Below are 72,089 nucleotides of genomic sequence, written 5' to 3' on the forward strand. Positions count from 1 at the left end.
GTCAAACACACTCTGAAATTTTTGAATAATTTTTCGAATCGGCACGAAGTCCGAATAAGGCGTGCCGTATTTTTTTTTTGATAAATTATTTAGTTCACCGACATGATGCATTTTTGGAGCGATGTTGATAATGCTCCTATGTAACCTGTCAGATGGGGGCGAGTCGCAATGCTCAAGCAAGGTTAGCAAAATATCATGATGTCCGATTTGGGATGTCATTGCTTACACGAAGCTCTCGGACTTCTAATCTATACTAAAATGCGCTGCTTGTTTATTCCTGTCATTATCAGCATGAAGTGTCAATTTTTGTATATGTTTGACACGACCTTCATAGGGTTATTATACTGAGTGCTATGACAACTGTATTTACTACATAAGTGCACTGACACACAAGTTATCTTCACTAGTACACTCACTAGTGGCCATCAACGTGTCATGCTTTAACCGCTGCAGCTGTGGCTCCAAAGAAATATCGTCGTGCCTCGGCGGTGCTGCTATGCAACTTTTCTTTTTCCCGCGATTATTAGTTCATTACAAACATTCCCACAATTACTGAACATTATTCTTATTCATCACGGTTCTAGCACTACTTGATTCTTATTGGATTCGGTTTTGAAAAAGCATTTTCCCCCACGGATACTCATAAAGGGTCCCCGACAGTAACACGCTGAAAAGGAACAGTGACGCAAGTCCGCAGAAGGCCTATTCTGCACAGGGACAAATGATTGCAAATCTGGTCCTCACCTATTTTCAATTGGTAGACTCACTGACATGGTGCTCGGCTTCTATTGGGCAATTTTTTTCGAAAGGTGGTATCTGACCTTGGCCTGAGTAGGCCCTATAGTTAAAATTTTCTTTGTCTGGATGAGAAGCTGCAGTTAAAGGCAGTTTTGAACGATTTCATGGAAATTTATTTTCATTCCATGTGTCATGTGAATACAACTCCATGGTCGCTGTAAGGAACAACGCTAAGACGTGGTGCCTGCTAAGGTTTCTTGAAGAGGGTAGGCTCCCCTTCTTATGCCACATCGCCAGTCTTCGAACTGAAAAAAAAATAAAGACGCTGAAGGAGATTGCGTTATCACTACAAAACCTGACGTGCTGAGGCCGTCTGTGATGCTACTCATTCCGTCCCAATGTTTGGTATATCTGTTTCAGGTGCAGTGTTGTTCGTGAGTTATTTCCGACGATGTCATCATTTCAGTTCATTTGCTAAAAGTGCATAACTTTCACTCCGGAAGCATATTTCCAACGTTGTACGTTTTTATCGCATGGTTACGAGGCTTGGCATCCATCTTGTATTCGAGAGCTCACTGTTAGACTAAATATCGGACCAGAAGTAGACAAGGCCGTCATTAGATAGAAAGCAAAATTTGGCCTCGAATCGCGGAACTGTTTTTTTTTTTACATTTAGGCATCGTTTCGTAGAGCATAGCGCAAAGGAACTTCCGCATTGAGAGGTCACGCTGGCTGCGGCTGCTAGCGTAATATGACATCCGTACTTCTTTCGGTCACCTCTCCCGCGTTCGCACACTTGAGCAGTCTGCGCCAGTAGCACATATACGCTTGCCATTGACGCAGATACACACACCAGCTCGTAATAACAACTGGTAGACTCAAATGAATATTAAGGAAAGAAACACTATTAATGAGCACTTGGTTATACTTACTGATAATTAGCAGTGCAGGAAGCCCAGGTGACAAGGCTGCCATGAGTATATAAATTTTATGCCGCTGCCATGGAATAAAAAATCCTCAAAGCATTCCAATTCCTACCCCTTTAAACCTGAAGTAATATCGCAGGCAAAAATAATGACCCTACCTTAACTCCAGGCTATTAAACTTACAATAGTATGACCATTTCTTCAATTTGTACTGTTCCGGATCAGTGAGATCGGAGGGGTTTCAAAACTTTTTGTGTGCGCCATCCAGATATTATTACTTCGTGCTATTCGCTGCGGAAGGCAAATAATATTCAATGAATAGTTGACGTCCATCTTTCTGGCTTTCCTTCTTAGCGGAAGAGAAAGACGACAAGTGCAAAATAAGGGGAACATTCCATCCCTTACATGTAGGTGCTAGAATTTCTGACCATCTCCGCTCACTTTCGAGCGTTCTTGTCAAATTGAAAAACAGATTCGACCATGAGCAGACAACAGTGGGATAGAACGTTTCTCGGCCTCAGTTTTAGTGCGTATACAGTGAATTCAATGCATATACAGACCCTGGCGGCGTTTCTATTTTCGGGACACGAGCTAATTACTCGTAGCATTACGTGGCCTGAAATGTCAAAGAATGTGCGAATGCAGGTTTGCGGAACGCTGAAAACGACGATACGGGCAGAAAATACTTGTCATGTGCCTTCGCGCCGCAGACTGGGGGCTACGACAATAGCCTAGCGGTCTCGAGCATAGGCCAGCGAAGCTGCTGTGTCCACGCTGCCACAGGTTCGAATTCCAGTCGCGGTTATGTTCGTTTGATTTTTGTTTACTTGTTTAGCCTGGCACAAACCCATAAACATCACAAGATACTGAAACAAACTGACAAACACCGCAAGATCTTTCTCGGGGTTTAGCCATCGGTTTACGTTTATGGTTTATGGAGTTTAACGTCCAAAACCGGCTCAGGCTCTGAGCGACACCGTACTGAAGGGCTCCCGAAATTTAAACCAGATGGGGTTCTTTAGCTTGCGCTGACATCGCGCAGTACACTTGCCTCTAGAATATCGCCTCCACCAAATTATTGACTGCCGCAGCCAGGATCGAACCCGCGTCTTTCGGGTCAGTAGCCGAATGCCATAACCACTGAGTCACCGCAGCGGCATGGCAATAGTGCTTTTGCACTAAAAGAACCTAACGTTCGAGGCTTTGCGGTTAATCGCTTCGGATCGTCATTCTAATAGCGCTGCATAAAGGTTGTAACATGCGGTTAGCTGCATGAGTTATAGAAAAATCTCTTTTTCGATTTTGTACAGTAGTGATGTCCCTTTCTGCAATAATGAAAAGGGCGAGAACCTGGAAGACGGACTGAGATGCCAGGTGCGTACAGTGCGCTGTTGCATTGCTGAGAGAACTTCCAACTTGTTTCTATAATCTCGTATTCTCCTGGCATGCTGGCGGCTTTCTCTGGTTCTTACGCATGAATATATGGGTGTATATTAAGTCCATGCTTCATTGGCATCTGACTAGTTGGGCATTGCTTCCGGATTTATATTTGGTGCGCAGTGCCCAGTTAACCCATATGCAATGAGTTCCCCGCATCGTAGGAACTATATGAAATGAAGGGTAGGTAAATGTGCAACACAGGTCCTAGCACGAGTGGCTCCAAAAAAGGACCAGGCGAGGCATGTTATTTTCTGGGTACCCGGACATGCGGAAGTATGGGGCAACCTCACGGCCGATGCGACAGCTCGAGCTTACACGAACCGAGCCTCTCATCCACTCAGGCCGGAGGGGGCCTCAGAAAACGTAATGCCCACCTTCTCAGAAATCACCAATTACTACAGGGGGATAAGGAAAAGATATCTGGAACCGCACTCTCGCCTGACAAGAAGAGGCGATAGTATGGAGGAGGCTCCAAACAGAAACCCTAGCTTTCATATTAAACAAGGTGTATCCAACGCAGTACAGGCCTACACGTGCCCCAAATGCGGAGGCAGACACACGGTGTATCACACAACGTGGGAGTGCAAGGAAAATTATAGTTTCCATAATCAGGAAGAACCCTGTCGGGAGCAGCGGGAGAAAGCGCTTTCCAACCACAATGGTGAAGCGCTGCCAAGGTGGCACTGCAATTGTTCCATTCGGTGACGCAAAACTTCTTTTGTCAGCCGTTTGGGCCACTGCAAACGCGAGAACACATTCTGCGCGATTAGCTACCCGCGTTTGGCTGACAGCAATGATTGCCTAGCTTCTCTCGGCGGGTCCCCCAGATAGTTGACGCACGGCACGTGCGCCTTCGACAGAGCGTGGAGGCTCACGCCAATAAGCGCCTGAAGGTGGCGCGGAAAAGTGCTAAGAGTACTACCAAAAACTGCTTGCTCTTCTCGCTAGGCAGTGTGTTATGGCACTGCAATCGGCACCGCAAACTTCAGCGCAAGTTTCCCATTCAGCCTTCCAACGAAGGCTGGTACAACATGCTGTGAAAGCTGCCAGATCCAATGGGGTCCTGGAATAGGGGCTCCACTCGCTGAAGAGGGCGAAGACATCGCAAGATGAAGACGACCTCTGAACTCCAAAGTGTATAGAAACTAGAGCAGTAAAGTTTATCCTATCCTATCCTATCCCTGCATCGTGGACTGCTCGGGAGGTGCTGCGCTTGCATACTCTGCATTCAAAAGCCGCCGTCGATGACCACCCGGAGAGATACAGAGGCAGATAAACCTGAGCGAATTCAGCGTCGTGGGGCGCGAAAATGTAACGAAGGCCAACGCTCATCGTGGTATTCATCGTTCTGACCGCTGGCCTCTATATACTTTTGACTGCCGTAACCCAGTTCCACAAATGCTGGTGTGTCGAGAAACCCAGCAGCACAGTGTCACGTGGCTATTCTTAAATGTCGTGGCTATGTTTGTGGTTATCGCTAAAAAAAGAACAGTACCGCGCGGAAGTTGCTCTCAACAACACATATAAAAATGACATTTTTGAGTAAGCATTGCAGCTCTTAGAAATAAAAATTTAGCTTAGACTGCCATAAAAAATGTTTAGGATTGGTGATCATTAATTCAATCTCATCGAAGAATACGATGACCGGGTCAATGCTGCTGCCTCAGCCTTTCATTATAGGCTGTTCGCAATGGACGCCGTTTGTTTCATTAAGCACTACACTATTCAGATGAATCATTGTGTACAGGATTTTTTGGTGTAAAAGGGTGCATGTTGCAATATGGTGCCTGGAATGGGAATGAAAGAAGACTAGAAGGTCAGTTGTGTTCCTAGTAATCTACTCAACAAATTTTTAATACGTGAATAATATTATTCGTGAGGGCCACCGGTGTGACAAAGTTATGCTAAGCATATTCCAGCGTGCCATGTTATGTACAGGACGCACCAAGCGTGCATTCCATGATATTTCGGCGTCATCAAAAGCAGTAGCACAGGCTGAAAAAAGCAAAAAGCAACCACAACCTTTATATTATAGTCACAAAGGAGATCATCGCGACTTCTGTGCAAGTACAGTTATGGTTTCGTCCGGTGCTGTAAAATACGAAAGATTTCTCACCAATTCTGGCATAGCATCTTGAACGTTTCTTGGCATTGAAATGGTAAATAAGGCGCCGCTGTTGCTTCAAGAACGAGGAACAATATATGGCTGCATCTGAAAATAAGACTCTAAACGCATGCGAACATCTTTTATCCACAAAGAGCGCAATCACAAGCAGTTCTTTAATTTTCGACGATTAAAAAATTATCAGTAGATGGGCTGCACAAATTTCAGAAAAAAAAGAACAATGATCTTTTAAAACTGCCCCTACACCTGGTTTTTATTTGAAAAGTTGAGCTTAATGCGGAGAAGGGCAAAACATGTTTGAAAGAGGGCGACGCAGGTTCTGCAAGGATCAGAAGATTCTATGCATTCTGCTTGTTTATATGAATTAACGTCTATTTGAGGACTCTCTTACGGTTTGGTGTTTCATTCCTATGCTTTGGTTCAAGGATACCTAACCTGCCACCGGTGGCGCTTCGTTTGACTCATGGGGACCTCAGTTTTACTCAAGGTTTTCTAACTTTCTTTTTTAAAGATCAACCGATGAGGCGGTTTAGTGGCTGTCACATCGAGACAGTTTACTATAGGATACTGTGTGAAATCCCCGCCATGCAGAACTTGTAAAACGATCCCAGGTGGTATGTATAAATTTGGAGCCGTTTACTGCGTCGCTTTTCACAGCTAATGTGCAGCCTTAGTGCGTTAAAATGCACATTAGATAACGCATAACCGGATGCAGTTTAAATGTCACAGCTTAAAATTCGCTAGGTGAAGTAATTGCACACAGAAGAAACCTACCAATAAACCATGTTTTTTTTATGTATAAACATTCAGCAATGCTCAGGCTAAGTTTTGCTCTCGGGGAGTGTGTTGTTTTCACAAAGTTTTGTGAACTGAGGTGATGTACGAATAATGATACGAAGTATGATCATACACAAAACTGTGTAGGACACGTGCGATTTTATATTGCCTTCGGTGTGTGCTTTTTGTCTCTCAACAAGCGTGGAACGAGTAAAAGAAAGACAGTCAACACCAACGTTTTTATTCAATCCTTTTATTTTATTGGAATCATTTGTTTTCTATTCTTTTTTGGTAAAGCTTTGCTATGGGCACTTAAAAGCAAACTTCGATCGCCTTATGAAACTGTTCTCTAGTACTAGACTTGGATGGGACTTTTTTCTCGCCCTTTAAAACTCAGCGCTATAAACACAACGATGAATATTTTTTAGCATAAAGCTCCAAGTAACATAATTATTCGTCCTTTCGGTGCTTAAAGTTCTCGATTAGAATTGAATCTTAAATGCCAGAAAGAAGTATTGTTAACACAACTCTGATCTCGTGTGAAATTATTTAGTGAAGCGACTGCAACCTACTTTCTGTTTTGATCGCATTGGTTTTAGGGGCCCGGGTCGATAAGCCATCTATACTATTAATCGTCACGAAGCTGACGGCACGGAAGCCTGCCTTTATTCAAACTAGTTTGCTGCTAGGTTGGCGATTGCACCAGCAGTCACATTTGGTTGATGCAAGGATGAGCTCCCTTTTAATATGCGAAAAGACGGATAGCTGCGCGCTGATAATATACCATACATGAAGAACACTTCCCAGTGATGCATATACCACACTGAAATTATTTATTTCCATCCTCGAGAGCACGTGTGCTTTAAATCGTTGTATTAAACGTTATCAGCTTAGTCAGGATTTGTTTTTTCCTCAGTATGTAAGCAAAGTTTTCCAAAACTATTTCCTCACGAAAACTCAAGAAACCAAGTTTCATGTTAGTTGCCCTTCTGCAGCCCGCGCTAAATGTTTTCACGCTCTTTCAGCCCTTCACATGAAGTAGCGTAAACAACAGGACTTCTAGGGCATGCTACTAATGATTTCTTCTTCATTTTCATGCAGTTTAGTGTACGGTGGAGTTATGGAGACATGATATGCGAGGGCTGGTTGTGTAAAGATGGCGAGTGTGTTAAGAAAAGAAGACGACCATGCCCTCTTATGGATGAGGAGCCCTGTAGATAAGGAACTCTATTCGCTGAACATGGTTCAGAATCCAATAAAGCAACCAACGAGTGGAATTATATTGCTGACTTTAGTGGTGATCATTTCAAGGTGGGCATTTATGCATTTACGAAAGCGCTGCTGTTCAATTTTCCACGTTCATTGTGAAGACATCAATAATATGCGTTAGCCAAATCTCTATTCTTTTTTTTACAAACGAATGAGTTTTCCGTTACTTGTGAAAGTAGAACACAGTAAGCAGTGTAATTTGGTAGGCAGGCGGGTACATTCGCGCTTGGCTGAAGCCAATCCTTCGAGAGCATGATATTTTGATGTGCACAATTCGGTAACTTTTTAAACAAGAAACGACGACTACAGAAAGGGATGTAGCCAAAAAAATTCTCCCACATTGCTCCAAAATACATGAGCATATACATGAGCAGTGCAAAATACATGAACAGTGCAGCTGTAGAGTGTCCATGAACATTTAAATGAAAAACGGTAGGTGAGGAACTTAGAAGCTTACCAAAAAGGTTGAAATAAATTTAGGTGAACGGAGTATGGAAAGACAAATTACAGGTGCAAAGATGAAAGATCGGGAGAAGACAGTGACGAAAAAAACGGTGACATAAATATATTTTAGTCAAAATCATAGAAACGAATGCAGTTTATTAAGTGAACGTACTCTCGGGGACAAAAGTCTTCAGGGCGCGTCATCGGGAACCCAAGCTTATAGCCTCGGGCGGGAAACCATGCTTGTCGAGGCAAAAATCAGACTCGCCTGCACAGATGTGCACTAATAATAGCAGATGGTCGTTAAAAAACATGACAGCTATTAATGAACATCTTTTGTCCTGCGTCCTGGAGAATTTTGTCGCCCATAGTATATGCTGCAGGGGACGAAGTACAGTTAGAGGGGACTATTAGATTCGGAAGTTTGCTGACATAAGCTAGCCGCAGCTGCTCACAATAACGTAGGTATAGGCTAATTGGAAGTCAATGAGTCTTAGTCCTGCAGTAGTCGTAGTTAAATTGACGACGATAGTGACTAACTGGATTGGGGTTCTAAATGCATGCAGTGCACGGATTTCGGGCAAGCAAAATGAGGTTTTTGAAGTATACTTGAGGGTTGTGAAATGCGTTTGCAAAAACAGCTTGTGAAAACAACTTTTGACTCCGTAAATGCTACTCGGTAGTCTATTCATATACGATTTTATCTTTAATATTTTGGCACTGTGTTCCTTGAGTCAATTTCAGGACGTAGTCGACCGTTAGATGGATGCATATTTTTATCCGCGTTTTTCTGTGGGCTTCGCCGTTGCATATAAGTTAAGCATTTGCTGGGCTGCTTCAACTGCTTTTCAGGTTCACGTTTTCATCGTCTTTGCTGGCAGGTAAAGCTGCCCATACTCTAGCTGTCTTTTCGCTTGCAGTTCTATTATGATCAAATAATTTTAACACAACAGTGCAGGATGGTGAAATGCAGACACCATATTTTTTGGTTTAAACATTTAGCACAAAAGACGCGGACGCAGAAGGGACACACAAGACAGCGTCCCTTCTGCGTCCACGTCTTTTGCGCTGTTTAAACCAAGTATGAACCACCAATTAGCCCGCACGTCTACCCTTGTAGACACAGTACGATTGTTGAAATGGAAGACATCAAATGGTCCAAGAGAAAACGTGGTTTTGCGCTGAGGAGTTTCTTTTGTTTTTAGTGCGTGATATTTTATACTGCACTTTTTAGATCTACGCTCAGATCTGCACAACCGATGAAGCACTCAAGTGAATACACTACTACGGTTCAGGTAAAGCGACTCAAAACGTCATTTGGTGATAACAACGCAGTACCAAATGGTACAAATAAAGTAGAGACATGTGTTCGCCATTTACAGCTTTTCGCGGTATCTGCGTGGTTCCTTTTCAGTTTATTGAGCCCGCTAACGATCTACAAGCTATGAAGCTACTTAATACCTTCAAATAATATATAGCTTTTTAATGCGAACAGTTTAATATTGTGAACGTGCATTCAGCGCATGTAGCTCCTGAAACGTATCCCTTAACACCCTTTGCGAAGCAATATAGCAACGCAAAGAAAGAAGCCAGCAGCCACCCGTACCAAGGATCATAGGGGAAGGTTTTTTTAGTTTATTGAATTTGGGGCGTTAATTAATTCATCAATAATAAAGTAAGAAATCTCTTAACAATAGATGATAAAAAGCAAAAGAGAAACAAGCGAATGCCGCCGGTGTATTCGAACCCACGACCTACAATTTCGCATTCCATGCTCTAGCAACTGAGCTGCGGCAACAGCTGTCAAATGTTCTGCTTTCAGGGGTATTTATGTGTTATATTACCGATGCTTGATAGTGTTCACCAGCGCCAACCTTGTTCTTAATGGCGGACATAGTACGTCCTGCATTACCGCGAGTACCATGTAGGAATGTGATCAAATGGTGAGGGCGGAAGCTCTGCGAGAGCACTCTTGTGCTACCCATGGCATCAGGACTGCCAGATTCGCGGGCCTCTTTAGACTATTCAGCAGACGAAAGAAGGAAAAATGAAAAAAGTACGCAAAATTCATGTCCTATTCTGCTTGGTATCGGTGGCTGTTGGCTTCCGTTATGTATGTCATAACGATCACCTCTTTTTTCACTTGTCTGCTGAATAGTAGTCGAAAGAGGGCCTCGAATATGGCAGTGTTGATGGCATGGGTAGCACTAGAGTGTTCTCGCAAAGCTTCCGACCACACCGTGTGATGACATTCCAACATGACACTTGCGGCAATACAGGACGTCCTGCGTCCTCCCCTTATCGACGAAATTGGAGCTGGTGGACATTCTCAAGGCTTACACTACGCATAAATACCCCCGAAAGCAGAACATTGGACAGCTCTTCCCGCAGCTCAGTTCGTAGAGCATCGGGCGCGAAATTCGGAAGTCGTTGCTTGGGATCCCACTGGCGACTTGTTTTTTCTACTAATATCTTATCAATTATCTTTAAGTGACAAATCAATTACAGAAGTGCTATTCAATTATTTATCACCACATATAGAACAAAGAACACAAACCCCATCGCCTACGCTCCCTGGTTTCGGTAGCCGTTCGGTTCCGTCATGTATGTCATAACGGGCACCTCTTTTGCGTTGACTTGTCTGATGAATTCCTAAAGAAGGGTAAATTTAAAAGGGGTATGTTCACCTTACCGAACGGGGTGTGAAGATATGACTGATCGCCTGTGGGCATTTAGTTCAGAGAGATCACCAATGAGCTCTCTCGATAGAATCAAACATGGGCCTCTAGAATTTTGCCTCCATCGAAATTGAGACACCGCGACCGGGATAGAAGTAAAATGTTTGTGCGCCTAAAATTTTTCTTTCCATCACTCACTCCATGGCATTAAATTGAATTTCAACCTTTTTCGTTCGTTTCTAATTTTCAAACCTACCATTTTTCGTTTGGATATTCATAACAGCTGCTCTGCTATCCCCGTACCCGTGCTCCGACGTGTTCTTGGCGCCTGTCGATCCAAGAAGCGAAAATATTTTGATGACCTTATCTCATCCAAGTATTGTATAATGCGTTGTGTCGGAGGCAGGAACATCGAAACGACAAGATAGAGCAGTACTTAACTTGAATTTTTTTTTCATTGTGCCGTAATCCAGTAGATCAGTAGACTGTCAAGAATACTTCCTCATTTAGGCTGCTTTAATGTTGATTCATGCGGTTGAAAGTTGGTATAAGTTTTCTTTACTGCAAAGAAAAATGTCTGAGATGGTTTTAAAAATAACATTAAATGGGCCGAAATCTTAAGGTTACAAAGCCACAACTATATGATTTGTGCGCCATCTGTAGTTCGGTTTGAGCACTACAACACTCTACGAGACTATCTTGAGCTCTAAACTTTGACCAAAAAATAAATGTGATTCATTCTGGCTTTAAAAAACAAGCAAAAGGTGTTAGGTATGCACCAAACATTGTAGCGCTATTTTAACTCAAGAAAGCAACACCACGTCGCCAATGTTTTGACATTGCAGTTTCATGTCAACATTCATTTTAAAAAATGACAATAATATATTGTCTCTGAAACTGTTTCCAATATGACATCTTGAGGCGGTGAAAACTGTGCAGTAAGTTTTAACGAACTCGTACAATTGTGTACATACCAAGTTTAAGCCCTTCCGCGTGCTTCTCCGCAGCTGAAGATAAATTGAACACTTTTGTAGCGATAGCTACATTACGGTAGCATTTCGAGCCTTCAGCGTGGCAGAGAATTCAGCGTGGCGCTGCCACCCTGTGGCAGCGCCGCCATGCTGTCACGTGGTTGGTAACGTGGTGTGGAGCAGCTGGCAGCGGCGCGGCGCCGTGGCTGATCACGTGGTTCGTCACATGGTTAATCACGTGACCAAGTTCTGTAGCTATCGCGTCACTCCAGGTTTAACCAAAAGGTAAACGACCGCCAATTTTTTTTTGCAACAAGCGCATAAATACGGGTGTGCATCGCGAGGCCGGGTCACTTTCCTACGGCTTTTAGGCGAGGCGATGGGTGCAGGGTTACAGGTGCACTTACCATGTTTGAAGTGTTTGCGGGCCTTCTCGGTTGCTGAAGAAGGATTTGGACGAAAAATGAGTAAACGAATTGTTGTCTAGTGCTCCACTATACCGTAGTGGTGCGGGGAGAAGCCTGTATTTTAGGCATAATCATACTGTTAGTCGGGGGTTTATGATAGCAATGGTGAAAAACTTATGTTGCCAAAGCCTCTGTCCTGGGCAGTTTCCGTAGAGCATAAGCACCATGTCAGACCGTGAAGCCGCTCTTCATTTATCTCCAGTGGTTTAGAGATGGGGTTGTCAGCGGTCAAAATTATAGCTGTATTTAGACATGGGGGCTCAAATGTTAAGGACACGAAAAGTCGCAGCATTTGCAGGCCTCTCCCAGAGTTTTCCGGCAGCTCGGCGCACGGCGCTTCATTAAGAATACACTTGGCCACCCGCTTCAAAACATTTATTTACTCGCGCAAGAGCACTTCTTTCTTGGACTGTTCCGTGTTTTATCTTATGATTGTTTGCAAGTTCCTGTTGAATTTTCATGAAATGCACCGCTATTTTCTCAGCTATCTTATAACTAATTTTACGCGTCATACACTACATCATCATACTTTATTGTATTTAGGGATGGGACAGTCGTTATACTTCTTAATTGTGCGCCTCTTTCTGCTAGCGTTATTTGGTATAAACAATTCTTTGCTGCATACATTGTTGCTACCCGTTTCATGATACATTTTTCGATTACTAATTTCGCCATCGACCTAATAGACTAGAAATGCGTAAAGAAAGGTCAGAGCTTAGAAACAGTTCTTTTTGGGGAGCACAAGGCAAAAATTATATTTGCTGTAGTACCCAGAATCTGCAGAAGATTGCGATAACATCCAGGAATTGGTGAAATATTTGCCATAAGAGTTAGTTTCAAAATACCACGTACTCATCTTAAAAACCGTGTGCAGAGCGAGCATCACTGACTCTACAGGTTGTTAGATGTATTAGATGCATGAGAAGCTGTCGTGCTTTGAAGAAAGCGAGAAAGAGGGCAGCCAGGTAGTGTGTTAGAATAATATCAGCATAAAAGAGCAAACGCTGCGCCAAAAATTGCTTGCTTCAAGTTCATGAAGGTGTCTCTGCGTTTGGGAAAATATACTCAGTGAAGAGACGCAAAAAGCTGTGCATATGGCTACTTCGAAATTCTTTTCAGTGCGGTAAACTCCAGTACACAGCCGGTGGGTAAAAGGTATATAAAATGTAATATTTTCGCCTTTCCAGATTATGTATTGCTGCTGATTGTGCAACGTTGATTGTTCTTCAACAGTACCTAAAAGGATGAAATCACCAACAAAATTTCATGCACCTCGTGCGGCCTATGTATCGGGAGCGGAGAATCAAATCAAGTATGTTATAAGCCCATAATGCAGTCCGCAGGCTGTATAGTAGGCGTGGCCAGTATACCAGGAATTACGTCAGGTCGTAAAACTGGTAGGTTTCGACAATGACCTTTCACCAGTTCACCTCCTAAAATTATGCTCAGCAGAACGGTGAAATTTGTGGACATTAAAACTGGTAGGCGCTGAAGATCACACTATAAGTATCACACAGCTTCTAATGCCAGATATAAAGGCAACGTATTTATCGAAGCAGCGCTGATTGGTGCGTATCGTTGTAAGCTAGAGAAAGAGGACTTTGGTAAAGGTTATGCGGCTGCTAGTGAAGCCGCTCTCATAAACTTGTCTGGAGCTAGTTTACCTCTGATAGGCTCTTGAGACTTTGCTTCCAAAGTTCAAGCTCAGAGGGTGAGCGAGGATTGTGAGATGTCTGGGCACTTCAGCAGAAAAGCCTGAAGAGGAAATCAGAAAGCTTCATTTCACAGAGCAGATCATATGTTAAATCCAAAGCGTGCCTGATTAACAAAGAAAAGCAGGTGTAATATGCCTCTTATATGCCCCACGCAGTTGGAATGCGCATTTTCTCGAGATACAAAATCGTCTTCGTGAATGCCTTCTCCAGGACTTAATTTTGAGATACACACTTTTAAAAGATTAAAATATGTTTTCATTTCTGTTGTGTGTTTAAACCTAGGCCGACAAGAATCTCTTTTGAGTATCACTCATGCTACCAGGTCGAGAGGAGGGTTTAAGAGAAATTTCATTCCGATGGAAAGAAAGAACCAGCGTGGCTGTTTACTTGAAGTTCCTAGTGCGCCTACTGAGCACTGTCAAACTGACGGCTAGGGGCGACCATATGGGAGAACCGGTATTAGTCATAACAAGGGTGTGGCTACACCTTCCAAATTTTAACATCAGAGCACCCCCTCCAATAATGTATGAGGGGACGTACGTGATAGAAATGATAACCAGTCGCGTGTGTTTGAAATCAAGTTTGGGAAAACGTGAAACTCTATGCGTCTCTAGCTTTATATTGAAGCTAAAGCGACCAGTCGGTCAGCAGACGTACATGCTGTCATATCACGATGGATTCTGTACACCGATAAATTGGATGAGCCGGTACCTGAAGACATTCGTTTTTGTGAAATCAGAGTGAGAACTTTTGACAGAGGCTGCTGCGAGCAACTGTCGTGCATGAGCAAGAGCTCCATGCAACGCAACGACGCATTCTCAGTATAAAAATCAGAGATCAGCTTTCTGCAAAATGTTGTGACCCGCCGCGGTGGCTCAGTGGTTAGGGCGCTCGACTACTGATCCGGAGTTCCCGGGTTCGAACCCGACCGCGGCGGCTGCGTTTTTATGGAGGAAAAACGCTAAGGCGCCCGTGTGCTGTGCGATGTCAGTGCACGTTAAAGATCCCCAGGTGGTCGAAATTATTCCGGAGCCCTCCACTACGGCACCCCTTTCTTCCTTTCTTCTTTCACTCCCTCCCTTATCCCTTCCCTTACGGCGCGGTTCAGGTGTCCAACGATATATGAGACATATACTGCGCCATTTCCTTTCCCCAAAAACCAATTATTATTATTATTATTTAAAATGTGCTAGCTTTGACCGACAGGCTATAGAGCATGACGGAAAAATATAGAAGCATATTTTAGGATTGAGTTTAAAGCAGAAAAATAAAGCAGTGTGGAGGAAAGATAAGAGGCATAAGGCAAGAGCGCGTGTGCTGGTGTCATTTTTGCAAGCAAATATGGATACAAAACGTGCCGCTTACCGATCGGCAGAATTGAGTCTCTGCCTGCGACCGCCCATCAATGAGCGTAAACAAGCCTTCTCCGGAAAGCATTTTTGCCGCGGAAGGTGAATTGTGAATACAAACGAAGTGCTGCCTTTAAGTGTTTTTTTTTCTAGGCTCCTAGCAGCATTATATAATGCCAGAAAAAAGTGAATGTCAATATTCTAAAGAAACGGATCTCGCAAAACGTTCTCAACGTAAGTTATTTTACGCATTAATTCTTCCCAGAGGGACGGACACGCACAAGAATATATTCCACGAGGATACTAACAAATCACCAGAATATATATTTTACTTAGCTATATTTTACTCATTATTTTCACTCGCATTAAGATATGTACTTTGTCGTGGAGCTCAAGTTTGTTGCTGAGCCTTGGCCTGCAGTCTTTGGCATCTTAGAGCTAGTGGTAGCTGCGAACACCGAAAATAAATTAGGACGATTGCGCATCACACCGCATACCAAAAATGCGCAGCGACGTGGGTGACTCATCATCGCTGAAGCCCTCCCGCCGTTTTTCCCAATATCTGACGCTTTTTTGCTGACGCTATAATCGGTCTTGTCTTCATTTTTTTGGCGTGTCCACTAATAAGAAACGGGCCGCAGAAATGCTCCGGAAAATAATCCCTGATGTCCCGCCGGTATGAATCGCCCTAGAAAATAGCGACTGGGACCAGCTTCGTTGTGTTGATAAATCCTTAAATGTGCATGGTCTTCGCGTTGATGGAGTGCTGGGAGCTCCATTATTTTCTTGCAACGCTGTATATCAGACTATTGTGCGCGGCTTTGTTGAACAAGAAAGGAACCGCGACAGCTTTGCACCGTAACATGAGTATATGAAGGTTCACCCATATTCTAATCAATAGCATACATTGCATTGCAACCGAGTGTGCCTCGAAATGCGAAGCGCGGTATCATAATTTTGCGACCATAACTAACTTTATTGGCATGCTGCTTGGCGTTCGTGTTTGGGCTCTCTTTTCGCCGCAACTTCTTTGGCCTCACGACGCCCGCATACTGTAGTGACATAAATTGATAGCTAAGGCACCTCTACAAACGTCCAGAATTGTGAAATATTAAAAGAAAACGCACTTGCGCGTGCGTTTTTATCGAGATTCACTCACCACGCTCGTAACGGCTTGGCGGGGATGGTTGCTACAGAATATCGGCAAATTAGCGAAGGATGGCTATTTCATTCGGGAAGTTCTCAAACTAAGCACGGTCCTTCCTTCGCAACGCAAAACAAGTGTGCTTTACAGCTTCCTAACTTGAACAGCAGCAGAAGTTTGCAACTGAATGGCTGTACGTTTCGTTGCAAGGGTGGCCTGTGGCCCCATTAGCCTCAATTATTGCGAAGAAAGCCCAAAATGCAATACCACGCTTAGAGAGCTCGGTGGTCCTTCAGTTATTGGTGCGAGAACACGTTACACATTACACAGATTAAAGTATTTCATTTAAAATGTAGCGCTGCGTAGAAGCAGGAAAAAACGACCTACCTCCACCTCGTCTTTCTTGTGTTATGCAACGCGTTTTTCTCTTTGGTCTTTTCTCACCAGCTATGCAATAATTTACTAGTCTTGGGTGACTTGCAGCTAGTGCATCTATGACCCTGTTGATAAGGTTGAAGGCCCCCTTCGCAAGCAGCACCACGCATCCGCCAAATGATGGAAACGTATTACAAATATACTTTCTTACAAGGAACCAGCTTCTCTACATTTTGCCACGGTTGGCCGTGCCGCTGTGCTACACATTCAGCGGTGGCCATAGTTTCTTATTGTTTCATTGATGTTGTCGAATGTGTCCTAAGCGTTGGCTATGCCATTTTCTAAAAGGTGGCTCTATTCAGTCAGGCTATCCAATGTTCGAGAGATATAATAGCCCCCTTCTAAAACATTTGCTACATCATCAGCCTGACTAAGCCCACTTCACGACAAAGGCCAGTCTCACATCTTTCCAACTGAAACTGTCTTGTGCCTGCCGAGGTCACCTTATCCTAGCAAACTTCTTAATCCCATCCGCTCACCTGACTTTCAGCCACACCCTGCTACACTTACCTTCCATTGAAATCCAGTCCATAACCCTTAACGACTACAAGCCATCTTGCGTTTGCCTTACATGCTCTGCCCACACCCATTTCTTATTCCCAATTGATTTCGGCTAGCATGCCATTTACCCATGTTGATTCGCTGACCCACCCTGCTCTATTCCTGACTGTTGTCACCTTGCGCCTTGTTACGGTAGCTACAGGCGGCCAACATGTGGCCAACATCCTCCGACATTTCAGCCACTTACGGCGGCGTAAGTGCGTATTAGATAAATAGCTTGACATAAGCAGCTTGAGGTATTTTTGTTAAAGGGTGATTAGCCATGAGAAGTTGCTTGACGCTTTTCATTATTTTACTAGAGATTCAGTAGACACAAAAAAACGGGGCGAGAAGAACGGGTGGCAACTCACCGCTAAATATTTTTCTCTGAAAAGCGTTCCGCAATCCAGAAGATAATTCCTGACTGCAGCTGAGAAGCTGGCGCCATGCGCTACTGCACCACGCAGTCCTCAGTTTCACGGGGTTGTTGACATAATGGAGGGCAGGACATAACGACGGGAGACCCCGGCAGTCCAAGGTGTCAGTATGGGCACTGACGATACAGATGACCGGGTTCCGAGGCGCCGCCGATTTTCGTCACGGCACTGACCCGTCTTCCACTCGGGTGGTCGTCGATTGCCGATGTACGGGTCTGTTTCGGCGGAAAACATTGATCATTAATTGGAGGGGGGAACGGCGCTGAAGCTGGCGCAGGGCGTTCGAGATGAAATGTTTGCCAACATGCGCCTCCACACCTAAAGATAAGTTAAGCTGCTCCGCCGCTGGCTGGAGACACCGCTTATGGAGCGTTTCCAACTTGCAGTCCCCGCTCGGCAGAACGGCGCTTTCGCTCCTGCGCTCGGCGCAGCTGCAGCGGCAGCTGTTACGTCATCAGAGGACAGCCATCTTGCTGCCGACAGAGCGGCCTCAGTCCCACTTCCCGCAGCAACAGTTCCGCCGTTTGTCCCATGCGATGTTCTTTCCTAGCAGCCTGCCTACCTGAGCTTTTCGGAATGAATCCAAACACTCGAAAAAAAGAGACAGATAGTTACGACCGTCGTTAACGCGAATTTTGAACGCAGCTCTTTACGTATTTTAGTTTCGCCACCATTTAGGACCTTCCCGTGAACAGCCACCTTCCAGATGTTCATACCTCCGCTTTGGCCGTGGCAGGCGCGTTTCGCTCTGGTACTGTCTGCCACCTGACAGCTGACAGCGTCACCTGTCACCTGTAAGGTGGCCTGTTACGGCGACTACCCCGACGGGTAGTGGCTGGTGGCGTGTTATGCATCTAGCCACCTTCCCGGAACTTCCAGTGGCAGACACCTTCAAGGTGGCCTTTCTCCCTGCTACTTCGACAACCGGTTACGGCGACGACTACGCTGACAACACCGACGACTACGGCTACTACGAAGCGGCACGCAGGAATACGTGCGTAATAGCTGGGCTCTAAAAGCAAAATGTGTAAGCTGGTGATTGAAATAATTCTCAGTTAAACGTCGATTATATGGTCGCGTAGAGGTGACGGCAGTCCGGCGGTCAGGAAGACTGCGAGAAGGGCTTCCAAAAGAAACTGTTTATTGGGCTGACTGGCGCCCGCAAAGGACTCAATGACTCGGCGGTAGTGATACGAGCAAGCATGCTCAGGCGGTGACTGAACAGGAGTGCCCACCGCTCTCGGCCGCATTAAAATTAAAGCTGACAGCGAACTTACGAGGCACGGCGTGACAGGTAGACTCGAAAAAAAAGAAAATCGGTTACACATGTCAGCGATAACTAAAGATAAAACTGGTCGCATATTGCATCATGGATGGAAGGATGGAAGATAGGAGCGTCCCCTTTGAAACGAGGTGGTGGCAGTGGTGGCAGTTGCCATCTTGCTTGGCTTTTTTCTTTCTAATTTTGTTCAACAGCGTTGTAGATTGTTATTGAAATTCCCCATTTTCTTTAAATACGTTTTTTCGCACTTCTAACCTTATGTAACCTTTCTGATTTTGAGCCAGCCATCTTGTGATCACTTTTTGCTAACTTCCCCCGCGGCTTTATTTACATGACCATTGCTCTCTCTAAACCCTAGGGCCGCAGGCAGAGTGACTGTGCCTGCATCGGCATCTGGATGGATACCACCATATTTGAGCACGAGGTGTTCAATTAATTCTGCAGATTTGCTACACACAGGACATGCGTCATCATCTTCGTTAAATTTCTTTTTGTAGGTGCGCGTTCTAAGGCACCCTCACCCAGCTTCAAAGAGTAGGGACTCTTGGGTTTTCATAGACGAAGACTTTTGTTATCATAAGACACTTTCTTCCCGACCTGCCGTTTCTAGTATCAATATAGTTCTACAGTATGCTTCTTTTGCACTAAATTAATCCAATTTTCACCTTCCGCGTTTTTAACCTGTCATTTATTGCGCTTGCTCCGTCCTCGTGTTCGGCTTACTTACTGGTTATTTTTCTAGTTTTTTGCCGTCATTGGGAGTCAACGTTCTTTAAGTATAGGCAGTTAGACCCCTTAGCTGCCCTCTGTAGCCATCCAATTTCCTCAGACGTTCTTCATATAGTATTTTACAGAGCCAGAGTGATAGAGCCGCCTACAGTGGGAGTTCAGCATAAACAAATAAGCATTATAAAGCTATCCGTCAATATTTACGCCAAATCCGCGGTCAGCTCGGGCTTTGCTCAATGCTGACTTATAGCGATTTGAAAAAAACGAAGTAGCCTCTGTAGAGCGAAAGCACTGTTTGTGTCTGTTGACTCACACGCGTGGTAACGCACCAAGATTTGACGGTTTGTGTGGACCTGCTTTTAGACGGGTATCGAACTTCTACACATGTACCCGCTGTTCAGCGTCTCCGGCCCGCTCCACAGCGACCCGCTCACGCGCTCTAACTAGGTGTAACGCACCGTTAGAAAGAATAGCTGTTGAAACTGGCCTAAAGTTCGTTAGAGTAAAGAATATACTTGACTTTGCTGATTCATTACCGGAATGTAATAATTTTAGATACAGTCATGTGCTAAGAAAAAAAATAGAAGTGAAACACATACATGGAACGAGTCATTGAACGACCTCTCCGCCTGAACTTGCTTGAGTTGTTTTCGTCTTGTGTATTTGTTCAAATGCGCATAAGTTACGGTGCATTTCCCGATGTCCTGTGCATTCCTTGTCACTCTGATTCATGTTATCGCATTGATGTAGAAAACGTAAGAAGCATCAGATTCAACAATGACACCTTTAGCGACTGGAACACCGTAGATACTCTGAACTCGACAGCGCTAGGGATTTGAGTTTTTTAGGACAGAGAAGCATGCAGGACCAGCGTTATTCGGTATTTTTTCCACAGATTCACTGTAGTGCTGATTTTCAGATTTATTTGAGGCGCAGAATTCAAAGTGAACTCATGTTTGGGTCGAAGTTCGGATCGACCGGAGGGCACTTCACTGGTTTCAAGTTAGCACACTCTCCGTTTTTACAAGTGCCGAGCTTGCAAACGTCAGTTCCGTTCTGAACAGTGATCTCCATCTGCAAGTAAACCAGTATGTTAGATACTACTTTAAAAGTATAACTTATGTTCTCTATCCGGTAGATATTGCAAAAGAAGACGATCCGCTCATTGCGCCCATTTGTGCGTTACCTCGCAATACGCATTTGTAACACTGGGTAAAGACGACGCGGAATGCGCATGCGGCAATTACCAAATGATTTAATTATTATAATGGGCGGTCGTCAACGAAGTAATGAGTGAAAAGTCATGAGGCGACGACAGGTGCGCGCGCAATCCGTCACTTTAATACAGGTGTAAAAATGTTCGACATAACTTGATATCAAGATGTTCGGGAATTTACCTTGAAATCCGAACACCTCGTTTTTGAAGGCATATTTGTTTACTCGTGTTTTAAGTAGCATGTTAAGACCAAAAATTGAGGACTTCGAACCTGTGCACTGTTGCACTGCTGCGCGAATGCATTACTGGATGCTTTCAGCGCCTCATCCCAACACCCTCTAAATACTTTCTTCAGGCCTCTCCAGGCCCTCCTTTCAACACGCGCTACGTCACGCCAAGTGTCCGGTCAGGCTGCTCACCAAGCGCGGCTCCGCTCCGCTCGGTTGTCTCCCTCGATGTGCTCGCGCTTGCCCGGGCAAGCACAGACACGAACGCAGTCTTGCAGTGAGCGTCTAGCTGCTGCTTGAGTCTTTCAGCCTGGCGTTGGGTGCATTTCCGTTCGCTCCTCGCACGGCTGTGTCTGTTTCGTGTGGCCGTTTCTTGTGTGGCGTGCGTACCTGTGCTAGCGCACGAATGGGAAACTGATTGCCTGCCGTGTAGCGAGTGCAACTTCGTGAAACATGGGCCGGTGCTGTGTTCCCGGGTGCCGCGGGAACTACCAGAATGGTCCCAAAGTACGTGTTTATTGCTTCCCAAGAGACGAAGTACGAAGAAAAGCCTGGTTGCGAGCCATTCCACGGAAGGATTTCACACCTACAGAGCATTCGAGGGTAAGACTCTGAAATATTGCTTAATAGGCGCTGGTAATTATCTTAGTTGTGAGCGGTCGCTCCCGGAAAGGCATGCTGTCTTTGTAGGCAATGATATCACTTCTTACACTTATGTATGAATTGTCCAGGAAGCATTTAGTTCTGTGGATGTGCATAAGGCTTGTGTAAAAGCTGTGTAAATATGTAAAAGCTGTTCACTATTCAGACTCTTTTTACTTAGTGTTTTAGGCAATGGAGAGTCATGGCGAATGGCCTTGCTTCATTTTCTCGTGCAGGTGTGTGAACTGCACTTCCACGCAGGCGACTTCATTACGACGTTGTCACACCAAGATGAACTGACAGGGAAAATAATAGAGGTGAAGCGTGACAGGCTACAGTTGAAGATTGATGCGGCGCCTTCTGTTTTTCCAAACTGCCCAAAATACTTGTCCTCAACGCCTGGACGGAGTGAATCGCCAGAGACGAAAAAAGCAAGAAGGGAAAACGCTGCTTTGCAGGAGGCTATGAGGAAGTCACTTCAGTCTAATGAGCTTGAACAGAAAAGAAACAAAGTTTCATCTTACGAGGAGTTCAAATCTAAGTTGCCTGGAATCTGCAACACGAAATTCTGGACCGTTTCTGTCGATGAGCAGTGCGTTAGGTTCCTTCTCATCGAGAATGATCCTTCACCTAATGTGAAATGCGCCTTGGTAGTTCTCCCTGATCTGTCACTTTCTGTTTTCTTGAATGGAGTGAAGCTTCTGTCGCTTCCTTCAGGCAGGATTCTGCCAGCTCAAGTATGCGACACCTCCAGCCTGTCCTTGCTGCTAGAAGAACTCGAGATAGGCTTGCATAATATACCTGAGGTGACGAAAGAGTCGAAACATACTAAAGTATTGCAGTTTGTCGGTTCACTGCTTGCAGACCTCATTGAGGACAGTGATACGACGAAAGAACAGTCTTCTTTGCTGAAATTTCTGGTTGAGCAGATAGAGCTTCTCCTCGCGAAACAGCATGTGTATAGCGCAGAGCTGCTGGTATTCGCCAGTATTTTGAATTCAATTTCTCCTCACGCATATCACTTCACAAGAGCTGCATCAAGAATCATTCTGCCCCATCCTTCCACACTGCGCCGTGTTTGCTCAAATTACAAAGCTGACCCTCTTGTGGAGCAAAATCAACCGCACTGTCTCTCCTACATCCGAGAACGAGTCAAATCAATGAAAGACCACGAGAAGACAGTGACCCTGATGATCGATGAGATCCACATAAAACCATACTTCGACTACAAAGGGGGCACAATAGTAGGATCGTCGGTTCATTCAACGGAACCAGCAACAACAGCCCATGTGTTCATGGTACAATCACTCCTTTCTGCAAACAAGGACGTCATTCACATATTACCTGTGAGCAAACTGAGCGCAGAAATTTTGCACGAGCATGCTAAGAACATAATCATTAATGTTGAGAAAATGGGGCTCAAAATTATCGCTGTGATAACGGACAACAATGCTCTGAACCGCAAGATGATGTCGTTATTTGCTACAAGTCCTCAGGTGAGCATTGTCTATCCCCATCCAGCCGATAACGCTCGCCCTCTTTTCTACGTGGTCGATCCTGTGCATCTCTTGAAGTGCATTAGGAACAATTGGATTAACCAGAAAAACCCTGGAACATGCCTCTATTTCCCTGAAATGGACTTGAGTGGAGCAATGCCCGAAGGGCCTCCTCGTATGAAAGCTGCTTCTTTCGCAGCTGTGCGGCAGCTTTATTCTTCAGAGAAGACGTCGCTTGTGAAGGCTGCTTACAGACTGAACGCAAAAGCCGTGAATCCAACCTCAATGGAGCGGCAAAATGTAAAGCTCGCTCTCGACGTCATTAATCAGTTTGTTTCAAATGCCCTCAGGACACATGGTTCCGCGTTCAAGATTCCTCAAGCTGAGTCGACTGCTCTTTTCATTGACGTTATCCTCACATGGTGGCAAATAGTCAATGTTAAGACCCCTTGCAAAGGCCAGAGGCTAAGGGACAGCATGCAAGACCCTGTAAGGTCTGTTGATGACACACAGTTAGCTTTCCTGAGCGGCGTTGTGGACTGGTTGGACGCTTGGGCAAGAATAAACATCACCAGTGGCTCGCTGACGAAAGAGACTCACAGTGCTTTGCGACTGACATGCTATTCTCTGGTAGAACTCTCGCGCTACTGCTTAGAAGAACTTCACTTCAAGTACGTACTGCTGGGCAAATTTCAGACGGATGCGCTAGAAGACCGGTTCGGCCGTTACCGCCAGCTGGCAGGATCACAGTACCACATTTCCGTGCGTCAGCTCTACGAATGTGAGAAGAAGCTTCGTCTTCAAAAACTTTTGACATTTCCACGCGAGGAAACAGAGTTTGAAGACGTAAGTGAGGATCTTGTCCCATGCAACTTTTCTGTGGCTGTCAGCGACGACGATATTACACACGCCCACTCTGACATGGATGCTATTGTCTACATTGCAGGATACGCTGCTCATGCTGCTTTAAAGAAGCTTTCATGTTCTGCTTGCTTCAGCACATTGGTGATTGAAAATCGAGAGATCGAAGCGGAAAATACTGCCATGATAGCTAACCTGTCGAGAGGAGGGCTGAAGTTTCCCCAGCCATGCACAGTTCACATGGTACTGATGACTAAACTAGTTGCAGAGAAGTTGTCTTTTGGAGCAACCGCGGAAGATTTTCTCTCCTGTAGAAATCAACGTGGTGTCGTGATTTCACAGACGATTTCCCTCCTGGACGAACACGACATTGAGACATGTGAAAATGGCCACACTGCACAAACTCTCCGGCGCTTGGTAGTACGCGTTGCAACCAACGTTGTTCTAAACAACTTTTGCAAACTAAGAAATGATGCCATACAAGACAATGCGCAGCAGAAGGCCGCAGCCCGGAAAGCAGCAACGCTTAAGAAGAAGTAAGTTTTATTCCCAAGCAATAAAAATGCTTTGCGCACACTTCATTGCTGGTGTCTCGTCGTTTTTTATTGTAAGGGTCAGATTAGCTGTACAAATACTCAACAGCGCAACATTATTGTGAGTGTCATTATTGCTGTGTGTGAAAGCTTTAAGCAAAACACAATACAGAATAAAACTAACACAATGCGCAGTAGACGGTGTTTTTTTTTTCAATGTTCACGAACTTCTACTTTAACAACTAGATATACGCATGTGCGGTCTGTGCGGATGGATTTTACCGCACGGCAGACATCATGTACGTGATAGAACCTAATAATTAGATGATTAATTGAAATTAACTAATCAATTTTTTATTATAATGACCAATAATGCGAAATTGGCGGCCGTATGCTAAATTGTTTATTATAAAAAACTGTATTAGCAGCTCGAACTTTCTTGACAATAAGGTGTTCTGCAATAAAAAAAATATATAAAGCAGATAAAATGATAGCCTAAGGCGCGCACAAACTAGCGAATTTCTTTTCTGCAGCAATGACAAAAATGAAAATGAAGGAATCACTTATAAGGCAGCTACGTACGGCAGTACCCGAATAGTGCAGACGGGCGCGGCGCGCTGAAATCGCGGAGCGCGGGGCCTGCACGGTCCCTTGGCGTGACGTCACGCGGCCGGTGGAGAGGCCTTAGCATTGAGAGGGTGTTGCTCATCCTCCCCAAGAAGCTTCAGGGGAACAGTGACTGTATGCTAAGGTATTGCCTCCAGAAAAAAAGGGATTTTTGTGTCGTCAGTTAATTGCCGTTTATGTGATGTATACGAAATAACTGATGATCGCTTCGCTGATAGAAAAGGTGGAGTATTGTTATAGAAAAAAATCAGTATAAAGAGACGAAGCGCCGTTGCATTTGTTTTTTTTTTCTGAAATGTCCTTGTCTTAAAGCGCTGCTTATCAAATGTTGTTTTCCGATGTGCTACAGCAGACATTGAAGAATCGAATTAATTGACCTTCCTCACTTTTTTTACGGTATGCGAACAAGCCTTAGACATGCTTAAGGTAAACTCAGCTTAAGGTAAACTTGCATGCAGGATCAGCATCATGAACAAGCAGTTTCTGCAAACTGCCTTTACAGTAGATGATTCGTCATCTTCATGCACTATTGAATATACAGATTTCGAACCAGAATGACACTACCTCTTGGTGGAACACTGAGCCTTTCCGCCATTCTAATATTATGTGTTGTACAGAACTGTTTGGTTTAAGGGTTTTTCGATACAACTTGGTCAGGGCTGGCTCATGTACATATAATACTGCAGCACTGTATCAAATAAGTTCTTTAAGGTAAAATAAGGCGGCAGATTCGTGGATACCCCCCGGCGTCTGAATGTTGAGGCAATGGTTCGACTTCGAGTGCAGTAATTTTTTTTGTGCTGTTGCTCTCTTTGGACAAACGGTTGCGCACCAACGCTGTTCATTGACGACGAATAGTAGCTATAGTTAAGGCATGATTTGTGGCACAATAACGGTTTGTCTCTACAGGCGATCTCGACAGGACCCAGCGGTTCTCAGTATGCAGTTAGTCTCTGAATCAATGTGCAAACTTTTGTTCCGAAAGGACGAGAAATTTTATGGATTGTACAATGTTCAAGAATTATTATGATACAATTAAGGCCACAAATTAGTCTTCGTGGCCATAGAGATTACTCGACAAGTTTAGGCAGAATAAGCAGTCGTGGTAGTACAAAAGTAAAAACAATATTTCATGGTCAAGTACTTACTCCGCATAGGTGTCCTTCAAGGCGAGGTTGCTTATTTTCGTCGTAACACACGAGAACAAAATCCATCTGCGGCATATGGCAAGCGGAGTTTTAGCTGAATGTTCATGAAGGTATATGTTTACGAGCACCATGTTTGGTTTGCCCCGACGTCAAAAGTCACTGATAACATAGCATTAAGAGTTAAGACGCACACTCTATTGAAATTTTTGCTCTGCGGCTCTTGAATATCTTCTTCTACCTGATACAAAAGGAAAATTAAACCGCTGAATGCGCTAAACAAAACGATAGGTTGCTGCAAAGATGGATCAAAATTCAAGCACTGCGTTCACAGATGTTCACTGCGTTCACTGCGTTCAATGATGATATAGCTTCTAACGGCTTAAATATGAAACAACTGTGTTTGGGCGGGAATAATACCCAAAAAACGGCTGTAAATTTGCTCAAGAGGTGCATTTTCATAAACATTTTAAAATCAACTCCCTGCAGAGGCTATCTTTATGTTGAACCAGCTATGCGCATAATTTTCTGCAAGCTTTGAGGGTTCAACGCGTAATCGGCGGTTGAGATTTGACCTTTGGTGCCCCAAGCGCTTTCGATGCACCCTCTCCTTTTATTCCCTTTTATCAGGATAAGGCTGTGCGCCAAGAAGGAGGCTCCACGTTGAAGAGACACTGCACGTCCCTCGAAACGCTTTTACAGGTAACTCCGCCTGATAGGTTAAAACTGACTTCAACTAACCTCTGTGTGGCGGGTCTCTAATAAGAACAAACGTTTAAAAAATTCTCACTAGATCTGTTTTCACGTTGTGATAAACCATTGCAGTTCATGTATTTCGCACAATGGAGATGACGTGAGGGGTTTGGCGATGTAGTTAGCAGGAGATGTGCTCTCCAGGACGTGGCTGGAGCAGTCCTACTTGGTGAGGAATTTCGAGAACAGTCCAGAAGTACTTGACGACATCCAGAGCCATAAGAGGGTGCCAGAAGAGAAGTGCGGTGCGGTCTGAGCGTTTTCGTGGGTAAGTGAGTCAGTCGTTAGTGCCTACCGCAGTTAACCTATATATATATATATAAGCAGACAAGAGAAGAGAAATTAGAGGCTCGTTTAGCAAACTTATGAAGGAAGCCACCGGTCATTTTAAACCATGGTGCGTAGGGTATGTTTGTTATTATTATTATTTTCTAATTTGTGGTGCTGAACGATGGGAGAATAATACTTCAATTAATACGTTGCTTAAAGGGAATATATATAAGGGTAAGTGAAGTAGGCACTTCTACAAACACACACTTATTGTTTGCGTTTCGACCACGGCGAGGTCTTTTTCAGGACTGCGGTCTTAAAGGAAACCGCACAGCGGCCGAAACGTCGACAATAAATGTATTTGTAAAAGTAGCTACTTCACTTAACCTTTTAGCATATATAATTTCCATTATATTACGGCTTAGACATATCATTTTCTCATTTTGCATTATATTTTGCAAATCATGAGGAAACCTGACGAGAATTGAATAATCCTTACTGCAAAACAGTTTGAATGCGAAACTTCTGTGAGGTAAAGAAGATTTTTTTTTTCAATATGCAGAACATCTATATGCCTACGTGGTCAGTGAGTCATGCAGATAAATCACACAATTTATCTGCGTCGTAAACGTTTCTGCGCAAGAATATAAACCTTGTTCAAGGCCATTTGTGGGCCATGTTAAATACCGTCATATATCATTAGCAAAAGCATTCTTTCGCATCAGTAAAGTTTTCCGGAAATTGAGAGAGCGATCGTTGTGTCCATTTTACTGCATATCCCTCTCTGTTTTGGCGCTATTTTCATTGTTGTGGCGTTTCCTCAAATACTAGCGTACGTCTCCATTCTTTCTGCAAGTGTGTTTTGCCTAAAACATTTTGATTGGAGTGAACCATTTGTTATTTATTTTTATTTATTCTTTCTAGGATGTTAAAACAAAAATAATACAAATAAACAATGTATCATTTTTTTTCTCTCGTACTTCGCAGCGGAAGGTATTTTGTGCGACAACATCGCGAAATCAACATGAAAAATTTTAAACCGGCCAGAAAATTGAAACAAAAAAAATGATTGGTGGACTGTGCTTTGTGCTTATAAAAGCAGTAAAAAACTACTCAATGGACCAGAGAGAAGGTTTTGTCTACAATGGTTGTGGATTTACTGTTCTAAAATTCTATCGCGACACATAAGACGAAAAAAACAGAGAAATAAAATTCTCACGTTGACTTCATTTTCAGCTCCTCTTTTCTTACTTGAAATGGGTCCATTCGCTAATGTTATGGTAGAAAAAGACAGCTCCGGTCAGTATACAAAGAGGTATGAGCTTTCGTGCAATGCAACAATTTCCTACTTCCATTAAATTTGTGATCGAACGGTACAAACTGGATGTTTATTATGCTTTCTATCTTTTATACCGTACACCCGCTTGTTAATTGGTTTTAATGGTGTCTTAAAGATCTTTTCTACTTTTTTCTTCAACTTTTCGCCTCCATTTATGCAGCACACATCACTGTGTCGCAATTCTCAGTCCGGCCTGTGGTGTCGAACCTCAAAGAATAAGCATGCACCAACCATAAGCGCTCGACGCCTTCGCACGCTCAGATATGACTTATACCCCATGTAAAACAATAATTCATTTTATTATAATGTAAGGAGAATGAGCTGGCCTATTGAGTCGAGGTATTAGTTACAAAATGGCCAACTGCTTCGTAGGTGTTGTGCATTATCCTATTTCATCTCGGTTACAAATAAGTGTTCGCAAGCTCATGTGTGTTCGCGTTACATATAGCAAGTGTATCTTGCGCCACAAATAGCTAGACATGAAGTGTCGATACCTTCGTGTTAAGCCGGTTAGAGATATTTTAATGCATGTGTGAAAGAGAGCGCAGAAAGCTGCTGTTAATATTGTCGCCTATGCGTTTCAGATACGCTTCATTTTGGCCCCGGAATGCAGTTGTATTCGTCAGCTTTCTCACTCAATAGCGTTAGTAACTGCCTGCAATAGGACCAATATTTGGTGTAATTTTTTTCTGAGAGAAGTCAAACAACATGAGCGTAATACTTATCCTTCAGCTCGTGTAGAATACACTATAGACATGGCATGATCCGACACAGATCTCATTAGCAAACCTCAGGAAGAGTGGGTCTGTTTCTTTGTGCTCCAGGTTTCAATGAAAAAATATGAAATTTTGAATTATTTGTACAGCTGAGAAGTATTTCGTGCCTGAATGGGGTACGTTGTTTCTTTTGTCCAGAAGATATGAAAAATAACAGCGAAAATCGCAACTGATTTCAAAGAGGAGCGAACTGCCTGGTTCAGTGCAAACACAAGACGTTAGTTTATCCCTCCACTCCCCTCGCCTATAAATTCAATACTTTCAATTATCACGACACAGCAGTAGATGCTGTAGAGACAAAAGAAACGTTGCGAAGGGCTGGGCATGGAGATAGTGATATGATTAAATCACTCGCATTCGTTCAAGCGCAGCCATAAACATGTTCACTACCCGAAATCCGCTTGAACCTACATAGCTGTCACAACTTATTACCTTTGGGCAAAGCTCATCCTAATCATTATTGTTCTGAAGGTTGGTCAGTTCTTAGTGTGAATGTTCACACATTTTCTCGACTGCTGCTACATCGAACAGTTTTATCTTCGCCAATGCTTCAAGCTGTCTAACTGAAGAAAATTTTTGAAGTTTCTTCCATTTTATAATGTGCAATGAAAGTCACCAGAGAAAATTATCGTTCATCATATATGCCCGTACATACCGGTGACGGAGGCTACCAACTCTAAGTAACAGGTCAATAATTGTCGAATTTGCGCAGGTTTTGACTACCCCGCTACTGCCTACTAAAAGTGGTTCCATGAACAAAAAATTTCATCATGACCTTGAGTTAGTGAAAATATAATTTCTGGCACTTTTGAGCTATGAGTAGAACAAAAAATATTGAAATAAAGTTCGTCTTTTTGCCCATAATAAGCGTAGTGATGCTACGCTACCGAAATAAACTGGCAGCCGCATATGCAGAAGTCATTTGTTCAGGATGAATTTATACTAAGAAAAGATGAAGAAATTGTTCTCCGTAAAAATATATCGTGCAAAAATGATACCAAGTGAGTTAAATTACGAGACAGCTGGTAATAAATTAAACAAACCCGGCAAGGCTATCTGAAGCTCTTTCGAAGAAAATGGGTTTTATACATTCCTGAAGCAATGTCGGAAATATAGGACTTTTCCTGAGCACTTAACCAATACATTTTAAAACTGGCAGAGTAATTACATAGACATAGCAGCCTGAACGTTAAGTAAAATGCGCGATAAGCGTATTTGAACACTTACATGTCCATCAGTGGCCGTCAATTTCGCAGGCACATAAGGAGGAGAAATTAGCTTTTTCAACGACTCAACAGCAAATAAATACTGAATGATTTTTTGTGACCTTTTTTAGGCGTCTGGTGTGATATTTTCATAGAACATAAGGCGCCAATTTCGACAAAGCTCCACTTCTAGCATTTCTCGAGCGAAAGAAAGACGGATCGTGGCCATGAATTTGCGAAGGATCTAGCTCAGTTCTCTTTTTTTAATATGAGAACATTTTTCGAAATATTCTGGCCAGCCTGAAAATAAGCAATATAAGCAATTTCGCAGGCAAAAATAGATGTCTCTAAACAAACGCAACATAATTATATGAAGAGCCAGGACATGTTGCGAAGAAAAATTGTTTACAGTGTCATCGTCGATATCTTCTGCCAAGTATCTGCTTATATCTGGGAGCCTCCCGGCGTCTATTGCATGCAAAATATTACAGTCCTGTCTGACGATTGAAGCGGCACAGTAGGAATCGCTATAGACATTGAACAGAGTTATATTTCCTGGAGAATATAGTGCTCCTAAGCGATGCCTGCAAAAACGTCCATGCGCCTTATGACCGAGAAAAATGGGTGAGCTTCCCATAATACATTATTAGATTTCTTAACCTGGCGCACTCATGAATGTGTGTGTACAGTAAAAGTATGCCGGACAGGTGAGAGAGGAAAAGGCAGAACTTACGTTTCCCTTCACAGTGTAGAAGGCTCATTATCGCAAAGAAAGTGCAGCAGTGGAAGAATTTCATAACTTCTTTTGCTGTCTGCCAAGTTTTTACAGGCGTGCACTTTGTGCTTTCCTGTCGGAGAAAGTAGTTTGTAAGCGGCAAACCTCCTGTCTAAGAGCGCAGTATTCACCTGTGGAAGAAAACATACTATTTTTTTTAATAAAACTAGCCGGTTTCTAATGCGTTACACAAGATTCAGCGATTTCTGTTGAGAAATTTTCAGCCAGGATATATTCAGCAAAAGAAAAAAAAATGATACCGACTTCTATACATGCATAGAGCACCTTTCTTTGTTTTCCTCATTTACGATTTCCCTGGCTGCCACTCGTCTCCAGTAGACGGCTCCAGGCGCGCGGTAACACCGCTGCTGAGCCTATCCCCGTGTGGCGCGTTTTTCAGCAGCTGCCGCCCACGATACGTGCCACATTCCGCCCCTCTCACCATAAATACCTTACCCTGCTGACTAAACGATAACAAACCTCCGAATTCTTCTCGCGGCAACCAGTCTCCGGTCGACCATTCCTTAGCTCTCATTGTATTCTTCTCTTTACCGGAAGTTGCTGCATCCAACCTTCGTCCCGCATTCTTCCGGTCTGGTCATACCGCCCTTTCACAGTAATCCTCTTCCTCGTGGCCGACACCTTTAGAAACGCAGTCCCTCCTATTCCTACTGCTACTGCTACTACTACTACTACTGCTACTACTACAAAGACAGCGCCGACAACGCGAAAGGTATCGAACGTGCCTTTACCACCTGTTGCTGTGAAGGAGAAAAGTGAATGAAAATAAAGCTGCTTTCATTTTCCTTGACAGGCAGCCGTTTTGTATTCAGGGCAGCAGTAGAACGACAGGAGTGCAAATTATGTGCAGCACTGTGCAGCACAGTGAAAGATCTGTGCAGCGTCACATAAAGACGAACTCATTATAGGTCATTATGTCAATATTAATGCTGCGCATATTCTGAACCGAGAGCACCACTGCTCACCGTGTACTGCCAGCAACCACTCTATAATCGGGGCCAAAAGTTTCTAGATGATATCTTCCCCAAACGAAGCCTACAGCTTCATTATTTGCCAGCAGCTGGAGACTACACTTGTGCAGGTGGAAGCAAAAGTAGTGCTCTTTCACTTTCTCAACTGTGGTCGCCAGCCGGCGAATAATAGAGCTATGGGCTTCGGTTACGGGACACGCGGTCCAAAGACATTTATTCCCGACTTTTCATGTGAAGATCGCCGCAAAGCGTCAGTCGCAGATCCTGTTTGGAGTCATCTGTCGCGTCGGAACAATCAATTCGTGCATACTAGCGGCTGGAGTAAGCCGTAGCGTTGCCGTTGTAGACCTTGTATAAATTCTGTAATAAAATTAGAGTAACAAGAGTCAAGTGTCGACTGAAAACTTTCTCCGGTGGTCAATTTTGCTCTGAAATCATGAAGGCATCAGGAGATCAGAGTGCGAATAATCGATATGTCGACACAGTAGACGTTATCTATAGCGGCTGCGCAACAACCATAGTCCGGCATAAAAAAGTAATAAAAAGCCTTAAAGAAGGATGTCAGGCAGCTCAAGTATGGACACACGATCTCTCCTGTTCTATTTATCGCTTGTTTACAGGATATATTCTGAAGTCTTGGTTACGAGCAGTTGGAAATAACAGCTATAAAGGATAGCTAAGTAATGCGCGAGTTTCTGATGAGATCATCTTGCTAAGTTAATTAGGGCACCAAGTGAAAAGCGTAATTATTGACATGGAGAGACAAAGCGGACAGATAGGGTTGAAATATATGCGGACAACTAACAGTTCACGATTGAAACAGCAATTTGTGAGCGATATTCAGCAGCTGGAATACATCCACTCAGGGCAGGTAGTGACCGCTGCTCCGGATGACGAGTGAAATCACATGAAGGATAAGAATGGTGAGGAACTGATTTAGTCTTTAAGATCATGAACGGCTGTTAACCAGTATTCATCAAGGGAAAAGCTTGTACCAGCTGTATATTCCCAGTACTTACTTACGGGGCAGACACATGGAGGTGAACGAAAAGTGCGTGATGTAAATGGACAACATCGCAGTGAGCTAAGGAAAAATTAAATATTAGTGTAACGTGCAGTCAGGAAGAGAGCTGAGTGGAAGAGTTAAAAAAACGAGCCTTAAGAGCAATCGTGCTGAAATAAAGAACAAATGGGCAGGAGCAGGTATTGTAAAGAGAATGCCGCGGAACCGAGGGCTTTCAAGGGTAACGATTGGATTTCAAGATAAGCCAAACACTTGCAGGGGCCGGCAGAAAGTTAGCGCCACGGATGAGAGTAGGAACTGTGGTGGTATGATGGCCACAGCTAGCACATGAGCGGGACACTTGAAGAGATATGGGAGACGCCTTTGGCCATCACTGGGCAGAGTCCGGCATATGATGATGATAATAGCTCTCATTGTGTCGGCACCCAAATAGAAGCAGCAGCTAGCTTTAAAAAAAAAACGATGAACTAATGGTCTCTGCGCTTCAAGGATTCGAATCGCACGTCATAGGGTGGAAATTTTTTAAATTTAATACCACGAAACAAATATCAAGTGGCGGCCTGAAACAACTCAGGAACCGTCTTTTCATATGAGTCAATTTTTCTGAACCATCGACCGTCGCAATGTTTGCTTCTTTTTATCCTTTTCTCATAATGCGTCGCACAGGTTACAGGCTAAATTGCTACTATGAGGCAACCCTCAGACGGCTCCCTAAGTGAGTGACAAAAATCGCGCAGTGTTTTGACGTTAGAGTTTGATTTCATATCAGTGGTGGACAGCTGGAAACTTGCTAAAGTGGCCAAGTAGACATCATTTTTAGTAAACCTTAATGTATACAGAATCACATGACATTGTTGTAAGGCCTGATGCATTCACTCCTGTGCAGTGGGAGCAAATCAAGTCAATGATTAAAATCAGTTCAGTACTTCCTCTTGTGTTCCGACTCTAAAGTCAGTGTAGCCTTATTAACAAGTTTTCGAGAAAGTGAGTAAATCTTATTAAGGTTCGTAAAGGATATGACAACTTTCTTCTTTAAGCCGTTTCCGAGGAGCCATTATGAAGAAAGTACTGCGGGTCAATCGGAGATCAGGCTATTTTTCAGACCTGCATAATGCCTATTACAGAGCCGAAACAGTGTTTACCTGAGATTCACAAGCTTGATAGAGTCTCTGATTTGGACAGCAGAAAAAGCAAAGTCAGACCTGTTGTAAAGAGATGCGAGGCGGCATACTCGCTGCTTCGGATTGTGTAAGAAACATCTGCTCCACAGCTGTTGCTTTATCCAGTGAAAAGCAATTCAGCTTTAGTAAAATTCTTTCACCATTTTATTACTCCATCTGTACTAGGCAGTGATTAATAGCACCAACTTAGAGACCCGCACTCGAAGTATGCCACTTATTACTTGATAATACCCTACTCATTTAGTTATATTCACCTAAAACCTGTGTCACGCTCTCTATCTTCCACAAGATCGTTTCCACACGGCTTGAAAACGGCGCTTGGCGGGACTGTTGTGTTTGCAACCGGCCGCCAGAGAAAATAGATCAAGAAGGTCTACGCGTTTCTTTTACATGGGCGGCTGTTTGGTGAAGTTTTGCTGCCATTCGTTGCATGTCTTTTCTTTTGGAATACATGGGGAAAATGTCATTTCTAGAACGCGTTAAGAGAAGCATAAAACATTATGCAGAAGTAATTAATTTTAGGTTAAATGGTGGATAGTACTTAAAGAAATGAAACAAAAACGCCAACAAAAAGGAACAACGGCAGATCGACGCGGGGCGAACGCTTATCTTATGCTTGTCTCTCTGCAAAAAACTACTGCACCAAATATCTGAAATAAATGATTAAATGTGTTTCGGAACCTTTCACGTAAGTAATACTGCAATATACGGTCGGAACTGTGGTGCAAAAAAAAAAGGTACGTAAAGGTTGTTACAATCAATCAAACTGCTTTAGTTCGAGCTCTGCACTGCAGTTAGCGAGGGCGTATATGGGCTCATCGTACAGTAGAGAGAGGGCGGTACTTACTCGCTACTCGACGAACTCTTATTAAATAAGTGAAATAACTAATCTCGAGAGTCGCATATTTAACCGCTTTGGCAATCCAGTAAACGTGTGTTTAATGGAATATTTAAACTCCTTGCGTTGATACCAGGTCTAAAGAAGGTAACATCCGGTGTTATGGCATTGTGCCGTCCTGAATTTCTTTATTTGTTGTTTAAACGCCCAAGAACCCAAGCAAACCTCTTTCGTTCACTTCCTGCTCTCTCCAACTAGTAATCAAAATCAAATTAAAACTTATAACAAGAACAGTGAGCAGCAAACATTAAAATCACGAACAGTAAGCAAGCGCTGGTTAAATTTAAGTGAGACTACCACCCACTGCCCTTAATGTTCGAAGAAGGTAAGCAATGGATTGCAGAAGACTTACAAATGTCGCAATGCAAGGAGAAAATCTTGTGTTTATTCTGTTTACAATGCTTTTACAGATATTCTGATGCATATTATCTCATCCATATACCTGTTCATGTATCTCCCTTCATGAATTGGCCCTTTATGCATGATATTTCTTATCGGCACTATTCGGTTGGGCTAGGTCTTTTCTTGCGTCTTTTCGAGCTTTTTTTTGTTTGCCCTGGCATTTGCTTTATATGGACAGAGAGGATTCCTATAGACGATTTTTATTTTTATATTTGGAAAACCCCATAGACTTCACCTTGTATGCTGAGGATGACTTACCGCAACATGTGTATTAATAGTGCGTAAATTGTGGAAGGTTCTAGGCTCGTGTCCAGGGACCATGGACGCAAAATAATCACCATGCGAAGTCTCCTAACGCCCGCCAGGAAGGTAACACAGGCATTTGGTTACTCTCAACAAAGGCATTGTGTCGTCAATGACGCTGCTGCCAACCTCTTTATGAATTCAATTGGAGAGATTATGAGCTTTCAGCTGAACATTGATTCCGAGTTTAGCCAGAAAAATGTCGATTTGGGTAGTTTTGGCGTCGTTAAAAATGCTCGATTTGTGGCCGCTTCTGTAAAAGGGAGCACTACATTTTCGCAAATCCTTGTCCCTCTTTCTCTCCTTGCGTGCAAATAAATTCTGACGCGACAACCTCAAGAATAATATGAGGTGGGAACGAACGCGTATAGGCGATTTTGTGGAAGACGCAGTGCTCTCTCATGTGCACTGTTCACATTAAGTGAGCCAGAGTGTCTTAATGCGCCACAAGTGCTCCGCTAAGTGCGTGAAGCTCCGTTCCCTTGCGGCTTCCGGTACAGATCTTGCAAATAGAGAATAGCTCAATAAAAAGACAAATATTACTTGCATATGCTCCTGAAGCGATCAGAAATTCCACTGCCACCGCTTTGCCACAAACTGCATGACAGGGAACTGTACAATAGCGGGACACCCCAAAAACTAGGAAATCTTTACCCACCTGTTTTCCCTGGAGCCGCAGTGCAATGATTCCGACTGCAACATTGAACAACCAATGCCCCCTTCCATACTCGGTCACAACCTAAGTTCATGGTCTTTTTCATTTTTGTACAATCCCTATTGCATCACCAGCCAATAAACATGCATAAAGAAGCTGCGCATCCGCCTAGAAATGTGTAGTATCCGATGCACTAAATCATTGTATGGAATGGCTAAGCGTATGTCTTGTGCCGTACTTGTATATGAAAAGGAAAAAATTCCACCAGAAAATGTCTTCTCTTCCAGACGTACAGCACAGACTAGCGACTGGGTTATAGCTTGTACACATCACACGAAACCTTGAACATGGGCACGGGCATTATGTAGAGATTTATAAAAGTGGTGTTTATGCTAATTATTGTACTTTCCTGTATCTCTGTAACCATGCGCGTGTGTAAAAGCTAAAAACAATAGTAATCGGCTTGGCGATTATAATTGTTTCTATATCGATTTACTTGTGTCCACCTTTGAACGTAGTGCGATCAAAGAAATAAGCTCATATTTACGGCCATGATCCTCACCAGATTACTAAAGCTTATATAGTTTTCTACTCAAGAATACTCCTAATAGCGAAGATAAAATTCGGCAGTTGCCGTAGGAGACAGCTACTAACATGCAGAGCGTGTGTGCAGTGTACAGTAGAATGGCCGCCACTAAATACCACGAGATTAGCCGTCCACGCTTTTTGCTGGTGTAATATTTATTCTTTACCTTCTTCCCAGGTAGAGTGCGCGTCAGGTCACTTTTCCTTCATTTGTGACGCCGCTGTGATGGGATGACTTCGCGCGGAGCAGTGCCGTGATGCACCCCAGTGACGTCATACGTAACATCAAATCTTTTTGACGACTTCTATGCTGAGTAATCAATGAGGAACCGCCGCAGAACAGTGCAACGGGCCCTGAACACTTTTCGCTTTTAGACCAGGTTGATACTTCCGGCAGCTTTGGAACCATAAATGAAGAACACTGTCGCCATGCTTGTAACAACTACTTTTCTTTAATGAAAGACTCCGGGCCGTACAACTCTTTTTGTGACAATATATTTCTAAGTAATAATGCAATGATGCATACTCAGTGTTGGAGGCATCGACTTCATTGGAGACTGGTGGACAACTGGCATCTACTGCTAATTTACGGCTTTTACGCACCTGATACCTTCCTAAGAGAGAGCTGCACTGTGCGCACGCACTCCAGGTAATATGTGCGCCTAAGTCCTTACCGCGATCATCAAGCACAGTGTGTATGCTTATCATCTGCTTAAAAGTGGGGTGTTCCTGACGCTTCAAAACCTGAACAGACACCAACTCACAACACTACAGAGCACTAGCAGCCAGCCTGCAATGATTGCTAACCGGCTGCTTTGGCGCATCGCATAGTGGCTACTAAGAAATTTGTCATGATTATTCAATATTTTTCTTTCTCTGTATTTTATTATTTAGAATTTGCTAAGTATTTTAAGGTCTCTCATTATTCTATCTTTTGCTATTCTAGCATGCTTGAAGAGTTCTTGGAGCAATGTAAGAAAATTGGAAGAAAACTCTTAAGGAGAGCTCTTAATGGCCGCTGATATGGATATGTAAGGTAACTTTGCCTATTTTTAAGCAGGTGATTTTATTTTTCATATTTTACAGCTGCGCGCCAAGGTGGCTCGTCAAATGGGAGGTGAAAGTAGAGTAGTATGACGTTATAGCACTCATACCGGAAAGGGAGCCAGATACCGTGTCTGAAGCGCTCGTGGAACAGCTGAGCAACATTTAGTAAAAAATATAAATAAAACGCTGAGGAAAATAAAAATCCTTGAGCAAGCGAGGAATATCACACCCACGACCAAGTATCTCTGAAAAAATGTGGTGAAAAGAAAAGAAGGGCTGATGATTTATACCTATTACCGGCAATAAGCAACCGAAGGGAGTGTGCACACCTCTTTGCCACGTCGGGGAAAACATCATGTTGAGCATTTCTTTGTCATCTTTTAAATACAAAGGTGCCAACCACAGAAGTAAAGCTACGATGTCCCCTGTGCACACAAGTTCACGTGCGGAGTTCATACAGAAAAGCGGCTATGAGGAACCTACCAAAGCGTCATTCGATCGTTCTTCGCATTTTGTTGCCCTATGCGGTTTAAAGATTCCGCTATCGTTTACCGTCTTAACCCACAAGAAACATCGGTAAACTGTAGGTTATTCATTTTTAGCGAACGCGTATGCATGTACACGTGAACGCGAGCGCACCAGTAATTGTTCACTGCACTGTACAAGAGGATTCTAAGCACCACAGGTAATTAAGCGAATGCAGACGCCTAAACCTCGACGCCGCATTAAATTAAGCACTGCATTAAGTTCAGCAATCTGGTTTCTGATGCGGGTAAAGTGCATTAGTCTAGTATGAGCAGCGGACTTAGCATTTTGGCAGCGTTGTTAGTTTTAAAGCTCGGCAATATGGGCATACGTTGTGCATAATGCTGGGTCGAGATTTGTTTGATGTTACGTAGCGGAATCTCACTACGGGAAAACGACACCCTAAAATTCTTTACCGTGCACTGGCATCGCACAGTACACGGGATTATAGAATTTCGCCTTCATCGAAATTCAACCACCGCGGCCGCGATCGAACCCGCGTCTTTTAGGTCAGCAGCGGAGTGCCGTAACTACTGAGCCACCGCAGCAGCGAACAATGTTCGGATTCAGGCGGTCTCTTTTTTCGAAGCACTCCAAGTTTTCGCAGCACAGGTGTGTGTTCCAGTTGCAGAATCCAAGAGGAGAAAGGGTCCGGAAAACTCACCACTCAAACCGTACAGCTTACTGGAGATCGCTGCGCAGCACGATTTCAGTCTTCGCAGCTGCTCATCTTTTAGAAACTTGTAGAATCATATTCGCAGTTATGACTCGAGCAACAACGCTATTGTTACGGTATGAGCACAGTAATAACTTGTCATTTTATTTTAATTTGCAGTAAGGCTTTATTACGAGCGTAGACCGAGAGAGAGCAGGCGATTAGACAAAGTCCGCACCCAGAAACCTATGCCACGTTGAGAACGCGCGTATAGTTATTTGGATCACACTCGAGCAGCGGTGTTGTTATAACATCACATCTCCATCTTCCAGAAGCGGCAGCTGATTACTGCTGTATACGATGCAAAAGGCTGTACGATACAAAAGCAAGAGGTGCGTGCCTGCACCTCTTGCTGTCATTTCTCAGGAATCCTTGGCTTCCGCATTCCTCCCGCTCCGCCGTTTTTTTTCGTGCTTTCTTTGAGCTGGCCCCTATGTTCTGTTTTTCCCTTGAATTTTTTTTTGCACCCTGCTACTTCTCGCAAACGACCTGAGGCCATGCGTCCGCCCTTGTCCACCATATTAACACCGGTACGTGTGCCCCATTACGCAAGCGCCCACATCGCGTATTGTCCGCGGAGCGCTAAGTGATCAGCACCCACGTATTCAACATGCTTGAGCGGGCTGTCATACAGGCTTCTCACAGCCCGTGGGCCTCCCCAGTGGTCCTCGTCAAGAAGAAAGATGGCTCCATTAGATTTTGCTTCGGTTACAGGCGGCTGAACAGGATTACTCGCAAAGGCATCTACTCGTTTCCTCGTATTGATAACGCTTTAGGCTGCCTACAGGTAGCCGAGTTCTCATCCTAAGACTTACTATCCGGCTGCTGGAAGATCACGATGGCGAACCCTGACCACGCGAAAACATTATTTGTCACCATATACTTCATATATGAATTCAATGTGATGCCGTTTTGGTTATGAAGCGCACCTGCGAGGTTCCAGCGAATGAGAGACATTATTTTTAGCGGACTCATGTGGCACTCCTGCCTTTGTTACCTTGATTATATTCTCGTGTTTTCCCTGGATTTTCCTACTCATCTGCTCATCTCCGTCGCCTATAACGCGTCCGTACTTGCCTTACTGCTGCTGGCCTTCTACTAAATTTCTAAAAGTGCTGCTTTGCTCCTAGGAAGCTCCATACATTGGGCCATGTAGTCTCAATGGCTGGTGTTCTTCATTTTCGCAAAACGTTGCGCCGCTGCCGATTTCTCCAAACTATCCAATATAAAAAAAAACCTAAATAAAATCCTATGTAATCTTGAAGAAAAAGAACGCCTCCTCGCTACTAGCGAGCATCTCTTTACAGAGACGCCAGCTTGCGATGAGGCAGTTCACACCCTACGCCACGTTCTCGTCTCACCCCCGATTCTACAAAATTTTGACCCTACCGCACCGACTGAAATCCACACTGACATCAGCCGAGTGGGTGGGTATGGGCGCAGTGCGCGCCGAGCAGAAACACAATTCTGATCAATACGTTGTGGCTTACGCGAGTCGCACCGTGACAAAAGCTGAATCTAACTATTCGCCGACAAAAACCATCATCTGGGCGATTGAAAAATTTGACCCTTATGTCTACGGTCACCCGTTTTACTTCATGACGGATCATCAGACACTCTGCTGGCTATCTTCCTTGCAGGATCTGTCTGGAAGTCATGCTCCTTGGTCCCTCCACCTTCAGGAGTACGTAATTCATGTCGTTTACCGGCCCGGCCGCAAACATTCCAATCCTGACACTATCTTACGTACACCTATTGCGAGTGACCCGCCTCCACCATCCATCACTGCTTACGATTTGTCGTTCCTTGACATCTCAGACATGCCGTCTGAACAGCGAAAATACCCTTGGATGGGCTTTCTTATTGCTTTGCTTTCTACTTCCCACATTTCTGCTTCTGAAGAGAAGAGAAGAAAGGGAATTTTAATGAAAGAAAGGCGGAGAGGTCGGCCGGTGGTAACAGGGCCCTGGCCTGCTACTCCACACAGGGGAAAGGGAAGAGGAGGAAAAGGAAAGTGTGAATGAAGGCTGATGATGGCATAATACAATGAGTTTCACGGGTGATGTCTATGCACACGCACACACACACACACACACACAACACTGGCTGGCGCTCGCATCGCGGTTACTGGACACACATAAAACTCAAAACTGGTGTCTGCAACACAACACCGACACATGTCATTAACCATGTAGGTTGTGCACAGGCGGTCACAAACGAGTATCCAGGCCTGTTTCACACAAAAAGTTGAGCAGGGCTTTTGTCACACGCCACCAATCAGAACGTCTCGTCCTTGCGCCCAGAAGAGTTTCCTCAGAGAGAGGGCGAGAGTCCAGGTTTTTCACGGTCGCCTCCAATGTTGTTCTCGGTTTCTCCAACGCCAAGCACGTCACTTCGCCGTTCGGAATGATCTGCTTAAACCGTCGTAAGTGCCTCTCTGAGGGGCGCAAATGACTCGTGGTTATTCCCCGGTGCCTGCGCTCTGACATCTGCGCTGGTTTCCTGGCTGACCCGCAGCGTGCTCAAGCCTGTGTGTCGAAAACATATGCCCGCTGTCTGCGGTACTACTGGCGAGAAATGCACACATTTATGCGACAGTATGTGCGCTCAGTTGCCCAGCTTGCCCAGTGTTGGAAGACACTACCTCGCCTTCCCACCTCACCCATGCAGCCACTCAACTGACCTGCCCGGCCATTCGACCGCGCTGGGATCAATCTTTACGGTACCCTTCCACCGACTCATAACGGTCATCCTCATGTCATCGTTGCCATCGACCACCTCACCCGTTTTGCGGAAGCTGCGCCTTTGTCATCTGCCTCGACGAGTGATGTTGCACATTTCATCCTTCATCAATACATCTCCCCACATGGCGCACTCAACGAACTTCTTAGCGACCACGGCCGCGTCTTTCTTTCGAAAGTCATCGAGGCAGTACTCAAGGAATGTTAAATTATTGACCCCACCACCCTGCTTTCATTTACTAACCAACTGCTTAGATGAGAGTGTCAGTCGCAATCTCACAGGCATGCTCGCTAAGTATGTGAACCGCCACCATTATAATTAGGCCCAAATGACTCCCTTTGTTACATACGTGCACAATACTGCCGTGCAAGCTACCACAGCTAGGTTTTCGCTCTTTTTTTTCCCTACGGTCTGGCCCTATGTTCACCATGGATACCATTCTCCCTTATTGCACTAACGCTTCCGTGCCAATGCCACTTTCCCAGGCAGACGAGTTCCGCCAGCTTCCCTGTGAATTTACCACGGAATGATTATTGCTGAAAATGGCACAGTTTTCATAAAAGCTTTCTTTCATGGAGGGCAGCTCCTGCAAAGAGCGAAAGTCTCCAGGAAAATAGGCACTTTACGGTGCTTCAACTAAAACGGTCTTAAAACGCCGCAGCTCCGCTAGGGGCACTGGCCGTGCTTTTGTCACTTGCGTGCCTACCCGATGGCAATTGAGCGGAACAGTTTTTTAAAAATCCAATAGCTGCTTCCGAATATTGCAACTTTGGCCTCAACGCGTGTTTGAGCGCTCTCTTTAAGTCTAATTACAGCTTTAGATTGTAGAGCTGCGGTCAAAATACTGGAGGGCACACATCAACTCTGTCTGAAGGCTAAGATGCATTACCGTAATATGGAACTGGTCAATATCTACTTCACATTGATAGACCTCTGGAAGGGCTCATACCGCTCCTGGCGCTGTAGTGCATCGGTTAACTGATGCTCCATTGCCCTGCCATTGCAGGTGCTGCCACTGGTGGTTCTTGTGCGACCCAATAATTAATCAGTAATTTGTCATCCATCATTATTTTTATCCACCACGTGCTACGCGTGTCACTTTCCTGAAAATCCGGGGGGGGGGGGGGGGGGCAGGTTGTGATGACTTTACAAGATCACGTGACCTAGGTATCTTATATGTCAGCTAGGCTGTCTCATTGAGAATTTTTGCACTTTTCCCACGTGGCCGACGATTCCGACGAAGACGCTGGCTTTTCTGCGACACGAGCCTTTTAACGCTATCGCAAGAAAATAAATGAATAATTCTTTGCATAACTGGCTCAACAGCCTTTATAGCCTCCGAAGAAACTGACGGTTGGCTTTTTCATCCGCTAATATGGACGACTGCGCACTAGTGAATCATAAATATCGCTATCGCTATCGATAGTTGAGTCATTATTGAACAATTAATAGTACAGTAGGCAGCACAAGGTCACACAGCGTACCGCGCGTTATCATTGCTGCATGAACATGGCGACGTTTTCTCGCGTGTCCCAAGCACGCAGTAAAAGCGTGGTGTGATAGGAATCATTGGGCTGTCCATACTCCGGGCTTTCCAGGCTCTCCATACCTCAGGCTATCAGTACTCGCACATATGTGCAATACTGCATATGTGCCCCCAGTGAAGTCATTGTATGGAATATTGTGTGTGCTGCGAGAGTGCTAGTTGTGTTTGCAAGAGTGGCCGGCGCCGTCCATAGAGCAATAAAAGTGTTGAAAACTAACCGTCAGGCTCGCGTACTTGGTAGCTATATTCGGATGCAATTATTGCTTCCGCAATTATAGATTTGCCTACGTTAGTGCCTTTGTTAGTTTATTCGCCGCTTACAAAACGGTAAAAGCTGCCGTCTGGCTCAGGTGAGCTTGAACGGAATGGTCTGTTTCGGATCGCAGACGATGTAGATAACGTTAATCTAAGGATTACCAACGCTTCGGAACACCTATTCGGATTCTTGTTAAATAGACTTGCACTCTTCTGTCTTAGTTTAAACGGTTCAAACCAGTGCAGCTTCAGAAGAAGCTATGGCACGGAGCCGAGTTCTGAGTTTTCACAGGAAACGGCATCAGGCACCTTCAAATGCAGCCTCAAGTTCATGGTTCACGGTTTGCTAGTACTTTATGTTACTGCCAAATGTCATGAAGAGTAACTCTAAGGAATTCTGGAAGTCTAGCGAAAGATTCACAACGATAGCCTTCGAAGTGGCTACTTAATATTTGTGCGTCTCAGGAAGGTCAGTAACTGAAGAACACATGTTTTGAGCCAACGCCAGATAGTTTTTTACAGGAGGAAGATGCTGATGGGCAGGAAAATTGACGCGCTCATTTTTCTCCACCAGAACTCCTCGCTGAGTGATAGTTAATTGCTCAGTTATAGCGACAAGAGAGTATTCAATGATGTGCAGTTTTGATCGAAAAATGGCGACATGGTTGGGATTGCACAAAGCTGTCTGGTGAATATTGATATGGCGATACTTTGTACATTGATAATGGGGACCGATGTTTATTTCATTCGAAAAAGTTATTGCGAAGTTACGTGAACTGACGGGTTAACGATGAACAGTTGTTGATGACATATTTGTAATGTCGCTAGCCATCGATCGCCATACCGTGCGAAAACTTTTCAGAAATACAAGAATGCAATCAAAAGTACTGTTTGTAGAATTTTTACACTAGTGACAATGAATAGAACCATAGCCCTGCATCAGTACTGTGTACACTCTGCGTCACGCTTGATTAGAGACCATGAACGGTGCGCGTGCGACCAACCAGGACGCCCATCGGTAGCTGTTGAGTTCAAGATAAAATCCTTGTCAGCGTTGCGAGTCTACAGATACAATTCTATCATGATTGTATGCCGCTGGAGGGAGCCTGTGCTTATGCTGCGTTTCGAACTTGGGGTCCCTGTTTGGCACGGCGTGTATTTCGCATCGGCTCATCTTAAGCAGCAGGTTCCGCGTGAGCAGTGGGCAGCCATCTTGGTGCCGACATAGTAACCCTAGTCCCGCTTCCCGGAGGAATAATTCCGCCGCTTATCAGGCGCGATATCTTTCCCGCAGCCTACGTATACTTGAGTCTATAGCAATATGTGCGCGAAACAAAGAAGGAAAACGTGGTACGCTGATGACGGAAATAAACTTGAAGGAGGCGTCTGTTATATTTACGTCAACGCCGCTGGCGACTCGGGCTTCGCTCTCCGCTCACTTGCAGTCATTTGAAAAATCAAGTGGCTTCGGACACGCCCGCTCACAAGCATAAAATCTCGATATGTGTGGCCACCGTTAGACGCCTCCGACTGGGTCCGCAAAGAATCGTTCCTATGCTCCAGATTGGTTTAGAGAACAATGTGCATCTTCGTGATGCTTCTTTACGGTACGAAAACACACACTCGTTGGTTGCAAAAAAAAACAGCTCTTAGATTTAACCTAAATACCTTAGATAAAAGCCCTCGTTTTTCTTAGCCAGATCAGGCGCTGAATTTCTGTATTATAAACAATGCTGCACACTAAGAAAAAATTAGATTGCAAAGACTTACATGAAATGAATCGCTGAACGTCTTCCACGCCAGAACTTACTTCAGTGGTTTCCGCCTTCTATATTTGGTGACATAAGCCTAACGAACCGTGTATTTTCTGATGTCTTGTGCTCCCTGGTAAGTTTCACAAATTCCATGGCATTGATCAAGTGTTTCCTCAATCCGTCGGATTCAAAAAACACACTTTTAACACGAACAGCACCACAGATACGTTGAAGTGGACGGCGGTTAAGAGGTCAATATTTTGGAAACCGTGATGTTTTTATTGTATGAAAATGCACACTGGCTAGTTGCAAGGAATGCTTAGTGGGTCTAATCTAAATTCCGCTAAGCTAACGCAATTATTTTTTGAGTGAAATCTTGGCCCGAATTTCAGGAATGTACAAAACGCCGTCGGCTAACAATAATAGATGGTAAGCACGCACATAAAGCTAATCGCTTACCATCCCTACAACAATATTTGTTTTTTCACTGGTTTCCGCTTTTCAAGGTGGTTCACATACGCTCTACTAAGCGTGAATTTCCTGAAGTCTTGCGCGTTTGTGGTTAGTTTTATAAATGCTATGGCATTGTTTAAGTGATATTTGAAAGCGTTTTATTTTAAAGGGCACATTTTAGCACGAGCAACACCACACACAGACTGTTACCATTAATTTAGAAATTTACTTGAAGCGCAGGCATCAATGATTAAAGAAGTCCGGATCAAGGAACGGATTGAAAGGAGGACATTTCACTGGTTCCATGTTAACACACTTGGCGCCGATACAAGTGCCGAGGTGGCAAACCTCCGTTCCGTTCACAGGGTAGTGGTCCATCTGTAAGTAAATAATCAAGATATCTTTTTGCCTAATAATTTGACCCATGTACTTTGGGCGGTAGATAAAGCGAAAAAAGACCATGCGCCAGTTGGTGCCACTGCCCGAAGTATATATTCGCACCAATGCATAAAGGTTACGCGGAACTTGCAACAAGTGCTCATAGAACACTGGCACATAAAAAACACACCAGGAAATATACACCGCTCCCAAGGCTCTTCATCAATGCATGTACACGGCCTCCGCCACGTTGCAAAGCCCCCCCCCCCCCCCCTCTCCACGCCAAACAGCGATGACCTATTGTTAGCCGCCAACTCTTGGGACTCACATGGCTCGAATACCACGATCTCATTGTGACGAATTGTGACTCACACAGCGGCGACACGCAGTGGAAGCGGTTAGAAAAAAGCGAGTTTCTTGCTTCCACCTAACCGACTCTAATGAAGGTGCGCAGGTGGTCCCAAACATCGGAAGTCCCACGAGAATTTGGTAGGAGTATCACAGTTGTTTTTTTAATTCCCCTGAAGACCAGGAAGATTTCTGCCGAAATGTTTCGTTCCGATTTAAACAGCAGTGCATCCACATGAACGCCTGAGTAAGCATATTATTAGACTCATGACAAATTTAGCCTATAAGCTGAGGGCTGCGGTGTCACATTGCTCCGTCTTGGTACCTTTTAGCTAGTCAAAAGGAAAACGAGTACGACTCATTGAAAGAAAAAAAAAGGAAAGGAGATTCTTTACTCATCTCCTTGCTAGCAGCTGAGGGTAGTGCTCTTGGGGACGTGATCTCGCTTTTCTAAGTCAGCCGATTTCCTAACCATGCATTCGCTGCAGTACTAAGATGCCCTTCTTGGGCACTGTCAGGTGGCATAATTTTTTGTGCTCTTATCTAGCCAACAAGAGTATCAAGCATTACAACTATCCTACTTCTTACATGGCGAGCGCACGTCGGGGTACTCCACAAAGCTACAGGTTACGCAGCTATCATGGAAAGTTTCCGAAAGCTTTCCTGAAATTTCTTCGAAAACAGGTTTCATTTTTTTTATTAACGCTTTCATTCGCTAACTTCTGTACAAAAGGGAAATATACGCCTAAACAGCACTACACATCACTCGATGTGTCAGCTTTCTCTGTCTAGCATACAACGCGTTCGCGACGCTGGTTCATTTCTGGCAACAGTTCAGTGTAGTCCGCAAACCGCCCACTGAATGCGGTACTTTAAAGTTCCAGTAATTATAAGCGCGCGGAGTTTCGCGTGGCATCAAGAGCCGACGCTGGGGAATGAAACCTTAAACATTCGAAGCTCGTACCATCCGAGAGACGAATTTAGGTGCATGAAGTAGGCATGCGTATAAGCCCGCTGATCAGTGAAAAGAACTGAGGTGCCAGAAATAGGTTATCAAGTGAACACTTCGTGTGGATAGCCTACCAATGGAATTGTGATCTCGTTAGACCAGTTGAAGTTATTGTTTTAGAGTGATGAGATGTGATAGGTACGTCGCCCCAAATGCTCTTTATTGGGACCTGGTAATCAACTTTCACGCTAACCAAACCGAAAAGAATGTAGCGGCACAGCGCTGATTTTTCCTCACGGGGAGCTTATCTCCTCCATCGAATTTAAGGTGTGATGCGCTTAGGAGAAATTCAGCCAGCTTCTGGAAGCGTGCGGAAACAGATAAGACGTTTATTGACAGTTTTCTGAACTGTATACCTCGAAAGTGTGAAGCAGTGATCAACGCAAGAGCCTTGCATGAGAAGTACTGACGATATTAACTTATGTGAAAAGTCACTCTTGAAATTGCTGCCTCGTTTTGTAATAAGCCCATGCAATATTGGACACTTTGATGCAGTGCAAAAAGTAGTTTGTCCCCAAAGTTGCTGCGGGAACTTGCAATAATTGATTTATATTCAATGATTGATTTCACTTGATTCAAAGCCCCGAAAGTCCCAAGATACTTGCCAGAAGCCCACAAACGCAAAATCTTGTTCTGGGTTTACCCATGCAATTAATACTTTCGGACTAATTTAACGATAAATGACAGGTGCTGCTATCTAAATAATATATGGTCTTCGATAGAGCTCGTGTTCAAGTTTTATTGAGTAAAAAAATAATTCGATAAATGAAATATCTTTTTGTTCAGTCCTCTCTCTATATATACAGGGTGTTTCACCTATGACATTACACAATTTTTAAAGATAGGCTTTTTGAGTTAAAAAAGCGCTTTTGTAGCATAGCATTGTCAGCGATGTAACACGGCGGGATACAGATAGGACGAATAGTCAACATTTTACTTATTACTGTTAAGATCCGCAGTAGCTGAGAGGCGTGTAGTCCGCTGTAAGTAATATCCATACCAGTTTTTAGAATTACGAAAACGTGTTTACCCTCGGCGCTGTGGCACAACAAATTTTGGCTGCATCGCGCCAACACACATGTGCTTTCGAGAAGATTGCAGGCAAAGAACCTGTACAGTGCATGTAACTCGTCGAAATAGCTAAAATTTCTTGGGCGACAGCACAGAGGGTAACCACACTTTCGAAATTCTAAAAATTGATATGAACATTACGTAGGGTGGGCTACAAGCTTCTCAACAATTAAAGAGCCTATGAATAATAGTTAAAAAGTTGACACTTCAGTATTAGTTAACCCGCCTGATTGCACGTCTTTGCTGTATTCTGAAGTACTACACTGATCAATGATGACAACGCTATGCCAGAAAATTCGTTGTTCTAACTCAAAGATCCTATATTTAAAAATTCTGTAAAATATTAGGTGAAACACTTTGTGTATCATTTCGGTACTAGAGATACTTCACTGATCAATCATATGTGGCCTTGGTCTTCGTGCGAACTGGTTCGTCCCACTGGTATATAGATATTCCGCAATGCCACTCTTTCTAGTGACAGTCTTCTTGGCAGTTTTATCTCTTTTATTACAATATTGAACTATACGCGAGGTGTCTATTGTCCGACCTGCACGGGCGTCATGCCTGAAAGGAGAGCCAGGGATGCGGTCTTGCGTAGGCGGAAATAGAGAAACCAAACCCGTTACTATGGTGATGCCGTCATCTTGAGCATCATACTGTAACATCCTCCCTTTTGTGAGTGAAGTAGCCAAAAGTTTAATATTTGAGCCTCTTTGGTAAGGCAGAAGACCTCTTCTCCCCGGGTAGGAGTTGAATGGTGTGAACGGTGGTTCATAGGCTGAGGTAAAGAGATTAACAGGGTGGTCACCCTAGACTGGAAGTCTTCAGTTCAAAGCGGTACGGGCTGGTCGTACTTTTTGTGTAGGCGATTATTAATGTCATGTTGTGCCCGGTGGCCAGCTTTCTGTGCTTCTCATTCCATTCTTGTTAAGCGCAGAACACTGAACTATCTGGATGTTGCAGGAGCGGTCGCAGCGCTGCTCAATCTCTATGTAATCCGTTTCTGAAGTTGGTTTTCAGCTAGTCAGGGCTGTGACCTGTTGTCCTACTGCTAAATGTCGCACGTGGGTCATGTCATCACCGCCCTTCTTTTCATCTGTCGTAGACATTGGCTGCAACAGTTCTGTCGTTCTTGGGGGTGTAGTCTAAGCACAGCTGTCCATGAGCTGCTGGACAGGATTAGCTTTAAATTGCTGTAGCGGAGTGTTCCTAAAGTCAAGAAATGTAATCTTTGAATGACTGTTGTTATTATGTGCCCTCTTTTGGAGAATTTTTAGGCTTACTTCGTACTCTGCCATGCCATTTCCATGGTTTCGGATAAGCTGAGCTAGATGAGGCATGTTAGAATTTGGACTCTGCAGCGCACATACTGAACACCTCGGTTGAGAATTGTTCGCCACTATTAGTGACCAGTACTCTAGAGATGCCATACCTTGCAAAAAGTTCTGTTTCCGCCTAGCATGGGCAATGTCAATAAGCAAGAAGTCCAGCTCCAACAGGGTACCGCTATAGTGCACTATCAATTACGTGTGTCTCCCTAAGAGAAGCACTGCTAAGAAAAACTTGGCTCTGTGTTGCATTTCATTGTTTGCATCTGCTACTCTGGCGCATGCTTCTTGCACGCATTACATGTTGAAATGGGGTATCTTATCTCAGCGCTCATGCTGGGCGACATGTGCCGTGACGTGCATGTCGCATGCTATCAATATCCATGTCAGACACGTGCAGTGCCTATTTGATGTTGCGATGCAGTGCTCTCAGAATTATAAGTCTTTGCCCATTTAACAATATACAGTATTCCGCAACAAGCGCCCATGACATCCAAAGTACATACAGATTTCTGTTGTTTCGCCGAGCTTCTCATGCGGTCATCCTTTGATGATCAAATCCATCACTTTCTGGAATCTGGCATCCTGCATGTTTGCTTGTCGTATATTCTCTGAAGTCTCTTCGAAATTATTAGGGTGGATGATCATTTTTGCTCGCCGCGGTTATGTGTGAGTTGCTCGCCGCGGTTATACGGTAGAAATTCACATGATATTTTGTACAAACGACTACAGTTATTTTTGCTTAAAACAAAGGGCAGCAAAAAACGTGGTCATAATGACTACTTAGTTGATGTTGGGACAGAGGTTGTAATCTACTGTGGTGCGCACCTTCAGTTCAATTGAAAATTCAGTTCAGTGCTGTGAAATCGTCACGAACTAGAATGAAGTAAGAAACATTATTCTTTCAATTGTCGCAGTCGAAAACACATTTGCCTTGTCGAGGTGAATAACAATGTAACCATCCCACATGCGCAGGGTCGGCATCGTCGCCCCGGGTGCCTTTGACGTCACAAGCTGCTCTGGATTCAAACATTCAGCAGCACCACTGTTATCTAGGAGTGTCATTTTGCTGCTCTTTACATTTTACGGTGGGAGCAAAGAGTATTCGCTGCCGTCTCATACCATGCGTAATTCTTCTGTGCCATGTTGGCGCTCAGCGCATGCAACGGTTTTGCTGCTTTGGATACAGTTGCCAAATGTTACCGCTTCTTAGACTTATTGCGCGTTTTATTCAAACAGGGACAGCCTTTCCTTCACGCCAATTATTGCCTTCGTAGTACCTGCACCTCTTTACTGCTTCCTTCACGATCTTGCGCTTTGCCTTCCAACAGCGAAGGGATGACAGTGGTGATTGCCATTCATCGCGCGAACAGCTTCGGCCGCTGTTGAGTCTTCTCTGAACGATTTCTTTTGAAGCTCTGTCGATTCGTGCTCCAGGCATACTCTCGCTACTTTTCGAATCTTGGTTCCTCGAGGTTCATATGGCCGACACGCTCTTGTTCTTTGTTTATTCTGCGGACGATCTTACCCGGAATCATCTTTCTCCTCTCAGCACAAAGTTTAAATCTCGAGATGTCGTCTTAAGATCAGCTAAGTTAGCATCGAACGTTTCGTCTGGGAGTTGTAGTGAAGAGATGGATATGCATAAGGAGCATACACGAGGTTGAGGTTGAGGTGTTTAATGCTACAGGTCGGGTTAGCCTTGCTTTGTCTGCCGGCAATTGCTCCACTGCAGCGTCCCTTAGATATTAACAATGCCGCATCTACACCGCTAAGCGCACAGTCTCTTATAATAGCACACATTCTCTCCCACAGTCACCAGCTATGCACACAATCAATCCACACAGTTCACATCACAGTCCACTCCAGAAGTCACCATCTATGCACATATTCAGTCACACTAGGACATAGGCCATTGTAGTGCCACACTCCATACACACATTCACTCACAGTATAAAGTAGTCCACTCCGGAAGACACCATCTACGCACACATTCAATCACAGTAGGCCATAGTCCGTTCCTGCTGTCACCATTTAAGAACAAGATCCGTGTTCTGCAGAAATGTTAAAAGAAGGCGTGCAGCCTACCTTCTGCATGTCTGGTTTCCACTCGGGTAGATAATGTCCTGAATTCGACTGTAATGGGTTCCTGTCTTCTTGAAGGAAGCGAACATCACATGCCTTTCCGCGTTGTACTCTGGGCAGTACATAATATAATGTTCGATATCCCCGCACACACCACATAAAGAGCAGAGCGGAGACGATGCTATGCCGGACTTATGCATCCATGCAGGAGTGCGAGCAGAGGCCGTGCGAATTCGATGTAGAAGGGTCGCCTGTGATCTTCTCAGTCCCTTGGTCACACATGGCTTGTGGGACGCACTCCACAGGGTACTGAAGTGATCGAGCACCGTTTTCCTGCAGAGACTTTTCCCATCTTGAGGTACTTCAATGGCGGGCCTACCCGATTCGTTGAAGGAGCATACACCTTGTTTTGCTTCAGCAGGAAGTGCGCATCAAAAAGCTCCAATACTTTGTCGGAGTCAGATTCAGGATGCCGGCTTTCTAACGTTGGCTTTCCAAACTTAAACGTGTTATAGAGGTCCAGGCTGGTTAGTCCTCCAACCACCAGAAGAGCAACTTTGCCTTACCAATGATGAGCCAGCGATATTCTTGGCTCTCAAATACAGGCTGAAGGCTTGTTATATGTTTCGCCATTTTTTGGCAACATAGCTGGCGTTTTAAAATTTCCGTGAATGCAATACCCTCTCCATGTCTTCTCGGTTGGTTGCTTTCTAATTTGGGTTGATGTTGGCTTCGAATTCCGACACCGTGCTTCCAATGGAAGTCTTCTTTGCTGTCGTAAGTCTTTTATTGACAACTGACAATCTCGAACTACATGATCTGACTCTCGAGTGATCTGAACGGGTGCCATGCTTAAAGGGAGAGCCTTAGACACTGGCTTGAGTGGGCGTTATCTGAGAGAAATGGAAGCGTTGGCTACGATGGTGCCGCGTTCTGTACAAGCATATCGTAACAGGTACAGCGTGCAATGTGTTTCTGGCAGTAAATCATGTTTTCGTTGCGGGTAGGCTTTCTATTATTCATCGATTGCATAGGATTTTTGCTGCTTTTGTTTGGATTTTTTCCTTCGAGCACTTCAGACGTGATTATATTTTCAGACCTTTAAGCGCTGGTGCGCTTCGTTTATTCCAACCGCATCAGATTGTTTCTCATTTTGTTTTCCGAGACGCTTCTAATTCGATAGAGTATGCATTTTTACAAAATAATTTCATGTAATGGCTTGCTCGTCTGATTGCATCTATAGGGCTTTTCTGACTGCTTCTTTTTAGCGGGTAATACATAAAGTGTAGTATGCAGTGCTATTTCTAGCAGCCTGCATTTCAACTGAATTTCAGTGCGCTAGCATTAGATAGGTCACTAGCGAAGAAAAATGTCCTAGAGGAGCTCGTAATAACTCTGGCAAGCTCAGAGCAGCGCTGCGCCAGCTGCAGCTGAGTGTATTGAGAGTGTGCAGACGGGGAACGAGAAACGCGGTTGCGTGCACATGCGGGAATTCGCAAAAGGAACTTGCAGTGCAGGAAACGGTAAATAATGGATGAAGCCGGTCCTTCGACCGATTGGAAGCCGAACAACGTGCACGATGAACTGAACAGCCATGCAAAAGAAGACGCGCCAGTGTCAGTCAATGAATCCAGCAGATACAGAGAAGAGGCAAGCTGAAGCAGAGAGGCTTATAGCGTGAACACTGGCGAAACGTGATGCCGAAAGCTATGAGCGAGGAAAAAGCGGCGAATGGTGACGGTGATCAAAAAGTTTGAAAAGGGATTGAAGTTGGACGTAGGTCCATTTTTTCTGGGGGTCTATCGGATCTTGCAACCACTTGAGCCCTTTCGGTAATCTTCTGCTGAAGTTTCGGATCTGAGCTGGACATCATTCCCCCCATTGCTCAAGCATCGTTTCTCTCATCTTTTCTATTTCTGTATTGTTTAGACGTCTCCATACTATGTGGTATAAGTTCGCTCTAATCCACAATGTGTGAATTGGGGCTCATACTGTTTTGTGTAAATTGTGTGCAGTTTTTAGATTTGAGTATATTTGCTTTGTTCTCAGTGTTATATTCAGTTCCCTGTCTATTCTTATTCCGGTGGCACGGATTCCCTTCCGTCTAGCATAAAGTCTTGAAGAATTTCTGAGTTCACGATCAAGACGTTTGAGCAGTTGTATTCGTCTTTGTGCTGAAATTACCGGGGTAGGAGTGCTGGGTGTGCGCCTTCGTTCCCTTCTACGCACTGATACGCTGCTGTCTATACTGGGTTTACTTCCTTTCCAGCTTCTTTTACTTCCTTTAATTCGTTCAGGATCTTAATGGCTGCTTTCCCTATTCTGCCTCAGATGTAGTTCCGGCACGCTTGTTTCTAATCCCTGGTTATAATAATTTTTTTTTCTGTGTGGTTAATGGCAGCGCAATGAATGCCTCCACCGCTTCGGTTTGGTTACGTCTACCTCATTGATGCGTTATTTATGAGGTTGCCATCCGAGCCTGTAAATGCTACCGTCATGATTCCTCGAACCGGCCCGGCCGCGTCTGTGTGTAGTGTTTTTCTGTTGTCCATGAATTGCTTTCCTATAACTTGAGCTTTGACATCTTTTCCTTCTAAGTAGCTTGACGGGTTCATGTTTTTTCGCATGGGCTTAACTTGTAAGAGACGAATGACGAAGTAGGTGAAGGAACCTGCAGTAGAGAAGCGAGTAAAAATGGCGTCACATCCCACCAAAGAATTCGAGCAACCACTCTAATCGCTACGAGCAGCTCAGGCGGCTTATCGCAAGAGGAAAGCCGAAGAACGACTGTTGGAAGATTTGTCTGCAACTACAACTGGCACGCGCAGCCTTGCCTCCTCAATAGTGATTTGTTACCTGGAAGTTTTTTTTTTGTACAGCTTGTTGAGGGCTTTGTAAGTAGTTCATGTACAAGTAGTTTTGCATCACTTTAGAAAATGACTTGTTTAAAAGCTCTGGTTTAGTGGATATCTCTCCTGGCTCCCAGTTGACGAGGCATCGGTTTGGATTACACTGCTGGCACGATTGTCTTTTCTTAAAGCTGTTGCTCGGTTTGCATAAGCAGTTGCATAACCACGTTGCTCTCTTTGGATAAATAGCTGCGCCCTCAGGAATGATTCGCGGCACACTACAGTTTATTGCCACAGATAGTCTAGAGAAGGCATTGTGGTTGCGACAACGCAGTGAGTGACCCAAAGCACCAAAGTTTCGTCCGAAATGACGTAAAATCGCTTACAGTGTACAATGATAAGCAATGATTGTGCAAAGTTAAGCACGCAGAGTAGTATTCCAGGCTACGGAAGTTTCTTCATAAGTTTAGGCAGAAGAAGCCATCGTTGTGTATCTAAAGAAAAAAAGAAAAAAAAGTCAATGATGATAAACTGCTTACCCCACATCTGTATCCATCCGGGTAAGGTTGCTTTTTCGCGTCGTGACAGACAGTAACCCACTTCCACTGCGTTAATGGGAAAGAGAAGTGTTTGATTAAAGTGCATGCAGGCAGCCAAATGTTTAGAATCTCTGCCTGGGTGTCCCAACCATGAAAAGTCACGGATTATAAAAACTCGGGAATAAATTGTATGGATACTGTCCAGAAGTTTTCTGTCGGCGGCTCTTTGAAACATTTTCTACCTGGTATGAAGATATATTCAAAGTGTTGAGAGCGCTCAACGAAAAAGTATCATAGTGCAAAAAGGGAATTTAGAATCAGATGGTTCAAGGTAGTTCTGGAATAGACAGATTATGCAGGCTTCCATGAAAAAAAATTGTGTTTGGTTGAGATTATACTTACTAAAGATGGTAGTAACAGAGATTCATAATTCAATTTTAATGACAGTGATAGGTCTCTCCTCCTTGAAGCATATCTCTGAGTGATATGCTATGCATTAAATTCTCTGTGGCTTTGGTTTATGGGGGTTTAACGCCAATAAGCGACTCAGGCTATGAGGGACGCCGTAGTGAAGGGCTTCGTAAATTTCGACCAATTGCGTTTCTTTAACGTGCACTGACACGGGCCTCTAGCATTTCGCCTCCATCGAAATTCGACTGCCGCGGCCAGGATCGAACCCGCGTCTTTCGGGCCAGCAGCCGAGTGCCGTAACCCCTCAGCCACCGCGGCGGCTCTCTAGTTGCTTTGAGAGTTCAACACATAATTTCTTTTTAAAATTCAACCCTTGGCGTCTTAAATGCTTTCGTGCATCCTCTCCTTCCTCTTGTTTCTATCCGTGAGAAACCAGTACCCTAACGAGGGAGGTACACGTGGAAGGCGCACTGCAAGCTCCTCGAAAAGTTTTTTCGTTGACCTTTGATTGCTGGACCTCTGATAAAAATTAACACTTCAGGAGTTCCCAGTAGTTTGCTGTTCACACCATGCAAAACGATCTTAGCTTCAGGTATTTTGGCGGTAAATTATTTAGCTTTAAGAACGCATCACCTCGACACAGATGGATTTCTCAACTATTTGGATTAACAAGATTTCACTACGCAGCTTTCCCGTGGCGTTTCAAGTTGTTCTTCAAGCGACTCAAGCTCCAGTGGTAGCTTCGCTGGTTCTTTAGTGTCACGTTTAGTCGCAACATGACCAGTGAATTTAATGCAGTGTATGCGTGAATACTTTTTTCTGCGTTTGCTTGCTTGTAGTTAGCAAGCAGAAAGAGAAATTGATGTTTAGTTTAAGCGACAAAAAGTGCATGTTGATAATAAATAGGGCGTTTCTTTATTAGCGATTTGTTATTTTGTAAATCCGAAAGTTGCATAAAAAATTAATTACTTTGCCTGCATACTAGCTTCCCTGCGATATTGCAGTCGTATCAATGTCTTTCTAATACAATAATGATTCATGAGTGCTTAAGGCGAGGGAGCTGTGTAAGTAGGTCGCGCAATCTGTTATACAAAATATATACTTTGTTTGCGCATGACTAACATAGTTACGTGTTCGAGATTACCCTATATCATGAACAAAAGCGTCACTTTTCTTCAGGAAACATTACTTAAAGATAAGAGGGCGATCGTCGAGTCTACTTGTTTAACTCTGGCTCTGTTTCTTTGCGTTTTTTTCATCATTTGGACGTTTTAACAATTATGTCACTTCTCCATACTTCGTGCAAAAATAATTAGCTTAAACAATTTTCATTAAAGTCAGTCTTTTGCCACTCTTTATACTTCACTGGATCCAATGTTTGTGCATAATTTTTTTTCCACCGGCACACCCACTGCTTCCCGCTCACAGCTACGAGTGATATAGATTTTTAACGTATTTTCTCTGTTTCTTTGGTACTATTTACGCCTGCCGTTATTAACAGCGGAGGAAACATGCTCGTCCTGGCTTGTGCTTTACCATAACACAACAGCAGAACGTCGTTATCGAGTTAGCACAATATATACATGTCAAACCATAAGTCGGTCAGAAAATAAAAATGAAATGAATTTAAAAAAGCCGTGAGGCCCTGATTTAAAGTTATATAAACTACACAATAATACGCATTGCAGCCGATTATGAGGTTTTGACCGACATCATTGTAGTTGTACTGTTCTAAAAGCCTTTAGAGAGACGTAAAATTGGCAGAAGAGAAAAATACAAAACTCACATCGCCGTAATCGTGACTTTCGTGAGAAGGACGGGGCCGTCCGGCTAAGGTTACGGTAGAAAATAATCACATTAGTCACCATACTTGAGTCTATCGGCTTATGCGAGGTATGACTATCACGTGCGTTCATCAAATTTGTGATAAAACAGTGCAAACTGCAAGTAAAGAACACGTTTTCTCTTCTATTGCGTACGCTTTCCAGTTCACTGGTTTTAAAGGCGCCTTTAAGACTATCATCTTTGTGTCCACCTTTGCATTTAAGCAGCACACGTCACAGTCAGTCACAGTTCCTTGCACTACTTGCGGTGTCAAATTGCACTGAAAAAAGAAGTGCCCCGCCCTGAAGTGTCCAACGCTTCCGTACATTTTCCCCATTACTAGAAAAATAAGACCGCAATTAAAGTTGAAGTCATCTCCACAGCAATAAGCATACACATGCTACTGGACTAAAATGGCAGCCACATGCTGAAAACTGGTTGTCTGGAATACGTTTTAATAAGCAGGAATGAAAAATTTGCCTTATGAAAAAAAATTCTCTGAAAAAAAGTTTCAGAACAGTCGAAATGGGAAATAATAGGGAATAAATTGAACAAACTCGACTCGGCTACCGTGTGCCATTGCTGAGTTAATGGGCCTTAAATTATTAGCATCCACATGGGGGAAAAAGTGTGAACGCTGTGCCCTTAACTTGAATATTTCTATGGTAGCAAAGCAAATCCGTAGACTTTTAAGAGGTGGAACAATATTTTCAATGCACAATAGGCGAATTTACACACCGGCATGGCTCAGTGCCCATCAATTTTCTTTCAACTAAATGATAAAAAAATTACTGCTCTGAGCTTCTGCGCAGTGAATAAATACTAAGTTTTTATTTTTATTACAATATCAAGTGTCCGTTTCTTTATCGTCACAAAATGTGATGGCGGAGCTTTATACAATGGTACAATGCTCTACGTTTCATACTTCTAGAGAGAAGAAAAGACGATTTGGTGCCATGTATTTGAGAAAGATCGAATTAATTGCTATTTTCGCTGACACGCATTCTTCGAAACAGTGTGGCCAATGCAAGCACAAGCCAGATGAGCAATTTTAGAAGCCAGAAAAGATGTCACTGATGCAACGTAACATAGCAGCATGACAGAGCAAGGTTGCTATTAGAATGTGAATCATCTACAGGGTCTTCCAAAATTTTTATTTTTCGCGAGTACCCACTCCTATCAAGGAGGCTCTTGATGTGCATTGCTAGTAAAACTATACAGTGGTCTTTACTATTGGAGCGACACACTAAGCATCCCCACAAAAAATAAAGAGAGTAATATTTCTCGTAGAAGATATTAGCGTCGCTAAGATACTCCTAAAATACATCCATGTGGCTGATTACCCAGAAATGTGGGCGAAGCTCCCATAATGAAACATCAAATGACTTGACACACTACTAAATGTCTGTGTACAGCTATGATATGTTGTTGAAGCATAAAATCAAAAGACAGAACTTACGCATCCCTTCGCAGTGTAGAAGGTACATCGTCACCATGAAAGTGCAGCAGCGCCAGAATTTCATACCTTTATTACTTTCAGTGAAGTTTTTGTACAAATACGTTTAGCACTTTCCTGTTGAAGAAAATATTTGTTTCGTCTGAAACTTTTTTTCTAAAAATGTACTGTTTTCTTTCAAGAGCAGCATATTCTTTAAAATATGCAATCCAACTTTAAAAACAAACTCACTTGGTGGTCTGGAATGTATAACGTAAGATTCAGCGTTTGCTTTCCGGACAGTACCTTTGGAGATAAATCCAACAAATAAGTTGATACCGGCATCCACATATACATACAGCACGTTTTATTTGGTTTCCTCACATGCTATTTCTGCTAGTACTTCAACTACTCCTCCTCTCCAACCTATCACGCCAGAGTGCGGTTCAACAGCTGCTAAGCTTCTCATCCTGCGGTGTGTCTTCCGCAGCTGGAGCGTGACACATTCTCCCGATCTCGCCGTACACCCCCACACTTAACCATACTCATTCCATGATAACCACACTCTGGGCTCTTCCCGTGGCACTATCTTTCAGAATGAGCCTTCCTCCGTCTCGGAAGCCTTCCTGTTTCCACAGAAAGCGTGGCACTGCACATTGCACATTGCACCACTCTCCACATACCCTGCTCCATCCACTGTAGCCACCTTCCAGGTACTTGCTGGCGCAGTCAAACTCCGGCTGCGCATTCCTTCGCTCTGGCCATACCTTTGTTCTTCCAATGTAACCCTCCTCCTCCTTCTTCCACGTTAACCACCCTCCTACTCAGGTGGCTCTAGTGGAAAATAATATACCATTGCTCATTCATTTGCTATATCAACGCAATTATCTTTCTTCCCACGGTAACCGCAATCCTTCTTGACCTCCTTCCACAATCAGAAACATTTTTTCCGCATTTTTCTGTTATCGCTGTACTCTCCTGCAAATGGTTACCACCCTCTGGAAACGCGACTGCTACTAGTTCTACTGCTACTACGACTACTACGGTGGCGACGATGCCGGTAAACACGAGATTCGAACAGATAAACTCGAAGAACATGTATATGCACAACTACCTTTGAGCCTACCTTCTACCCCGTTGCCACCTGCTGATTCTCTCTGCATTGTTTGCTGGTGGGGCTTTTTGGTGAGATTTGGTTTGGTCAGGTGCTCTTTTTGCAGATGGTGGGATAGACAGTTCTGTGCTAACGAAGCCTTTACTTCTGAAACCTAGCTCCAGAATTGTGATGCGGTGTGCGTCAGAGATCGGTTCTGTCTTCTTTAATTAAAAACAAAACTCGTACCAGACCTTTGACTGCAATATCAAAGTATACATGTTTGCGTATGACAAGATATTCGTTCATTGTACCAATAACTGCATGCCTGCAATAATGTCCTAGATAAAATTCTGTACGTGAACGAATATTTCGTTCCCTATTAACGGCAGCGTCTCCTCTTTGCATCTCACCAATGCATAATGGTTCTCAAATTCCAATGGACGACTCTAAAAAACCTTGGTGTAGTATAGTCGACGCAATTTCTGACTGGCTACTGGTAATGAAAGGGATTGTCCGGAAGGTGAGTGTGCTTGCGGTCTCTAGACACAATGGGTAAAGAGAAAGTTGGTATGCGCAGTCAGACTCATTTTTAGCAACACTCACGTAACAGCTGCACCTGACTTCAGTTGCATTCTAATCCGTGGTTGTGCCAGATACAATGTTCAACCCCCTGTTCTTTTGGAGCAGCACCCTCGTAGGGTTTGCGTAGAAAGTCATTTCCGAATGTATTCCGCTTTTTTCAAGCAAGCGTACGAGAATTCAAAACCCGCTTCCAGATTCTCATAAGTGCGCACCTTCTTACGTGTACATGAGGCTATGCCGGGAGTCACATATCCAATTTGTCTCTGAGACTCAGCTTTCTTTCTAGCTAAATGTTGGCCTAAGCACTAGTTGCGCCAAGACGTGTTTGAGAGTCGCAGTTGTTTAAACTTTAGTAGCGCTAAGGTCTGTGCAATGTATTATCGACGTGCGGGCTGCACCTGCACTTTGTTTTGATCATGCGCTGCCAGCTGATGTAAATAACCTGATTACCAATATGTCAAAGGATCTCATGGTAGAATGGCTTTTCCATGTAGTCGGTTTGGCCTTTAGAAAAGCTTGCTGCAGTATTTCGCATGTGAACATACTCTCGAACTGCCTCTAAGTGTGAGCAGCACTTGAAATCTCGAGAACTAGTCTGTTGAGCCGGTTTCTTTCTTCCCCTGCATGCATAAGATGTGTGTGTACAGTATATTTCAGTGCACTGCGGCATAATTCCAAATATAGAATCTGATATCTTCGCGAATTCAAAGCTGAATAGACCTGTTGCCTCCTTCGTTCCAAGCATCCTGCTGACTCGGATCCGCTTTCAAAGTTTCCAAATACTTTACTACCGAAGCCCTAAGCCCATCCTTGATGCAGCGAACAACACGAATTTGCAGTCCCGATGAAGTGAACATTCAAACAGGTCAAGGAAGTGCCAAATTTTCATGACGCTCTTGCGCTGCTGAACTGCATGTCGAAACCTTTATTAATGGCGTTCTGGGATCGCGCCGTCGGATGTGTTTTTTTCCTATTGCGACTGCATGCAATCTTGAGATCATTACGTACTCTCCTTCCGGCCGTTTGCACCCGAAAATAGTGTATTTGCATGTTATCCTAACTCGATTACAGCTGGTGTATACCATTCCCGTCCTTGTCTCCTTCGGTGCAATAGTCAAAGCAACATACCCTAAGGCAGGTGTGTAGATTGTTCAAAGTTATACTTCTTAAACAGATGATTATTGCGTTAACTGTACTCTTTTTCTCCGTAATTTTTCTCTCCAAAGTTGTTTTCATATCTTCGCTTCCTCGGTATCTTTTTCAGACGCCTCAGAATATTTCCTAATTCATTACTCATCATCCATGATAATTCCAAATCCTTATTTATGTAAAGTTTCCTCTGACTTAGGGTGAATTGTTCTTCTTCTTGGGTCTGCACTAGCCCCAGCCCAACCAAAACAGCGAACATGTGGCGCTACTTCACATCCAACAACACCTGTCGCAGTGAAAAATAAAAATTCGAGGAAAATAGACAGGATGTCAGGTAGGGAGACACGTTGACAAAAGAAGCTAGTTACAGGACATTTTGGCACGTTCATTCACGGCATTTAGATCTTATTGCTGCCAGCTGTGTTGAGGCAGCCAAACCAGCCAAGGATTAGAAGAGGAAGAAAGAGCGACAGCAGAAAAACGCTAACTAAGGTAGCGTATCTTGTGTCCCGACTGTAAAGTCAGTATAGGTTTGTTAGCAAATTTCGGAACCTGTAAATAATTTCCAAAGTGTTCTTAAAAGAAAACTGCTTTCACCTCAGTTATAGAGTAGATCCCACAGAGCCTCGGTTGTAGTCCGATTCGCTCAACCTTACACTTGGAAGTCTTCTTCGCAGCCTTTGTGACGAAAGTGCTGCGTGTCAGTAACAGATCACGCTAATTGTATTCACAATTAAACCTATTGTAAAAAAACAATTTTGACCTATTGTAAAGCCTGGCAAGACCGCAGGCTGAAAGCTGCGGAGTAGAAAATAACATCTGTATCGCTGCTGCTCCTTTGTTGTGTCAAAATGGGAACAGTTTTAAAAGACCACGTTCACTTTTCATTTCTCCATCGTAACCGAGCTGCGAGAAATGCCACCAAGATACGATACCTTACTTGTAACACGTCACTGATTGCTTCACATTACCCTTCTCAACGACAGCAACATTCACAGACAGTCTGTGCCATGCGAGCATTGCTCATCAAGATCGTTGTGGTATGGCATGAATTCATGGCTTCACTGGATTTTGGGGCTTTGCAGTTATCTTCACAGGAAATTAAATTTAGAACATCGAAACCCCTCCGGTCAATGTGCGATTTTTTTACATTGCTTCGTTTCTACTAAATGCATATGTCTTCCTTAGAGCACAAGCCCAAATTGAAAGGATTAAAAGACGTTAAATGAAGCATGACCATAATCTTTGCACGCAGATCCTGACAATCTCATTCCAGTTCTTCCAAAAACACCCGCGTGAGTCATCAAGCAAATCTTCTTTTTAAATTGTCCAGAGAAATATAAACAACGCTTGAAGATCGTTGAATTCCGTTAACTGCTTGAAATGAAGGTATAGACTGCAATTAGCGAGAACGTATTTGGCCTCATCTTGCATTAGCATGATGTCGGTAATTGCTCGATGTTTGGCGTGCTCGCAGTACATGTGCAAAACAACAAATCTCATGCTTCGCATAAGCCTGCGTTTTGAAGCTGCAGGAGGTGTTTGGGAAATGGAACATTTACTCGGCGCGCTTTGATACTGGGTCTAAAACTAAAGATCAGGCTTCATTGGCATTGTATTCTGCGCATTGACCTCACATGCTCTGTTTAGGCGCACAATTTTGCCAGAAAATCGTCTCTCCGACAGATATTTCACTCTGCAATTAATGCCAGAAACAGCCTGTCTGAGCCGCAAGTCTTGTCATTATGAACATTCTGAGGGTTACCAAAGGAAATGCGCAGCTTAATTAATGGCGCAGTGCAATCAGGAAAGCATCTTTATTCTCTTAACAATGATTGTACAAATATTCTGATGCATCTCTTATAGGCAATCTTTTATATAGAAATCTATTTTTAAAAAATGCTTTCTTGACAACTTTACACAAGCTGTTATGAACTTTCCCAGGCAGTATCTGTTCTGCAAGCACAGAAAAATTGCCAAACCGCTATAGTAACAGAAAAATGAGGTTCCCAAAGTATCGTTGCGGGTGACGGGTGACCTCGAATATCACGAAAAACATCGTGCAGCAATACCGCTTAATTCCAGTCTTAAAATGCACTAGGGGGACGACCGATTACAAAGCTGCTGACTTTTGCTGACTTCCCATAGTCCTACGCACCACATAGGCTTCCACCTCGCATCATCATGTACCATATACCATGCATGCATCTTTATGCATGCATGCATAAATAATGAATCACGAACCCAACTTCAACACAACACTACTTGAACTTGAACAATTTTTGAATAAATGATCTGAATCGCTTTTCTCAGAGCCCTTTCCATTTTGTTAATGTTAAGTATAGTAAATGAATCCTACACAAGTTTTTGCCCCCTAGAGACAAAATCAGGAGTCTTTAACCAAAACTAACGCTCCGCTTATGGTTCGCCAGTTGTTGAGTTGCAATCGCAACTGCAGCAAGGCAAGGAACCGCGGCCATGATGAATTCTGAAAGTCTGTCCAAAGCTTAACAGCGCCAATTCCCGATGGGGCTAAGAAGAACTTGAGCAGTTCGCCACTGTTGGTACATGGCGAAACGCGTGTCCTCAGTCCAAGGGCAGATAGTTCCCAAAGGAGGAGGTGGCTGAAAGAGAAGAAACTTCGCATGTTTTCTTTTCTACAACAGCACGCTTAGCTGACAAATGATAGCCTAGGTAACACGTTTAGTGATCAATGTGTGAAAGTCGTTACAGATACGAAAAACTTCGCTGCAGCTATGTATCATGAAATTATTGTGATTTGAAAAAAAAAACATGAGCAACTAGCACTGTTCATGTGGTGAAGCAATGGTTGGTTTAGTCTGAATACAGTTAAGGCGATATTTCGGACTTTGAGATCGCGGATTAATAATTTATTTCAGTTCCTGAAAAATTCTTGGAGGAGTACTGCAATTCACTCTTACTGGTAGTCAGTTATTGAACACTAGTCCGTTGAATCACAAGGGAACGATTGCGAAACTATTGATTGCGTAATCGTTAAACTACCGTTCTAGCAAACTACTACCTAAAGAGTGAACGATTGTCTGTTTACACTAACGAATGATTTAAAAATCTCTAAAAATCTCTAAATATTTAAATCTCGATAGCCAATGTAGCGATAGTTTTGCATTATTTCTGTGTACAGTACGCATCAGTCCTCCTTGGAGGCCCTGAACGTTTCGCCCCGAAAACAGCCAGCTACGTCCATAGGCGGCTTCTGGTTTCGAGATAATATCCTTGACAGCACGAACCCTTCTACATCCATATACGGCATGCTGGCATGCCACTCTTCGGATCGAAACTCGCGCAGTGGCCGCCGCGGTGGCTGAGTGGTTATGGCGCTCGGCTGCTGGGCCAAAAGACGCGTGTTCGATCACGGCCGCGGCGGTCAAATTTCGATGGCGGCGAAATTCTAGAGGCCCCTCTGCGGTGCAATATTAGTGCACGTTAAAGAATCCTATTGGTGGTCGAAATTTCTGGAGCCCTTCACTACGGCGTCCCTCATAGCCTGAGTCGTTTTGCGCTGTTAACACCCATAAAACCCCAAAACCCCGCTTACGCAGTGGTTTCATCCTGCAGTGTCTGTATCGCACCGCAGTCATGTCGCCATGGGTGGGAAACAACGGTTAGTTTCGCTTTAAATTATTTCGGAGCACCTGGCGAATGGAGGTAAACTAATGTTTAAAACTTAATTATTCCTGCCCACGCACTCAGCGCTGTAAGGCAGCGGCGTGGCCTAATTGTCGGAGTGACCTGGATACGAAGCTGCCATGTTCGACGGGGGTATTTAGAATCCCACTAATTGATGGAGTTTTTTCAGCTGGATATCGTTCTTATTACAACAATAAAAAAGCTCTATTTGGCTTCCCTCCGGCTGTTATGAGACGAATTCGCGCTGATGTCTGCATTTCCTGGGCAATGGAGCGTATAGAAGTTTCCAACCCCTGATGTCGCTCCTTCGCAAGGCGAGAGACAGCCATCTTGCGGCTGACCAGGCCGCCATCGTCCATCCCTCCTGCATGACGAATTCTGCCGCTTATCAGACAAGTATCAGCACCGAAAAATCTGCGCACAAGTCATCTTACTGTGGCGGCAAGAATCAAAGTCTTTGAGACGTCTATTACAATTGCGCAAACTTCGCCTTCGACTAAAGCTGCGCTCTTTGCTAAAGAGAAATTGCTTTCAGTATACAGAAAACCACATGGCAGCAGCGGGGCCAAAGCACTGCTAGTTTGTTCATCCCCACGAGTGACAGTGCACCAAGACTTGTACGCACAGCATCCGTAAAAAGTAGACAAGCCAAGCAGGGATTGCTTTTAAGCTGTTCAGAGCGATTCCCAAGCATATCTATAGCAGTCCAAAGCTTGGGAAGATTGAGGGCGCGATGCCATTCCCTTCCGAGAGGTTACGGTCGCTGAGGATGCATAACGAGGCATGTAGCACACATCACAAGCAAACCACATGGGCCCTAAACTTTTAATGCGAAAGCCTTTCTTGGCTCATGAGTGGGCGCAATACATGTCCGCAGGAAATGTGTACTAGTGTCCGCTCCACCTGTCAATCACGCAAAATGAAATAGTAATATTAATAAAAATAAATAAATATAATAAATGAAAAAGTAAAAACAATAGTTAAAAAAAACAAAATATTGAAAAATGAAATAAATATAAAAACAAAATAAATGTAATGTATTAAAAAGATAAAAATAATGAAACAAATGGAGGGAGAAACAGAGGACTGGAAAAGGCTTTCGCATTTCCGCTCATAAGCAGACTGAAGTGCAAATGAATTTTTTACGTTTGGTGTACTTACGTGTGGATGGACGCACGTATTTCTCTGAGAAGCATGGAATCTCAAACCGTGCATCCACCGTTCGACCTCCCAGGACGGCTCCATAGGGAGCCGTCTGCGCACTCCCCTTAGGAGTCACGCACGATGTGCAACTATACGATGGTTCGTTAGTTTTAGAAAATGCACATTCATCGCGTTCAAAAAACTGCTGTTGAAAGTCATATGAAGTGAGGTGTACTAAATTGTCTTCTTCCCTGAGCAGCTTGATGTTCGGAGTTCTATTATCTTGCACAACGCTCTAAGCTAAAGAAATAAAACTGAAGATGGCCTAGCTCTGTTAGGCCGGCATATACGTAACGAAAGCGTGGCGACATCTGGCCCGGAAGTGGTAATATATGAAAGGCGCGCATTCATTACTTGCGCCTTTATTCACGGTTCAACCTTAACCCGTCGTGGCGGAGTGGATGTTGCAGCCTCTGATACCGCAGACCTGATGCGTGCCTATTAAGTGAGCGACAACTAGCTGCAGACGATTGCAAAGAACCTTTGCAAAAAGTTTGTAATCTACATTACTGAGGGAAATTGGACGATATCCCTCAAATGTTTTCAGCCGATTTGAATCTGTGCGTTTTGGAATTAATATAGTATGCCCAGAGCAGAAAGTGGGGGGCAAAAAACTAACATCGTAAGAAGCCTGGAAAACCTTCATCAAGACAGGCGCTAGGCAAGTGGAAAATATTTTATAGAACTCGCTAGTAATGCCATCACTATATTCATATTGCACGTTCAGTATTGGAGACCGTATCACATGAGATCGGACAAGTAGCTTTAATTCAGATCGACCTTGCCAAGGCCTTTGATGAAGTTCGTCACGATTTCTTGTTTGCGGTCTTAGAGCATGCAAATATTGGAGATGTTTTGCTTAGGGTCATAAGACTGTGCTATAAGGAGTCCCATACAAGGCTAATTGTTAACCAAGAGCTAACCAAACCAATTCCGTTTAAATTATCTGTTTTTCAAGGCTTTCCCTTATCGCCTTTGTTGTTTGCCTTATATCCTGACCGCTTTGCCTCAGTATTATTAATTGCACGTCTATCCGTGGTTTCGCCTTGGCGCAGTGCGAAAGTAAGATTTTAGCCTAAGCACATGATGTCGCCATCTTTAGTTCTGACAAAAAGAGTGTGCTTGAGGTGCGGCTCTTAGGTGCGGCTCTTAATCTAGATAGATCCAAGGGGTTTGGTTGGGCCATTGGGGTACAACGCCAAGTCATTATGATGGCATAAGCTGGGACTGCGGGCCCCTTCACTACCTAGGGGTTCCTCTTCACCGAATTCGCAACAGTGGCGCCTACTGGGATTCACAGTCTCCATGAGGCGACAATCCCAGGGTTAGATGGGTCGGGAACTGTCAGTGTTTGCTTGGGCTCAAGTCTGCAACACTTTTTTATTTGCAAAACTTGCCTATGTGTTGCAGGTTCTCCAGTGTGCGAAGAAGAAAGTGCAGGTGATGCACACAATATTTGATACCTTCATATGGCGTTCCCAGTGGGAACCCATGCGTCGCGATAACCAATTTGTTTCTCTAGAGTATGGGGGAATCGGCCGTTGTCACATATTCGTGTATTAGTTTGTTTCCCTTTTTTTTTCAGATCGTCAAACCACCCTGTTTTTAGTAACCGCGCTTATTAGTCGTCTCAGAGCTCATTTGTCTTTCCTATTCGCACCGACGGGACACACTTGTAAGGGGCCTTTATGAGGATTCTTTAAGGAAGTTGCTGACACCTTCAATTTCCTCAGTGTACGCTTTTCTTTAGACTACCTGCATAGCCTCTTCAGGAAGCAGATGATTCAGACACTTACAAAGTATTTGTTCTCTGTACCGTTGTATCGGAAACCTTTCTGGAGTTCCTTGACGCTAGTGTTTTAAAACGTGTTAGGCGAAAGTGCATTTCTTCTGCCGCAAAAACATTCTTTTTGAAGCTGCACACGTAAACGCTGCCTGTGAAGGCATGGCTTCATGCTAAGGAGATGCTTGCGCCATGGACGGTGAATTGCCGCCTGTGCAATACACCAGAGTCAATAGTCCATTGTTTTATTCTGTGCATTGTTGCTATCTTCTTCTGGGACATTTTACAACGAACAATTAAGAAGGACATTGACATCACACCCTACAGTATTCGTTTTTTGCCTGGAGAACAACAGTGGGGTGCCATATGATCTCTTTATGTTGTTGGGACTATTTAGTCTCTGGAAGAGCCGCATGACGGACCGCCACGCTGAATTACCACGGTCGTCGAAATTTTTGTTTCGTGAACAATGCGCTTTGGTTCAGTGAGTATTTCTGTCCTGAAAGAGCCGCCTAGCTGGCTCCCCTATCTGGATACACTTGTGCCTCCAAGACTTTTGATGTTTTGGAGGGAGGGGTCATGCAGAGTAAGGTGGCCTGGTGTTTTGTGTCGTAAGCGTGCTTAGACTTTTCTTTTCGGCACCATTTCCAGTGGAGTGGTAGCGTCTCCGCCTCAAACACCAAAAGCCCAGGTTCGATTCCCAGCCTCGACAAAAAGGTTTTTTCTTTATTCAGTGAGTGTGCGGGGGGTTCACCACGTGGTTGGCCACGTGGTCGGTCACGTGGTGCGGAGCAGCCGGCGGCGGCGCGGCACCGTGGCTGGTCACGTGGTTCGTCACGTGGTTGGTCACATGGTGCGGTTTGCAGAGGATGCGCAGACCAGCGAGGCGGCGGCGGCTCCGGCGCACCAGCTGTGCGCCTTTTGACGTCGCTGCTCCTCGCGCATGCGCAGCACGGCTCTCCAGGAGCCACGCGAAACTGCTCAACCTCGGCCAGTGTAGCTTACGCTACAAAAGGTAAACGCGCAGATTACACTAGTCGTTGAACGTTCTCTCCACCGAAATTTACTGGAGTGGTTTCCGTGTTTGGAATTATTTTATATGGCCATAGCTATATGCGTACATTTTTTAAAGTCGCGTGCAGTTCTGGTCGATCTGAATCATCATTTCGCGTTAGAGAAGAAAATTGAAGGGTTAGATTCAGAAAGACAGTTTAATTATGCACAACATTACAGATGCAGTGTTATAGTTTATTTTCAGAACTACCTGAAGCATGCCACTTCCTTCTTGTCCACACACTGGTTGTCAACACACGTCGTGTCAACACACTGGTCAACACATATCTCCATTCCTTCAATCATTACGCGCTCCATCTGCAATGAACCGTCATGTTAGATGCTTTACTAACGATGCAACACGTGCACTCTAAGCCGTATATATAGCAAGAAAAAAAGGCAATGCACCAGGCGGTGCAAAACCCGCAATTTCCCTCAATACAAATGACTGAAGCTCACTCGAAGGGTAGAGTTGGAAATTTGCAATTTTTTACGAAATGGGAGGGCTTCGAAATAGTAATAGTATGAAGACTCCCGAGGCAATCATAGAGGCATGCACAAAGGGTACTTTATAACGCGACAGGGTTAAAGAGCTGGTGTCGCAGAAAATTTGACGTTACCGTGAGCAAACAATTCACGAAAAATCTACAGCGAAGCAGCCCAGGAGGCATGTGGGCCACCTAGGTGACGTTCCCTTCCACGTCATAACAACCCTCGCTCTGGGTTCTGAACATATTGCCAACCGTGGAAGGCGGCAGCTAAATTAATAATTGCTCGCTCGGGAAGTGCAACCTGCGTGCATAAGGCCCACAGGTGGCAGCACCTGACAACCCAGGGCAGTGGAGCATCGCTTGAACGCTGAACCACTGCGCCAGGAGTGGTGTGAGAACTCTCAGGTGTCTAAGAATGTAAATTACAGAATGGCCAATTATGCGTATGTGGAAATTAACCCATTACACTATCGCGGCATACCCTTTAGGCGGAGCTTAAGTGTCACCTCTAATTTTTTACTGTCGGCGTAAACATGCTTGCGTTGAAATGCACAAATCTGATTCGTGCCACTTCAGCTCGAAGTCCGAACGCCACGCTTGCAAAGGCCGATGAGTGCCCTCGCGTTAAACATTGCACGCTGAGAGCGCAACTTGAGTCTTTAGAGCCTGCTAGATAAGGGTGACGCTTTGCACCATCGAGAATAGCGCCGCTGTAAAAATGTGAAATTATAATCCTTGAGCATATCATTCTGCTCTAAAATCCACGTATATCTTTCGGAGAGTAATGTACGCGTGCACTGTCGACCACGCTGGGGTGCTGGCGAACGTCGAATGCGAAAGTTCACGGCAAGGCAGTTGACATTGGCAGTGACCGCAACAGATACTACTGTAGCATCATAGTGAACCCGGTTTGGAAGCTATCTGCAAGGCAGGTTAAGCCATATTTCCTATGGAGCGCCAGGGATTTCAACCTTTTTGCACAACATTTTGGGTTCGCCAGGGATAGCAGTTTGAGTCTCGTTTATTAAATTAGTTTATCAGTAATCTCCAATAAGAAATTGCTCATTTGCTGATGTCGCCACCTAGAACTGTATCAAAATATCTGTTCTTGACGCAACTGCACTTTGATCGAAGAGCATGAGGGCTATGTATGCAGACTGCAGTGGTGGCCCAGTCGCTTGAGCATTCGCCTCGCATGCGGGAGGTGCGTGGTTCGATCACCAGTGCCGCCGGGTAGCCACCGGGGATACAATCTGTACAAGCTCTGCCCTGACTGGTGCTCGGCTTCTTTGGGGTGAAATGCTTGGGAAATGGGTCGTTTACTACACCTTGAGTAGAAGAAATAACCTTGTGCCATGGCGCTCCTTGGCCAGATGAC

At 44.1% G+C, this 72,089-nt stretch overlaps 1 protein-coding gene and 1 long non-coding RNA gene across 2 annotated transcripts; both read right to left on the minus strand.

Moving 5' to 3' along the window:
* Window positions 1-20,378: 20,378 nt before the first annotated feature.
* On the minus strand, window positions 20,379-34,574 carry LOC144118628 (uncharacterized). Its single transcript, XM_077651509.1, has 5 exons — window positions 34,490-34,574; window positions 31,290-31,404; window positions 28,456-28,505; window positions 26,217-26,282; window positions 20,379-20,540 (listed from the first exon to the last, which is right to left on the minus strand). The coding sequence occupies exons 2-5, from the start codon at window positions 31,351-31,353 to the stop codon at window positions 20,406-20,408; spliced, it is 315 nt and encodes a 104-aa protein (XP_077507635.1). The 5' UTR covers window positions 31,354-31,404; window positions 34,490-34,574; the 3' UTR covers window positions 20,379-20,405.
* A 12,040-nt stretch (window positions 34,575-46,614) lies between these two features.
* On the minus strand, window positions 46,615-58,279 carry LOC144118629 (uncharacterized). Its single transcript, XR_013312079.1, has 3 exons — window positions 58,213-58,279; window positions 56,016-56,081; window positions 46,615-46,786 (listed from the first exon to the last, which is right to left on the minus strand). It is a non-coding gene; the product is annotated as an uncharacterized LOC144118629 (long non-coding RNA).
* Between the last annotated feature and the right edge of the window lie 13,810 nt (window positions 58,280-72,089).

The sequence above is a fragment of the Amblyomma americanum genome, chromosome 2, assembly GCF_052857255.1.
Source record: "Amblyomma americanum isolate KBUSLIRL-KWMA chromosome 2, ASM5285725v1, whole genome shotgun sequence".
NCBI lineage: Eukaryota > Metazoa > Arthropoda > Arachnida > Ixodida > Ixodidae > Amblyomma > Amblyomma americanum.

Bases quoted from the DNA above. Each gene is read 5' to 3' on its own strand.
- LOC144118628 (XM_077651509.1), bottom strand. From the start codon at position 31,353: ATGAAATTCTTCCACTGCTGCACTTTCTTTGCGATAATGAGCCTTCTA. The intron at 28,506-31,289 runs GTAAGTTCTGCC...CCATAACATTAG, and splicing joins TCTACACTGTGAAGGGAAAC to CGAATGGACCCATTTCAAGT. The intron at 20,541-26,216 runs GTAAGTACTTGA...GTTTACTTGCAG, and splicing joins TTGAAGGACACCTATGCGGA to ATGGAGATCACTGTTCAGAA.